General features: G+C 43.8%; 1 long non-coding RNA gene and 1 other non-coding gene across 2 annotated transcripts; one reads left to right on the forward strand and one right to left on the reverse strand.

The window, feature by feature from the left end:
• Positions 1-16,308: 16,308 nt before the first annotated feature.
• trnam-cau (transfer RNA methionine (anticodon CAU)) lies at positions 16,309-16,381 on the forward strand. The gene has a single exon. It is a non-coding gene; the product is annotated as a tRNA-Met (tRNA).
• Positions 16,382-17,806: 1,425 nt separating this feature from the next.
• Positions 17,807-18,886, reverse strand: LOC125739771 (uncharacterized). The gene is made up of 3 exons (XR_007397306.1): positions 18,830-18,886; positions 18,455-18,544; positions 17,807-18,140 (listed from the first exon to the last, which is right to left on the reverse strand). It is a non-coding gene; the product is annotated as an uncharacterized LOC125739771 (long non-coding RNA).
• Positions 18,887-72,089: the final 53,203 nt, after the last annotated feature.

Here is a 72,089-nt window from a genome sequence, read left to right on the forward strand (position 1 = left end):
AGTGATCCTGAAGTAAAGGGTGAGTGGGATCAGCTGATAGAGTCTCTGCCTGGCCGAGAGAAAGAGAAGGATGTGCATGATAACAGACGGGATAATATTAGGCCCTGAGGGAGTAGCCATTCCGATACGGAAAACGGGAATAGTGGGAGAATGGTACAACATACCAGACACGGAGCCCCACATAGCGATGGCTTTTAATCAGTCCATGCTGGATCTGGGAGAAATGATGCGGTGAGCAAAGCAGGTGGTTTGGGTGCCGACGGTGTGTGAAGGCGTGCAGGCAGTGGCAGGAGAGAAGATGTTAAGGATTCAGTGGAGTGCAAAGGTTGTAGGTGATTTGAAGTTAGACAACAGAGATTTGTGGCTGTGGAGCATGATAGGAGTACAGCGTGATGCAAAAGAAAGTACAGAGGAATGTTGGCAGGAAATGGAAAGAGAAGTGCCTGAGGAGGTGTGGACTGCTCATGATACAGATGTAGGCCTAGTAAATTCAGCTAGCCCAGTGGAAATTTATCTTAAACCAGGGTGCACACCACCCTGGAAAAACCAGTACCCCTTGAAACCTGAGGCTGAGGAAGGTATAAGGGAAACAATAGAGGGATTACTGGATGCAGGGGTGTTGGTGCCTACCATTAGCTTCTGCAACACCCCCCTCTTGCCTGTGCCAAAGGCAGGAGGTGAAAAGTGGAGGCTGGTTTATGATTTGCGTGCAGTAAATGAGGTAGTGGAGGATCAGACAGCAGAAGTTCCCAATCCACACACACTGTTGACAAATGTGCCCCCCAGTGCAAAATGATTTACAGTTGTGGATTTGTGTTCAGCGTTTTTCAGTGTGCCCCTTGCAGAACAGTCACAGTTTCTGTTTGCTTTTACCTACAGGGGTCAGCAGTATAGCTACACGAGGATGCCACAGGGATTTAAGCATTCGCCGCATGTTTTTAATCAGGTGCTTAAGGCAGACTTAGATGGACTGAATTTAAAAAGTACAGTGATACAGTATGTGGATGATCTATTGTTGTGTGCTGAAACGCTGGCAGACTGCCACCAAGACTCAGTGCAGTTGCTGAAGGTCTTGGCGAAAGGGGGGCATAAGGTGTCCAAGGCCAAGCTGCAGTACTGCCAAGAGCAGGTTACGTACTTGGGGCATGGGATCAGCCATGGGATGAAAGCTATAGCAGCAGAACAGTTAAAGGGGATCACTAAGGCTCCGAAACCCATGATCGTATCACAGATGCTGACTTTTTTAGGGATGACAGGATTCAGCATGGACTGGATTGAGGACTGTGCTGTGAAGGTGGCACTGTTGCGGGCACTGATAAAGGAGGAGGGCCACACTAATTTGAAGGCCCCCTTAATTTGGACAAATGAGGCCTCAGTAGCATTTGAATCTATCAAGCAGGAGCTACAGAATGCACCTGCTCTGGGCCTCCCAGACTACACCAAGCCGTTTTATCTGTATGTCGGGAACAGGAAGGACGGCTTTGGGACAGCCCTGCTCACTCGGGACTTGTGTCCTGGCATACGGAAGCAGCCATTGGCATACTACAGCATGAAGCTGGACAATGTGGCTCAGGGATACCCACCCTGTTTCCAGGGAGTGGTGGCTGCCTATTTAGGCTATGAAGAGGCCACTGCCATCACAATGGGTTATCCAGTGACAATTAATACTTCACATAAGGTGGTGGTCCTTACTGACAAAGGCAAATTTGTGTTGACCCCAGCAAGGCAGCTAGCGTACTTTGCATTTCTCACTTACCCGGATGTGACAATAAAGCGCTGCACTACAGTAAACCTGCAGACAGCATTCCCCTGGAGGATGAGGGGCAGCCACATGAGTGTGTGGCAGAGTCTTTGGTTTACACTAAACTGAGACCAGACTTGGACAGGTTCTCCCATTAAAATAGCGAGATGGTGTTGTTTGTGGATGGCTCATGTTGGAGAGATGGGGATGCCTTGAAGGCTGGGTTTGCTGTAGTTCAGGCACAGGGTGATGATTTTCACACTCTCGTTTCAGAGCCAGCGGCACAACCGTGTTCCGCTCAATTAGCGGAGCTAAAGGCTTTGACTGAAGCGTGCCGACGAGGACAACATAAGACGGTTACTATCTACACAGACTCTGCATACGCACACGGTGTATGCCATCTCTTTGGAGCAGTCTGGAAGCAAAGGGGGCTTCGCAAAAGTGACGGCTCCCCCATTCAGCATTATAATCAGATTTTGGAGTTGCTACATGCAATGATACGTCCTAAGCGTTTGGCTATTATTAAGTGAACACCTGGCGGGCTTTGCCTGCATGGGCGTGACACATTTACATTTAATTTTGAAATATTTGTAAAATATTAATTCAATCAGAATATTTATTAAATCAAAATAATGACAAATATACAATTTTTAAGAATTAATAAGCAATGCAATAAGATTTTTACTTTCACTAATGATTAAACCAATTTTAATCGTTAACCAGCAGGTGGCAGCAAAGCAGCAAAGAAGAGGCCATCAGCAGAACAAAGCACTGGCTGTACAGGTTCCCAGCAGACAATCCAAACTTCCTTGATTAACTGACTCTCATGGTATGACTAGACAGTCTGAGCAGATCTGCGTGAAAGAGGCCTCACTGCAGTTAGCATAACCATTTATTTTACAGCTCTTCTGTCTCATTCTACTCCATAAAGGTCACATCCCCCTTCCAGCTTCCTCTGATGACGGAGATTCGTGCACAAATAAGTGGCTACAGTCGTTTATTTTTCTACTGATTAATCTATCAGTTATTTTAATGATTGGTCGAACAATCTAAACGATTAATTTTCCTGCATAAAATCACATTGAGTGTTTAAGTTTAATTTTGACAACAACAAACTGTATGTCACTGCAGGGCTATAGAGAATAACTACTCCAATAATTACGTAGTGATATTGAAGAAAGTCATGTCATCCACTACGTCCACTAATCATAGCAGCCTTAATGCATATATCAAAAAAAGGTGTGTATATATAAAATGGTATTTTAATACGTATTATATCTCTTTACGTGATAACAAAGACCTAAATATATAAGCTATTTGCTTTAAATATGTGACTCATGTTAGAGAAAACGTAAGTAAACTATGGGGACAGAAAAATCACTGAATAACAGAAATGACCGACATATAGTGCCAAACAGATACGGTGCAAAGACAGAACTCATGGTACAAACAAAGTAAACGTAGTGCACTATGTAGGGTAGGTTGTAAATTTGTCTGCACTTTGCAGCTTACCTTGCGTTGACTCTTTGTAGTACGGACCCCACAACGGTGGTGGAATTATAAGGGGCTGGTCATCAGGGGGCATGGATTTTGTGGCAGTTTCTTTATTGTCCATATCAAACTCAGCATAGAAGCGCTTAAGCTGGTCGGCGTTGCTGGTGGAGGGAGCTGCATTTGTGGGTTTCTATTCTGCAATGGCTTGAATGTGCTGTGTATTAAGACGAACTCGCGGACTATTACGTCGCCCACATAACATAGAATGAATTGAATTGTTTACTGTCCTCCTGTTACTGTAATATTCTGGGAAGTTGCGATTGTTCAACGTCATTACGCACAGTTAGGAGCAACTCCAACTTCACCTAGCAGAAATATGTAGTCTAAGAAAACGCAGTTTAAAGAAGGTAGTTTACCTGGCGAAATTGCAAACAAACATATAATCGGGCTATATCCAACAAAAAGCAGTTTTTAAAAACCTAGCCTACATGGCGAAATTGAATTACTTTCTGGACCAACAAACGCAACCAGGCATGAACATTATGCACCTTCGTAATTTAAAGATGGCCCCCGATGTTCTCTGTGGGCCCCACCGGGGCCCCCGGGCGTCAGACGGTCCGGCCGCCCGGCCCACCTGCCTAAGGGGCCCCTGAATTTCGGCCCGGACGGTCGGCCTCGTCACGCCCTCCCGACCCGTTTGGGTGCCAGGAGTTGCGGGCCCCACACGTGTACCCGTGCGCTGTTGCCCGTTTAAGACAGCCGTCTAGGGCTACGAGACGGAGCTGCGGAGCAAGAGCTCGCGAGTGCGAATCCGGCTTCGGCCGTGCTTCCAAAACCGTCTGAAAAAAGTCTGAAAATACCCCTAAATTGTCTTATGTGCCCCTTACTTTAGCAAAACTTACAAGCGTTGTGAGAAAATCCATTTATTTTATTTTATATATATATTACATATATTAATATATCATGTATTACATATATATATATATATATATATATATATATATATATATATATATATATATATATATATATATATATATATATATAGTCATGGGTAATCCAGCTCCAGACTTAGCTCTGAAAATATTTATTTCTGGGGGGAAAGTCACATATACACCTCAGCCAGGAAAACTTAAAGAATTCCTCTGTGTGTGTATATATAGTATAGTATGGTATGTAATGTATATATACAGGGAAAAAGTCTCGTACACACTTTGCTTCAGAAAAAAATATATATATATTATAAAAACATACAAAATAATTCAAATAAATAATATACAATATACATATACTATATATTTATATATAACATTAATTATATATACTTTATACATATAAAATAACTAAATATAAAAATATCATTTAGCGCGGCTCCTCATGCTGTGCCTTCCAGTCAAAGGACATCCCTTCCGCCTTCTCACAGAAAAATTTATTTCTAAACCTTCTGTGTCCATACTGCTGCCTCCGCGGCTGCCCACACTGGGTGCACGTGTAGTGCTGATGACTGACACGTGGTGGGATGGGGAGACCCTGCGAACTGGCCTGGGCTTCAGCTGCCTTCCTCACTCGGTGGTCCGGCTCCAAGTCTTTAACCCGAGCAGGTTGCCGGGGGAGTCTGCCTGCAAGGGAGCCGGTGGGGGTGTCGGCGGGGCAGCTGCTGTGGCTAGCTGAGGTGTCGGCAGGGCAAGTAAGGGGGCAGCTGGGATTGATGCAGAGGGCAGAGGAGCAGGTTGGGGTTGCGGAGTAGGAGCAGCTTGCTGCCGTCTCCGCACAGCCTGCCCGGACAGGTCTGGAGGGGAGGAAAAGGTGAATGGCCTCAGGTCAGAAGGAGGTTCTGCAGGCTCTGACTCCTTCTGCCTGGGCTCTGGTAGAGGGGTGGGTGTCATCAGGCTGGGAGTGGGGAGAGGGATGTCCATAGACAGCACAGCACACTCTTGCCGCTTCACTAAATCGTTATGCCTATGGCAAATAAGACATTTTTAAAAATAAACTTAGAGAGTATTTATCAATAAGCCATTAAAAAAAACAAAAAAAAAACCTCTGTTCAGCTAATCCCAAATGTTCGCTGAACACTTACCAAACGGACAGTGTACGCTGGTTGATTTTGAAAAGCTGAAAAAGTGGCCTGCATGAGCCCCCAGCCTAATGATCCTGCTGTAGTCCTGCAGGACGACAGCCCAGCGGTTCAGTCTCACCCCAGCAATCTTCTGAGCAGCTGGGTGAAGTGAGCAGAGCTCCAGGCAGATGGCCTCCACGAGTCTGCTCACGTGAGGCCACTGCTGGCCCGGTGCCTTGGCCCAGCAGGCAGCTGCTCAAAAAGAATTTAGAAGTTAGGCCAAGTGTAACCCAGCAGCAGAGTATGCATGCCTGGAAATATGTAATATCATTGTCTACACAAACGATTCACTCATCGCTTCAGGCTTTCCTTCCCTGAGCACACTGATGTTTTCGAGAGGCTGGCCTTGAACCCGCCCTGAAGGAGCCGCTCCCTGTGCCTCGGTGGGTAGGAGACACGCTGCCTGTCTCTCTCCGGCAGGTTGTTCCAGAGAGAGACGATCCTGGCAACGTGACTCTCCAAGACACAGGGCTCCTCACGTAGCCCCACCAGGTACCTCGCCAGCCTGACCACATGGTTGTACCCCGGGGCTCTTCTGTCAGGGCCTTTGAAAATCTGACAGGATGACAAAGGGAGTAAAGTGTGAACGGAGGAAATTTGCAGTGCTGTTTCACATTAGGTGAATAGAAAAATAAATGAAATTCAGTGAATATAGATTCTGCCTCTCTGGGTGGCCAGTGCCTCGGGTGAGGGGCGCAGGGTGAGCTCCCCACTGTGCTCAAAGCGGAAAACTGGTGCAGAGTCCATTCTGATAGGAAAGAAATATTGAACAGCTCAATAAATGCAAGCATAATGCAAGAAATAATGAAATAGAAATTTATTGATATATTAATATAATGATTCCTGGAGAATTTTGGAGAATCTTTTTAAACAAACAGGAGGACTGCTTCTATATTAAATTACTTGCAAGAAGTATTACTAATGACAAAGAATAAATAATTTTTCTGTACAAAATATTTTTTTAAATTACATTCTGAGCAGGGCGGCATGGTGGTGCAGTGGTTAGCACTGTTGCCTCACACCTCTGGGACCCGGGTTCGGGTCTCCGCCTGGGTTACATGTGTGTGGAGTTTGCATGTTCTCCCCATGTCGTCGTGGGGTTTCCTCTGGGTACTCCGGTTTCCCCCCACAGTCCAAAAACATGCTGAGGCTAATTGGAGTCGCTAAATTGCCCATAGGTGTGCATGTGTGAGTGAATGGTGTGTGAGTGTGCCTTGCGATGGGCCGGCCTCCCATCCTGGGTTGTTCCCTGCCTCGTGCCCTTTGCTTCCGGGATAGGCTCCGGACCCCCCGCGACCCAATAGGATAAGCGGTTTGGAAAATGGATGGATGGATTTCATAGCAAAATTATTGATAGCTGGTCTTCAGAGTGAATCATTCATGCTCACAGAGTTTAAACTACAAGCAAATTAATCAAATAAGTCTAGTTCTTTTCTAAACTGTTACTTCCTCATATTGCAAATGAGCAAAGAGCAGTGAATTCAGACTTATTCTGAAAAGCAGAAAAGTCGTCATACAGGATGTGAGTGTGAGACTGCAGAAACACTGTGTGCTACATGCAGAGGGTCTGACCTCAGGCCTTTGTTTCACTCTTTATTATGTTTTATACAGTTTTAAAATGTCACTGCAGTAGGTCCTTTTAATATCTGTGGATCAGCACAAATCAAGAGGTCTGTTAGGAAGGTGTCTGTATGACAGGGGTGGGGGTGTCCTGGGGGGGGGGGGGGGGGGCAACGTCAGGTGATTCACTTCATCTGGGTCTTATCAGCAGTCCTGTCAGACTGAGCTGTGTGTGTTTCTCTCAGCACCACAATGATGTTTCACACATAATGGGGTCCGTGGGCCTCCTCAGTTATATTCAGGCTTTCAAATTTCTTCAATCATAAAAAGTCACATGGATCTGACACTCTGAGACTGTTATATTAATTTGTTTAAATTCATTGAAAATACTATATATTACAGCTAGTATTTGGATCCGTCTGCTCTTTATCCGTTCCTCACTGGCATACCTGGGTCTCTGTGCAGTGCTTTCCGGAAGCATGAGAACCATTCATAAGGGAATCTATGTGTGGCTGCCCTCTAGTGGATACACAAAATTCAGCTACTTAAGTAGCTTGACTATATTTCTCTCCTAGTTTAGTTTAGTTCCTAATTTAATCTAACCGATGAAACTGAAGGCAGAGTTGGAAATTAGTTTACTCATGACTTCAGAAGTTACCCTGACAAGGGATTCTGTACAATCAGAGATGGAGCTGCTGGATGGGCTGTTCATCACCTGCTTTTTCTGAATGATGTATGTCTGGATGTAAAGTTACAAACTGCTTAATGTGTATCAATCTATTTTATAATCCATCCATCCATCCATTTTCTTAACCGCTTATCCTACTGGGTCGCGGGGGGTCCGGAGCCTATCCCGGAAGCAATGGGCACGGGAACAACCCTGGATGGGGGGCCAGCCCATCGCAGCCAAACCATTTAAGTTTGTGAAATTCGTTTTTAATAATTACCAATTTCAGAAAAATATGAAATGTTTTGTAAAGTATCAATTTATTAATCATGTATTTAAACAAATAATGACCAGTATAGAAGACACATACAAAACTGTACAAAAGTACAAAAGTACAAAAGTGTTCAAATGATCTTCATCTTGGTCTAGAATTATAATATTTTGTCCGTCAAAGTGTGGCAGCCCAGTCATTTCAAAATCTCTTCTAAAGTTAGCAAAACATTTGCACCAACCATCCAATAGACCCATATATTTTTGACTTGACCATTAACACAACTCCTATGCATCATTAACATTTGTTTAATTAAATTAATTAATTAATTAAGTGAGCTGGTGGCGGAATTTAACAAATACATGGAATGGCTGGAGTGCCCCTGAGGAGAGGTTTAGGATCCAAAGCGTGGTTCATCTAGCGATCCAACAAGGCATCAGTAACTTTATGGAGAAAAGAAGAAATTCTTGTTAGTTTTTATTATGTGACTTTTAATTTGCATATATTTTTTATGATAATTGTGTTTTTGTTCTGAGCAAATATACACAATCCAATTAAATAGCTTTAAACGTTTTCTTTGATGGCCCAAGACTTTTGCATAGTACCATATTTTTTCAGAATCATGAGACAATTTAATAAAAACCAGTCTTACCTTCACAAGATAACGATTATTAAACATTTACCAACAGGTGGCAGCAAAGCACTTGTGAATAAGTGGCCAATACGTGGTTGTACAGGTTCCCAGCAAATAATCAACCCCTCTGTGTTTAACTGACTCTCATGCTATGACTATACAGACTGAGCAGGGCCGAGTGAGAGAGGCCTCACTGCAGTTAGCATAACCGTTTATTTTACAGCTCGTCTGACTCATTCTGCTCCACGAAGGTCATCTCCTCTGCCAGCTTCCTCTGATTCAGGGAGACCCTCTGCTTCTCTCTGATTGGTTCCCGCTTTCTACAGGAGGTCAAGTGCATTTGAATGGTGATGATGGTGCAAATCAGGTTAAACACACCAGTCCCAGCTTTCAGTACAGCATCCAGAACCTGCTCCCACCTGTGAGACATATAATACACCAGTGTGTCTGTCAGTCACACATATCACATTTAAACCTGAAGAACAAAACAGTGAATCTATTCTGACTGAAGTAAAACCACCTTGATAATCGACAGCAGCACCGATCAGCTCAGTCCTACATACAGAGCCAGCTGGACCAAAGAGCTGAATAAGAGGGTGGATGTGAACAGTAAAGTCTTACATGCTTTATAGAAACACGGTACAGCCACATCTGTACTATTACACAGGACACATGTGAGGAACAGGCGACATTAACAAAGAGCATGAAAATAGCTAGAGATTATCACACAACATGTTACACTATTTTGTAAAAACAGGCCTGCAGTCATTCCCCAGCAGCACAGGACACAAGGCAAGGGCTCACCCTGGATGGGATGGGATCTCAAGTTTATTATTAAGAAAATAAAATAAAAAATATTTTTTTCTTTTAAAATTAAAATGACAGTTTCCCATTACTGTGTGATCAGGTAAATGCTGCTAGCTGGACCCCCACACTACTGTAAATGCTGCTGAATGCTTACCTCAGTTTTTCATTATCCCCTCCTTCTTCATCATGTGCAGAGAAAAGGAGAGCAGTGGAAACAGGAGAAAGGATAGTTAATAAAAAGCAGTGATCTGTTAGTCAATAAAGACTAAGAAAAGGTCACTCTTGAAACTGAAATAAAAATTATGAAAGATATTCTACAGAGAAAATGATTAGATGGAGAACAATGAATTAGTGTTCGCATCCCAGGGCACTGATAGTGAACAGGTGAGATAAATGCTTTTATTAACATATTTTAATGTATCTATTGTATCAGGGTGGCATGGTGGTGCAGTGGTTTGCACTGTCGCCTCACTCCTCGGGCACGTGTACTCAAGTCTTCGCTGGAGTTCCGTGTGTATGGAGTTTGCATGCTCCCCCTGTGTCATTGTGGGGTTTCCTCCAGGGACTCTGATTTCCCCCCACAGTCCAAAAACATGCTGAGGCTAATTGGAGTTGTCAAATTGCCGGTAGGTGTGCTTGTGCGAGGGAATGGAGTGTGAGCGTGTCCTGCAATGGGTTGGCACCCTGTCATGGGACGTTCCCTGCCTTGCGCCCATAGGGACCCTGACTTAGACAAGCAGTTTCAGACAATGGATGGATGCAGCACTGGATCAGATATTACAGAGTACAACTGTAACACTGGCCTACGCTGCAATGAAAAGCCACCTACAGACATGTTAGTCAGTCTGCACACCATTAGTAACAATTTATCCTCACAAAGATGAAAAAATGCCTGAATTAAGTTGCAAGCTACATGGATTTGTCTGGATTTGTATACATAACAAGTGACTGGCTGTATGTCTGTGGAAAATGCTGTGATTTTTGTCATATTACAGACTGATCATAAAGTAGAAGACACACCTTCAATATTAAAGACACCAATTAGCCTGACTGTGCGTTTTTGGATTGTTGGAGGAAACCCACACAGCATGTGGAGAATATGCAAACTCCACACAGACAGAGCAGGAGACAGATTCAAACCCCTAAACATGGAGGCGTGAAGCAACAGCGCCGTCTACTGGACCACCGTGCCACTATCATTGAAACAATAATCCCAATAAATAACTCTGTTTCACAACAGCTGATAAATAGGGTATTATCCCCACAAAGAAGCACAAACCCCTTCGTGAGTGAAACTGCTGGGTTGATTAGTATGTATCTATTTATATTCAAGCATAAATAATTCACAGGCAGATTTAAATCAATTACTTATGTTTAACAGTAATATGAACTGGAATCTGCAGGATTTCAGCAGCACACCAATACCAGCCAGTGTCCTTCCTCTCCAGCCCACTCATTGTCACAATGAAGGTTTTATTTTCTGTGTCATCCCTGATCAGGACAGGCCTCCCATGCAAACTCACTGATCTCTCTGATGCACAGGACCCCCCAATCTTACACCACATCCTTTGTCTTTTGTTGTTTCCATAGTAACACTGAAACTGACTCCATCCACACCCTTCACCTCCTGTTTGTCCACTGACAGCCCTGGAGGACTTGAACACACAGGTAAAACACTCAAAGATTTGCACAGCAATGAAATGTTTATGAATATCAGCCCATTACAACATACATACTGTATGTAAATGTTTGGCCAATAAACTGACATTTTTTAACATATTGCTTATCATATTTATCCTCATGAAGTCGCCCGATTAAGCTGACACTGTTTCTTCTTCCAAGTCTCGTTTATCATATTGAATTAAATTAAAATGCAGATTTTTAAAACATTTTTCCATCAGTGTTTGTGTTAAGGTCCTTCCTTTTTGACTCAGTGACATGTTACATACTGTGCATCTCATTGGCTACAGTCTGCAGTACAGACATCTTACCATCAGCTACTGACAGATTAACCTGGTCTAAGAGGCTCCACTGATCTTCACACCACACCAGTACCGATCGGAGTCCTCAGCTGTCAGATTGTTGATGGTCACAATGAAGACTCGCTGGTCAGGATCATCTCTGACTCACACTTTACCCTCCTGTGGAGAGTCAGTGTGTACTATGGGAGTACATGACCTCACATTATACCCTCTGCACCAGTATTTCACATGAGTTTTATATCTGTCACCATAGGAACAGGGGATTGTTGCAGATCATACTCTCTGTACACAGACCCATTTCACTGTGGACACACTGTCAGCACCTGTGGGGAAAATAATTAACTGAATAAGGATTTTCCACCTCATGACATCTCTAAGTAATTATGCTTGGTTTGTATAATACTTAGATTAGGTCATGTGTAATTAACAGAACAGTGATGATGTATAAAAGTCAAAGACCATCATTTTACTATAAGAACAAGGAAAACAAAAGTAGTGTCTGATCTTGGGAAGGGCTTCAGCAGGATGTGGGATCGGGAATCTGAGCCTGGCAGTGTGTTCTAGGGTCTGAGAGGAAAACCAGGACCTTAAATCCCTAGTAAAAGGCCTAGATGAGGTGAATGAATGGGCTTGTCACTGTGTGGGTTGACCACACCCCTTCAGTACTATGGCCTTACTTGTAAACATATCCAGTCCTGTGATACAGGCCCTCTCCTATTTCCTCTGTACATGCTTCCTTTGGGCTCTATTTGTGAACGTTATTATGTAAAATATCATTGCTATGCTGGTGATACGCAGCTCTATCTGCCATTAAAACCTGGTGACTGCTGCTCTCTGGTGGCCCTTTCTAACTGTCTGGAGGATATTAAGAACAGGACAGCAATGACTTTCGTCCAGATTAATGAAAACAAGATAGAGGTAATGAGTTTTGGTCACTGTTCATGATCTCAGAGAACAATTAGGGCCTCATTCAGAAAACGTCCAGTCACATACTAAAAACCTTGGTGTCATCTTTGATTCATCACTGAGTTTGATAAACAAATAAATGCTGTTGTGAAGGGGTGTTTCTGTCAGCTGAGTTCAATAGCCTGGCTTAAACCACACCTTTAAGCCAAAGACCTGGAGAGTTACTCCTGCTTTTATCCTGATTGGGTTACTGCCGTTCTCTGTACCCAGGTTTACAGTTACTCCTGCTTTTATCTTATCCCCATTGATTTACTAAAATTATATATTTTTATGTAACTTTGTCCAATGTCTCTGGTTGTATTACGTATTTCATGCTTTTATTGTACTATTTTTATCTACAGCATTTTGGCACAATATGTATTTTTTTTTTTATGTACTTTTTCAATAAAATCACTTGACATGACTTATACGAAAAGCATTTCAATGTATTGCCATTATTAGCCATTTATCTTGCACATTCATATTAAGTACAGGGTCATGGGAGCTGATCGGGAGCATGGAGCTGATCGGAGGCAGCACAGGGCATAAAGTCGGGGAACACCCAGGACAGGATGCCAGTCTGTCACAGGGCAAACACTCACACACAGTCACTATGGGCACTTTTAGAGGCACCAATTCACCTGAACCACGTGTCTTTGGACTGCGGGAGGAAACCAGAGAACTGAGAGGAATCCAACGTGGATACAGGGAGACCATGCAAACTGCCCATGTAACACCCTGAATAAAGGGGAAATCTAAATAAACACATCCATGCACCTTGCTTCCTCCGTGGTAGCATTACCGAGAATATATGTGTATTATTTTCAAAACATCTGCAGAGATGCATCGTTTTGTCCAAAATAAAATATTCCAACAATTAAATATGCATTCATAAGGTTATTCTCAAAACAAAATATTGCACCAATTATATGCTCTTTCAGCTCCGAATGTAATTCCATTCTGCTGTACAGGTAAATAAACACTAACATCTCTCACTTTTCTTAAAACAGATAAAATCAAGTGTAACAGGTAAGTATAACAAGGGTCTATTAATCAGTAAACATGACCTTAAATTTACAAATGAGAATTTACAGAAAATAAACAAAAAAAATACATATAGCCCTTCGTATTATCCGTTTGTTATCATGGCGACTCACTTAAGAAGTGAATATACGAATAAATGCGTAACCAAGTACACCCACAAACATACCAAAACCCAAATGCTTTGTGTGCGTCTTACTGAGCTTGACCTGAGCAGAGCGCACACGCTGTACAACAAGCTGGCCTCAGGTCGTTCTGTTCCCGCCACTGGGGAAGAAGTTTCAGCTAGCCGCTTAGCCATATACTGATTAACAATTTACAACTGACAATACAGCTTCAAAACACACTCAACATACAATCGACATGTTAATAAAACACAAAGAAAATAGCGCAGTTAACATATTATTAAATCATTAATTATGAATTTATTAATGTATTAATAAATGAATTCTACTTTCCCTCAATGGCCGTTTTATTTTTTTAAAACTACTGTGTTACAGCTTTCTAATAAAAATTATTCTCTCACCCACAGAGAGCTGGGCCAGATATCGAAACCACAAGCCCAGCTAGAGGTTAACTTGCTCTCCAAACCTGCTGCAGAGTGAAAGACAACCAGGTCTAGTCTTAACTCCTGAGGCTGATCGTGACCACTGATCTGGACCCCCTTGCCTTCTCACTCTAGATCTTCAATTCCACGTCACTCATCCCCCTCCCTCTGAGCCTCAACACCTACATCTAGCAGAAAACAGCAATATTACCATTATTTTGCAATTATCATACTTTTTAACATATCTGTCTGTGACAGACTGGTTGACCCAAGACCAAGCTACGCCCTGCCCTTAGTAATCCAGTTGACATCCCTGATGGATCATTTCATCCTATGCCTATGCAAGGAGGGAAGTGATGATGAAACGCCTCCTTCTGTTACCAAAGAACAAGGGATAAGTTCTTTTCCTAACTTCGCTGGGTGTTTCACTGTGGGAGATACAGACGGCTCCCAGAATGCACTGCAATATCCCGAATCAGGAAACTATAAACACTCAAAAGCTGATTCTTATACCAGTTCTGAGGGGTTGGCCTCCAACACTGCATGTGCATGGATGGCCCTGAGACAGCCAGCCTGTAAAAACACACAAATGTGTACAATGTAGCTCAGCTTGCCACATTACAGATATCCTGGCCTGACACCCCCTGAACAAGGCCCATGATGTGGCCACACCCCTAACAGAATGGGCATCGTATCGCACCGAATCACACTGCATCACAATAGGGGTGAATCACATCCAATCACGTTAGTAGTTTCTTCATATGTATCTTAATGAATCAGATGGCTGCAAGTGCATTGAGATGTGTATCACATCAGCCTCAGTGATGGAGAGGCACACCCCTAATGTATAAGCTTAGGGTATACAGTAGCTTGTACAATGCAGTGAGGAAACCTCTGGCAGGACAGTGATTTGCCCCTCTGGGGTGTAGCCCAGGACACGACCAGCTGATGGTACCTCCTGAAGCCTGCTGTCCTGTGTACATACACAGGCAGGGTCTGAACTGGATACAATGTGCTCAGCTTCTGCTCCTCAGCAGAGGAAAGAGGAGGGGGGTAGAAAGCTGTCAGCTCCAGTGAAGAGAATTTGTAGGCCGAGTCTGCAATATCGTGACCACCAGCATGACTCTAAAAAGGAGGACAGTTGTACCCAAAAAGGAGGACTAAAGCACAGAAAGGAGGACGGCATCTGTGTGCATTGGTTCCCGTACAAAATTTGGTCAGTGAACAAATTCCTCGACCAGATTCCTTTTTTTATACTAGTGTAACACCGGCGGGGCGCATATCCCAGCATGCCCCGCGTACAATTGTAATTAGAAGGACCACGACAGGCACCCAACAAGCACCGAACCCAAATATACAGATGGGAAACACAATGTTGTCAGAAGCTGAACTGCGAAATGCACATGCAGTGAGACATTTGCACACACTGTATACACGTTAGGATCGGACAGGGTATACACACAAGACATGGGCAAAGTGTAAAGTGAGGTAGACCTTCAACAGCACGTCAGTCTATTGTCAGGCCCTGGAAGCTGGAGAAATGCCATGTGAACAGCAGAAATGTGGTCATACAGGATGTGAGGGTGAGACTGTGTGCTGTATATAGAGGGTCTGACATCACGGCTTTGATTCAGTCTTTAGTATTGTGATGACATTGTGATAGCCCAGTGATAACTATACTGGATGGGTGGTACCCCTTTAAAGAGCAAGGGGAGATGGGATACCATTGTGGTATGCAAGCAGGTCCTCAGGGTTGTCACACATGTTTTTGTGAGGTGTACACTGCTGGTTGCTTGAGCCCCTGGATGAGACACTGGTCAGTGCCCTGCAGAATCGCTGTGGGCAGTGTGAGGACTTCTGCCCTCTCAGTTAAACAATAGGCGCAGGCACTGAGTCAAATGAGTCTCTCTGCATCCTGGCTAATGATATCAAGGGGTTGTGTAGGCGTGTCTGTGCTCACATGGCTCTATCAGTACAGAGTAAACTGACCAGGGATAAGTTTATCCAGAGACAGATAGCTCACATTCAGACACAGCCAACCCACCCTTGTATGCATGTCTTTTTGGTTAGAAGTTGAACATATGTTTAATGTGTTTTATAGTAAAAACATTTAACTTGAAAAGAAGGAAGTTATTTTCTTTTATGAAAAGACTTTGTTTTCAGTTTGATTTTCATTTTACATACCATCCCAACCTTTTCTGATTTGGGGTTGTAAAATGTGAACACAAAAGCTTTTTTTTTGTGAACATTATAAAACAGATCAATTCGTATTAAACAATTTGAAAGACATAGACATCTAATATGTGTGTGTCTGAGAGAGAGAGCATTTCAATTAATGCCTATAGTTCAATATTTGTTAGGTGCTTATAGTCCAGCTGAACAGCATGTCACCAATAACCCGCTGCATTATAGCAACTGAAAGAAGCATTACTTCATCAATCTATATATCTGCCTTCCAGATGTGTTAGCACACTGCTAAACAGGGCTGCTTACGTCAGTGAAAGCCTCGTTAGCGCAGTCGGTAGCGCGTCAGTCTCATAATCTGAATGTCGTGAGTTCGACCCTCACACAAGGCAGTTTATTTACTTGCTGAAACAGTTCCCATGCATAGCTGCACTTTTACAAAATCACTCTCCCACAGATTCTAATAGATGTTTTTATGTCACTCATGCGGCATCAGCCCAGCGTACTTCCATAACTGTGCAAAAGAACTTCTTCAGAAGTAGATACCATTACTCGTCTCATAGCGGATCCACAAACCTTCCAATTTCAACATCTAGCCCAAACTGATCTCAGATGCAAGCTTCTGTACAGTCATCCGCATCCCATGGCTAAGATTTCACCTGCAACAGTAGCCAATCGAGCAACAACAAAATTCAGCAACAGCAAAATCTGTGACGAGGGCCATATACTTGTTGACTATTACACCTGTATCACAACACCAGACCTGGACCAGAACCAGACATACTGCTAGCAGGTTTGTGCATAGATAATAGATAATCGCTACAAAGCTTACACCCGGTGTTTCCCAGATAGGTTCCAGACCCCCATGACCCTTTCCAGACCCTTTCTCATGGAAATGATTCATTTACTGTCTGTCAGTCTATCTGAAAATATGTGAGAGAGAGTGAGAGCCTGTCCCAGAGTAAGTGAGCCTCACCTGGAGGCCCATCAGTGAAGAAGAGGATGACGAGGAGCATCAGAGGAGCCTTATGTGTGTATCGCTGACCTCAGATCTGTGGAGACTGACACTCACATCCTGACTCTCCATAACCTCACTGCCTCCATTTTATGGGTTTTAAATGTTTTAAAATCATCCATCTATCTTTCCCCCTCTTGCCCAGGCTGGGGTCACAGTCAGCCTGGGGCACATCCCAGGAAGCACGGGGCCCAAACCAGGGACACAAACAGCACACTGACAGGATTCAAACCCAAACCCCTGAAAGTATGAGGCGTCCGTGTTACACGCTGAGACACCACTGCAGCATGCAGGAGCAATGAAAAGCATTTTTATTAACATGGTGTATGACGAGTCACACTGTCTGCATTTTCAGTTAAATTGTCAATAAGCAAAAGCATGACATCCTCTTAGAAAAAGATACTGTGCAAGTACTGAAACATACAGAGCTACTAAGGGCACATGGGACACGTAACAAAAATGGAACAAAAAAATAAGACACAAATCTGGCAAAAGTTTTGTAAAACAACACAAATGTTTTGCAAGATAATGCAAAAAGATTTGGTATTTTTTACTTCCATTCATTTTTTTTACCCTCCCTTGTCAAAGTTACTCCAGGAGGCAGTGAAGTACATAAAAGGGCATAAAATTAAAGCCAGAGCCTTTAAACCTCACTAATCAGCACATACTGTACATGCACAAGCGAAAATCAGATATTAGCAAATACTGTCTTAAAAACTGTATGTTGCGGTATTCGACATTTCACATTATAAACGAATAAACTAGGAATTATAATATTTTTTGCATTTATTTGAATGAAAAGTAACAGACCACCACAATAATACCTTGCATTTACATGTATTATTTTTACCAGTTGGTTCTGTCCAAAGTGACATACAAGTAAGTAAATAGTTCCATGATTATGGTTCAAATGCACAGCAGCCATGAATGTCTGTTTCTCACTGGCTGATTCTTACTGTCACACTGTAACATGACAGTGCTGCATGCCATTTAAATACAGCTCACATCACTGTAAGATTCTCCTCTCTGGTGATGATCCCTCCCCATCACTGGAGTGTCTGCGTGTCCCTCACAGCTCTCATCCTGAGCAGCAGCTCCCCACATGTAGAGGAGCCTCTCTGTGTTGCTGCCCCCTACTGGACAAGGAATAACAGATAAGCATTAACATCATTTTGGTTTCTGAGGCACTAACACCTTCCTTAGCATTTCAGAGAGTTTGGTGTGTTAATGTTACTGCTACAGGAACAGGAGGTGAACCAGAGTGATAGATTAATGAGGGAAAACTCTTTAGTTCACTTTCATCTGGCAAAAATTTCAAGTCAAATGAGCTGCATGTATGTTGTTGGAATCGTGGCTGTACACAGAATTAATGGAAACATATGACACATGTGCAGCATCATACAGACTAAATGTATCACAGCTCATGTTAGAGCAGATTGTCCAAACTCACCTCTCTGTGCTTCAGGGTGACTGAGCTGTAGATCACTTCGCTGGCTGGGGTCACAGCAGGACGGTGTGAAGAACATCCTGAGGACACCTGCTGAGAGTATGTAGCTGCTTACAGTAGAGGTACAAGACTAACCTTTGTACAGAAACCACAAATCCATGAACTCCCAAACCTCCCATCCGAGTCACTATGAAATATCAGGGGAATCATGGTACTTCTTGGTACATTACAGCTAATTCTGATACACATGGATCTGAGAGATCAGCTGAGGTGTAGATGTACCTGCCCAGTCAGTATATTATTGATATATGTGTCACTCTCAGTGTGATACTGGTCCTATGTCTGAACAAAACACTGATTTACATGAAACTATCTTACCTCTGGGTCTCGCAGGACAATGGAGCTGTAGGTGACATCAGCACCAGGCTCCTCAGAGGTCTGAGAGAGGAACATTATGATTATATATCCACCTGTCCATTCTTTAACTGACAGCAATCAAACGTCATTGTTAGTGAATTTGGTAATAATGTGATGTACTGTATCGGATAATGATCTGTATCTTTACAGATATTTAAATTTTTTTCTCTCTTATAAGACAAAAATCTACAGAATCTTCTAGGTTTTCTTCTCATATTAAAGCTTAACTTACTGTCCCTCCTGGATTTTGATTCCTGGCCATTTTTTTTGCTACAAATAAAGAAAAGAAGAAAAAATACATAGAAAATTATTTCTCTGCTCTTAACTGATACATAACAACTGACTACCAGCCTGCGTTTGCAGGTAACCAGTCAGTGAATCCCAGCCAGCCTTGGTTGGAGTAACTAACTCGTTTAGGGTTTTATAAGCTCAGCTTATAAGCTCAGGACACAGACTCAGGAGGTCGGAGGAAAGTCTGCAGGATCATGGAGGAAAGGCTCTTTCAAGGCTGTTGCCCTCTGATGTCCTGTTTGTACTATAATGGATTTTTTGCACTGTTATTCCTTTTCCAAAGGGTTGTGACCACGTTTTATATTTTAATGTCACTGCATAGACCTGTGTGTCTGAATGCTGCTGTCTGTGTCCCTGTCCAGCTGGCTTTGGAAAAGGATAAAAGCATGAAGTAGCTGCTGCTTACAGGAGTGCAGAGGGACATGCATCACTGCTCAGACAGTCAGGTCACTTATACACCGTCTGCATCAGCAGATACTCACTGTGTTTGTCCCACACTTTCCATGTGATGATGATGATCAACAGCAGCACCAATAAGCCCAGTCCTACATACAGAGCCAGCTGGACCAAAGAGCTGAATAAGAGGGTGGATGTGAACAGTAAAGTCTTACATGCTTTAAAGCAACATGGATCAGCCTCAACTGTACTATTACACAGGATACATGTGAGGAACAGGAGACATTAACAATCAGCATGAAAATATCTTGATTACTTTTTTTTGCCAGTTTTAATATGATTATTACAAGACTGTTTTGTAAAATCCATCCATCAATCCATCCGTACATCTAAACAAACAGGCCTGCAGTCGTTCCCCAGTAGCATAAAACAAAAGGCAGGGGCTCACCCTGGATTGGATGTCATCTCATGTTTATTATATCCATCCATTTATCATCAAAACTGCTAAATCCCAACTGGAGTCGCAGGTGGGACGGGAGCCTATTCTGGGAACAATGGGCGCAGGCAGGAACCAACCCTGGAGAGTCACCAACACACTGCAGGGTGCACACACTCAACCAATTATGGGGCCCACTGAGAGTTGTCAATTAACCTGCCTTGCACAATTTTGGACTGTTGGAGGAAACTGGAGCCCCTGGCAGATATTCACAAGAACAGCATGCAAACTCCACACAGAAAGGTCCCACGCCCAGCCCAGGGTAGAAACCCAGGACCTAAAAGCAGTCAGGCAGCAGCACTAACCACTGCACCACCATGCCTATGATTAAGAAAAAAATTAAAAGTAATATCCTAATTCTCATAAATATAATGGTAGTTTCCTCTCCTGGAGCTGACACCTTATCGTGGTGGAGGGGTTTGCATGTTCCAGGGATCCCAGGAGCTAAGTTGCCTGGGGTTTTATGCCTCTGGTAGAGTCACCCAAGGCAAACAGGTCCTGGATGAGGAACCAGACAAAGTGTGGCTCATCAGACCACTTATGATAAAAAAAATAAAACATAGATCCACGTTTTCCCTTGCCCGGAGGCAAAACACCAGCCCCCCCCCCCCCCCCCCCCCGAGCCCCCCGGAGCCAGGCCTGGTGGTGGGGCTCAATGGTGAACACCTGGTGGCCAGGCCTGCACCCATGGGGCCTGGTCGGGCACAGCCCAAAGAAGGCACGTGGGTCCCCCCTCCAATGGGCTCACAAACTGTAGGAGGGGCCAAAGGGGTCAGGTACAGTGTGAGTTGGGCAGTGGCTGAAGGTGGGGACCTTGGCGGTCTGATCCTTGGCTGCAGAAGCTAGCTCTAGGGACAGGGTAGCCTCCCTTTGCCTTCGGGTTGGAGAACGGGTCCTGACTGTTATTTGCGCGTATGCATCAAACAGCAGTTCAGAATACCCACCCTTTTTGGAGTCCTTGGAAGGGATGTTGGAGAGTGCTCCTCCTGGGGACTCTCTTGTTCTGCTGGGGGACTTCAATGCTCATATGGGCAATGACAGTGAGACCTGGAGGGGTGTGACTGGAAGGAACGCCCTCCCTGTTCTGAACCCCAGTGGTGTTTTTTAATTGGACTTCTGTGCTTGTCCATAATGAACACCATATTCAAGCATATGGGCCTCCATATGTGCACTTGGCATTGGGACACCCTAGGCCGCAGGTCAAGTCATCGGAATTGCAGCCGCATGTATTGGACACTTGGGTGAGGAGAGGTGGCGGAACTGTCAACTGATCACCACCTAGTGGTGGGTTGACTCCGCTGGTGGGGGAAGAAGTCGTTCAGACCTGGCAGACACAAGCATATACAGTATGTAGTGTGAGTCTGCTGGGAACGTCTGGTAGAATAGCCTGTGGGACTCCGGAGGCAGCTGATAAGTACCGGAGGGCCAAGCGGAACGCGGCTTCGACAGCTGCTGAGGCAAAAACTCGGGTATGGGATGAGTTAGACGAGGCCATGGAGAAAGACTTCCAGATGGCTTCGAGGAGATTCTGGTCCACCATCCGGTGGCTCAGGGTGGGAAAGTGGTGCAACATCAACACTGTTTATGGTGGGGTTGGGGCTCTGCTGACCTCAGCTCGGGACGTTGTGGGTCGGTGGAAAGAATACTTCGAAGACCTCCTCAATCCCACCGACATGCCTTCCAATGAGGAAGCAGAGTCTGGGGACTTGGGAGTGGACTCACCTATCTCTGGAGCGGAGGTTGATGAGGTGGTTAAAAGTTCCTCAGTGGCTGGGCCCAGAGGTGGATGAGATCCGCCTGGATTTCCTCAAGGCTCTGGATGTTGCAGGGCTGTCTTGGTTGACACACATCTGCAACATCGTGTGGACATCGGGGGCGGTGCCTCTGGACTGGCAGACCGAGGTGGTGGTCCCCCTCGTCAAGAAGGGGGACCGGAGGGTGTGCTCCAACTATAGAAGGATCACACTCCTCAGCCTCCATGGTAAAGTCTATTCAGGGGTGCTGGAGAGGAGGGTCCGCCGGATTGTCGAACCTCAGATTCAGGAGGAGCAGTGTGGTTTTCGCCCTGGCCGTGGAACAATGGACTAGCTATATACTCTCAGCAGGGTCCTGGAGGTTGCGTGGGAGTTTGCCCAACTAGTCTACATGTGCTTTGTGGACTTGGAGAGGGCATTCGACTGTGTCCCTCGGGGAGTCCTGTGGGGGGTGCTCCGGGAGTATGGGGTGCGGGGCTGCCTTATAGGGGCTGTTTGGTCCCTGTACAACCGGTGTCAGAGCTTGGTCCGCATTGTCGGCATTAAGTCAGTGAGGGTTGGACTCCACCAGGGCTGCCCTTTGTCATCGATTCTATTTATAACTTTTATGGACAGAATTTCTAGGCGCAGCTGTGGCATAGAGGGTGTCTGGGTTGGTGACCTCAGGATTATATCTCTGCTTTTTGCAGATGATGTGGTTCTGTTGGCCTCATCAGACCGTGGCCTTCGGCTCTCACTAGTGCAGTTTGCAGCCAAATGTGAAGCGGCTGGGATGAAAATCAGCACCTCCAAATCCGAGACCACGGTCCTCAGCAGGAAAAGGGTAGAATGCTCTCTCCGGGTCGGGGAGGAGGTCCTTCCTCAAGTGGAGGAGTTTAAGTATCTTGGGGTCTTGTTCACGAGTGAGAGAAGAATGGAGCGGGACATCAACAGGTGGACTGGTGTAGTGTCAGCAGTAATGCGGGCGCTGTATCAGTCTGTCATGGTGAAAGAAGAGCTGAGCCAAAATGCAAAGCTCTCGATTTACCAGTCGATCTACGTTCCTACCCTCACCTATGGTCACGAGCTATGGGTAGTGACCCAAAGAACGAGGTTGCGAATACAAGCAGCCGAAATGGGTTTCCTCCACATGGTGGGTGGGCTCTCCCTTAGAGATAGGGTGAGGAGCTCGGTCATTCGGGAGGGACCCAGATGAGGTGGTTCGGGCATCTGGTCAGGATGCCTCCTGGATGCCTCCCTGGTGAGGTGTTCCGGGCATGTCCCACTGGGAGGAGGCCCCGGGGAAGACCCAGAACACACTGGAGAGACTATGTCTCCTGTCTGCCCTGGGAACGCCTCGGAATTCCCTCAGAGGAGCTGGATGAAGTGGCCGTGGAGAGGGAAGTCTGGGTTTCCCTGCTTAGACTGCTGCCCCTGCGACCCGACCCAGAAAAGTGATAGATGATGGATGGATGGATGGATGGATGGATGGATGGATGGATAATGACAGTTTCCTATTACTGTGTGACCAGGTAAATGCTGCTAGCTGGATCCTCACTCTGCTGTAAATGCTGCTGAATGCTTACCTCAGGATTTTATTATTCCCTCCATCTCCATCATGTGCAGAGAAAAGGACAGCAGTGGAAACAGGAGAAAGGATTGTGATTTTTTTACAAAAGGCCTGTCAATAAAGATCTTTCTGTACATTCAAACAGACCCAGAAACTAAAATGCCAATGGATATCCTAGAACAGCAGCAGCTGATAAATGGGGGAATTGGTAGTGATTCATTTAGATATCTAAAAAATCAGATAATAATATGTATGTTCATGCACTTAAGGTTTGCTGTAATTTCAGCTGAGTGATTCTCTTCACTGTGGTCCTTGCTGGCAATATGCTAGCAAACGCAGCCCCTCCTTCATAAGTGAAACTCTTAGGTCCAATTTTTACATTTATCTATTTGAACTGAAGCATAAATGATTCACAGCCAGATTTAAATTAATTACTTACATTTGATGGTAATACGAATTGGAATCTGCCAGACTCCATCAGCACACCAGTACCAGCCAGTATCCTTCCTCTCCAGCACATTCATTGTCACAATGAAGGTTTTATTTTCTGTGTCATCCCTGATCAGGACAGGCCTCCCATCCAAACTCCCAGATCTCTCTGATGCACAGGAGCCCCCAATTTTACACCACAACACCCGTCTTTTATCATATCCATACTGACACTGAACACTGATACTGTCTCCTTCCACACCTGTCACCTCCTGTTTGTCCACTGACAGCTCTGAGGAACCTGAACATACAAATTAGGGACAAATAAAAGACACCGTGTTACTGTAGTTACACAGCCATAAAATATTCATGCATATGAACCAGGTAGAGCATGTTTATATTAATATTTGTCAAAGAAATGGACATTTCTTAGGATATTACTTGTTATTTTTCCCCCGAAATTCTCCCAGGTCTCATTCATTATATTGAACAAAATCAAAATGTGGAACCTATTCCATACTAATAACATTCTAAAATATTAAAATATTATGTTTTCTCAAATATTATTTTATTTAGTGTTTATGTCCATCCTTTCTGGCTGAATGTTACATATTGTGCATCTCATTGGCTACAGTCAGCAGTACAAACATCTTACCATCAGTGACCGAGAGGTAAACAGGTACTGAAACAGCTGAACCTCCACTGATCTCCACATCACACCAGTAGGTGTCAGAGTCCCCGTCTGTCAGATTGTTGATGGTCACAGTGAAGATTCGCTGGTCAGGATCATCTCTGATTGACACTTTACCCTCCTGTGGAGAGTCAGTGTGTACTAAGGGAGTACATGAATCCATATTACGCCCTTTGCACCAGTATTTCACATGTGTTTTATATCTGTTGTCATAGAAACATGGGATAGTAAAAGATCCTCCTCTCTGTACAGGCACCAAGCTCATTGTGGACACACCTGCAGGGACAGTATGAAATTTACCAAGCTGATTAACTCTCACTCCCACTTACATCATTTATACACATATTATTAAAGAGTCAGCAGCAGTCCACTGTAGGTTACAGTACTTCACATTGTAGAACTATTAAAACCTATTTTTATTAAAATTTGTATTTCTTATTGTTGTATTTGTAAAGATTAAGAAAAAATTACTAACTGACCATTTAGGATGCAAATACCTCCTTTGCTGGCTAATTTGTCATTAAAAAATGTTTATACATTAATTATAACACAGTCAAGCCGATGCTCTTTTACAGTATGATAATTTATTTGTTTATTCTTTTCAGTGTAATTTGTCTTTAAATTTCAACCAAAGGACATTTCTTAACATATTACTTTTTTAGCCCCTTGAAGTAGCCCATTTAAACTGACACTGTTACTTCTCCCAGGTATCATTCATCATCCGGAACTAAATATACAGTGGAAACCACTTAGCGTGATCATGTCTGTCTGGGCGATATTATTACATAAATATAAGGTAATAAAATGGACACTATTGCAATTTACTTAATTTTATTGACAGTTTCAAGATACAGTACAGCTGTATGAAACGCATTTCAAATTACAGTACAGTCGTCCCTCGCCACTTCGCGCTTCGACTTCACTCTGTCGCGGTTTTTTGTATAATCATTAAAAACTTGATCGAGACAGTGAAAATAATACATCTCTAAGTATCGGAAGCATCTTTGCTCCTCATAATTAAATGTACAATAATAATAATATGATATTTGTAACATCTAATATGTCTTTTTTTCTCTTATTTTGTCTAATATGTTGGGTAATAGGAGTGTAATTGTCATGACCTGCCTGTAAGATCCTCTTGTGTGCCACGCCCCCTTATTAACCAAGTGTGCAGCCTCGATGGTTACCAGCTGTTCCCTGTCAGTTTTATCCATCTGGTGTATTTAAGTCCACATCAGAGTCTGTAACCCCAGGTCTCTCATTGACGTTTTTGATGTTACATGTTCATGTGTCCTGCATTTGGAGTGATTCCAAATAAACCCTTCAATCCTGATTCCTCATCTCCCCGTTCCTGCTTCCATGTTCAGCAATCATAACAGTAATGCTGACTAAAGGGTGTTATTTCAATTATGTTATATGACATAACATATGAGTTATGTCTAATAATGTTAAAAACCATATATAGAAGGTCGTAAACAGGTTTTCTGTGCTCTAACTACGAAAATATTCTATTTATAAATAAAGAATCCTACTTTGCGGAAATTCACTTATCGCGGTAGAGTCTGGAACTGATTAACCGCGATAAAGGAGGGCCGACTGTACTGTACAAATGAAATGACTAAACTGTGTATATACAAATACGCTATAATACAGGTCAGTACTGTACATAATATTCAATTCAATTTTATTTATACAATGCATTTTCACAACATTCCCTTGTCTCAAAGCGCTTATTGTAGTTTTGCTACTGCATTCATGTGGCTCGTTTTGGTGGCTTATCAGAAGCTTTGAGTTTATTTTTGTCATTCAAAGAAAATGACTTTCTTTTTCCATTAATGATTTCTGTGCACGCCGTAGTAACATCAGGTAGCTACCCAGAAGCAGACGAGTTACCGCAAGGCAAAATAGGATGATCAAAATAGAGTAAAAAATAAAAAATCACTGCAGTTTTAATTTTTTCCATATGTTGTCACATTGAAAAAGACCCAACTCTGCAAGCAGACCACATGAATACTATAAGTGAATTCATGTTATTTAAACATTACTTAATCTACCCCAAGCTATTTGGTCCATTTGAGCAGTTGATCGCTATAGCCGTGATCACTATAAGCAGCTTCCACTCTATTTGAACCCTGATCTACATGAATAGTTTATTGTTACTCTAATTAACATATTCTAACCATCACCAAAAAATCAAGAAAACATTTATTTTTATATTCCTTTATGTTTTTTTCACTGTCCAATTCATTCCTATTTTAAAATATTTATTCTGAATGTTTAAGAATCATACAATATACAACAGTTCATACAACAATCTGTATTTTTACTTAATTAGATACTGATACTGTATGTGCATCAAAATGGTGTCATCAGATGTTTTGTACAGGCATCTTACCATCAGTGACTGACAGGTAAACCCTTGCTGTAACATCTGAACCACCACTGATCTTCACACCACATGAGTAGGTGTCAGAGTCCGCAGTTGTCAGGTTGTTGATGGTCACAGTGAAGACTCCCTGGTCAGGATCATCTCTGATTGACACTTTATCCTCCTGTGGAGAGTCAGTGTGTACTATGGGAGTACATGACCTCCAATCTTTCCCTCTGCACCAGTATTTCACATGTGTTTTATATCTGTCACCATAGAAACATGGGATGGTGACAGATCCTCCACTCAGTACAGGCAGCCATCTTGCTGTGTACACACTGTCAGCAGCTGTGGGGAACACGGTCATGTAAATAAAGATTTTCTTCACACGTCACAGTACCTCTAAGTCAGCTAAATTATTTTTCTCTCAAGGCCCAAATTCCTCATGTGTAGATTTCACCGACCAGAGGGTGCTTTGTCATGGGGGGGTGGGGGCCATTGGGATGGATTGGTAGTGCAGTTCGTATTAAATTCAAAATCTACCAACTGAGTACCCCTGCTGTAAGTAATTATACTTTGTTTATATAATACTTGGAGTGTTTAGTGGAACCATGAGGATTTATAAAAGGTAAAGACTAGGCCTACCATTTTGCCATATGAACATAGGACAGACATAGGCTTTTTTAAAAATGAAAAAAATATTAAGCTACTGGCAGGTATTACATTAACGAGACTTATGGGCTTATGGGCTGCTACAACCCCTTATAAGGAAAACTGGGTTTGTCTTGGCTAGCTAACACTGTCTAATAATCCCCCATTTTGGAGAACACAAGGCTCATGGTCCCGCATGTTGGGGCTAGTCCTTACATGTGTAGCACCAAAGAAAACTGGATGGGTTCTCTTCAATGTGTAAAGTTTATCAGGTCCTGATGTTTTTCCTCAAGGGAACTAAGCCAGGATGAAAAACAGAATAATCTGTCCTCTGCACTATTTCCCCCCAACCATCATATTCTACTCTACCCAAACCACAAAAGCCCACACAGGGAGGTTAAACCCTTTGACCCATCCACAGGCAACAAGAGCAGATTCCACCAAGATCCATTTGCATGCCTGGAGTTTGCAAAAGTTATTTAGGTCTATCTGGGGTTTCTGTTCTCTTGTCATATTCAATACCATTGGGGTGGATCAAAAAGAACAGAAAACCGTTAATTCAAAGACAGTACAATGTCATGCTATGCAAATATACATCCAGCACCTTTGGTCTACAGCAGAGTGGGCAATTTCAGAATCTGCACAGCAGAGAGTGTCACAGCTCTCCTAATACCTTTCCAAACATAATACCCATCATACAAAGGCAGGACTAGTATTGAAACACACCCCCACCATTAAAATACACTGCTCAAAAACTTTTAAATTAAAAACACTTTTTAATCAGAGTATAGCATCAAGTCTATTAAACTTCTGGCATATTGATCTGTTCAGTTAAGTAGCAGAGGGGGTTGGCAATCAGTTTCAGCTGATTTGGTGTTAATGAAATTATCAACAGGTGAACTAGAGGGGCAACAATGAGACGACCCCCAAAACAGGAATGGATTAACAGGAGGAGGCCACTGGCATTTTTCCCTCCTCATCTTTTCTGATGGTTGTTTCACTAGTTTTGCATTTGGCGACGGTCAGTGTCACTACTGGTAGTATGAGGTGATACCTGGACCCTACAGAGTTTGTACAGGTAGTCAAACTCCTCCAGGATGGCGCATCAATACGTGCCATTGCCAGAAGGTTTGCTGTGTCTCCCAACACAGTCTCAAGGGCATGGAGGAGATTCCAGGAAACAGGCAGATATTCAAGGAGAGCTTGGACAGGGCCATAGGGTCCTTAACCCATCAGCAGGACCGGTATCTGCTCCTTTGTGCAAGGAGGAACAGGATGAACACTGCTGGAGCCCTACAAAATGACCTCCAGCAGGCCACTGGTGCGAATGTTTCTGATTGTTTGGTCAGAGACAGACTTCATGAGGGTGGCTTGAGGGCCCAACGTCCTCTAGTGATAAAATGTGATTTTTGGATAGAAATCAATAATAATCCAGACGGTGGAATATAACATGTTTTAGAACAATTTTACCCAGAGCAGCTATGGTCTACTAGCGTGATGCTACAGTTTGCTAACTGACGCAAATTGTGGTCCCGCCATTCTTCATTAAGCTCCACAGCTAAATTACTTGAACAGAAGACACTCATTCCAGTTTGACAGGTATTATCTTTGGGGAAGCATTGCAAGACGGCATGAGACAAGGGGTTTTCTAGTTGCATTTTACAAATGCAATACGACACAGATACTATGTAGATATTGTATGTAGTGTATATAGTGCTGTATATCGTATTGTGCTGTACAATATACATGTATTGAAATAGACTGACTGTACTCATATTTAAACCCTGCAGATTCATCAGGCACACAATTACATTCCACTATTCTAACAGTTTTCTTTTTGACTGCTTTTGCAACATTTGCACAAATTCTGTATGTCTAAAATACCTATTGTAAGCTTTTTGTGTTTAGAGTTGATATTTGTAAATTATTTATAAAAATTCTTGTACTCTGTAATAACTGGAACCATGTGTTCTGGTGTCACGCCCACGCAGGCGGGAACTACGGGGTGTGCGGTGTTACGGTTAATGGGAGGAAGTATAAATGAGACCGAATTACCCCAGCACGCCATGAAGTATTGAGCCGATGATTCCGAGCCGTACTAAGCGTTTCTTTGTCTCTTGTCTTCCCCATCTCCCTCGCCCGCGCTGTTCACCCAGTGTGCTCTCCTTACCTGCTTCCCTTTCCTTCCCCAGACCCGCTCCCGCTCCCCGCCGAGACCGGCACGTCCCGTTCCCGCCCCCCTGTGTAGTCCCGTCTCGTGCCTGCTCGTTGGACAGACTCCCCGGATTTCGACCCCCACGCTCGTTGAACGACCAGGACTTTTGCTTGCTCTGATCTGTACCTCTGCCCCAATCACGCCAATAAACCAGGCGTTGGCTTGCATTCCTGGATCCGTGTCTTCCTGTCTGGGTTATCCTCACATCTGGTCTCATATATAGCTGAGATGACTAAAGTTTATTTTCACTTTGACAGACTTCTTAGTTTAAACTTCAAAAATACTTTTTACAGTTGCTTAAAAATCTTGCATGTTTAAAAGGTTTGCATAATTATATTTTCTTTAATTTTTCTCTGTTTGCAGAGATTAGAAAATCCACTTCTACTGTTAGATTTCATAGCTCTTTCAAAATGTCAAATTGTTTTCATTTACATTTTCCATGCCATCCCACCAGTTTTGGAAATGGGATTTGTATTAAAATCCTTGTAAAAATCAATTGCTTAATTATAATAATTTTAATTTGTATTTACAGTGATTTTGTCCTCTAAATACAATTTGAATGGGAGATGCTGATCCTTTTTACACCTAAGTGTACCTGTAAGTGTAGGTATGAAGTCCATTTAAACTGTGATACCGTAAATCTGACAAGTTACCCCAATAAGCCAGTAACTCCGCTTCGTAATACAGGCCACTGGGGCTGATGAGACTGTGACCAAACCTGCTAATCTTGTCTAACATGGAGCTGATCTGAGGCAGCACAGGGCACAAGGCCGGGGACCCAGGACAGGATGCCAGTCTGTCACAGGGCAAACACTCACACAGTCACTATGGGCACTTTTAGAGGCACCAGTTCACCTGAACCACGTGTCTTTGGACTGTGGGAGGAAACTAGAGAACTCAGAGAAAACAACTGTAGATACAGAGAGACCATGCAAACTGCCCACAGAGAGCTGGGGGCCGGATATCTAAACCACAAGCCTGGGGGTGTGAGGCCCCCACGCTGCCCCCAGTCTCTAGCAGCTAGAGGTCAACTAGCTCTCCAAAGCTGCTGCAGAATGAAAGACAAGCAGGTCTACTCTCAACCCCTGAGGTTGATCTTGAGCCCTGATAAACAGAGACCTGCTCCAGTAGCACATGAAGCTGGGTGTTTAGACCCCACTGACTGTACACACAGAAATGACAGATGGCATCCCGGCTGTCTGCTCACATAACCACTTGTACTGCTGAAAAGACCCCAGTAAGATCAATCGTAGGCCTCACAGAAAACCAAAGGGTACAAGAGACAAGGGTTTTTTGTCTGCTCTGACAGAATCTACATACAGCTTGGACACTAAATGGGAGACATGACAGTATCGTGCTATATATTTTGATTTCATACTTCATCAATAATCTGATTCGTGGTGCACTGGTCATGTCTTAAATATTACTGTTCTGGAAATAGTTTGCAAAAAGATCAGAAGACATATGACATACGCACTTTAAAACAGCCTATTACAAATTCATGAGGAAATATTTTTATGTTTTTGAATTCTACAAAATCTTGTGACATTTTCAAAGACAAAACTATTGTAAATTTAGTTTAAAAATTCTTTCCATAATCTGCATTTTGAGATTCCTTCTGATGTAGCAGTAGATTTCCATCATGATCTCCAAACTGTGTGGAGGAGCAGGAGAGAGATCTCTAGTCAGTTCCACTGTAATGAGTGACACTCAGTTATGAGATCAGTAATGAAAACAAACAGGAACATCACAGGACCCAAACATCCTCATCCTCTGTACCTTCACTGTCTCTGTTGTTTTTTTTTCTCACACACAGCAGGCAGAGTGAAGGGGGAGTGGACACTTTACACAGGAAGTGACAAAACCACAAGGCTGAATGTTTAGCAAGTCATACCACAACCACTTATTTGAATTATAGTTAATGTGCATTTATATTATGTTATTGCTAGTAAGAAATAAATATTAGTTGGATCTCTCTGTTGCAATTAAGAGGCGTCTCGGTTTTGTCTATCATAAGTATAATTATCTAGATCCTAATGCAGGAAGCACACAGTGCAAAGTGAGGTAAACCTTCAACAGCATGACAGTCCATTGCTGGGCACTGGAAGCTGGAGAAATGCCATGTGAACAGAGGAAGCCTGCAAACTGCACACAGACACAGTTATGGCCACATTCAAAACTAAAGACAGAGGGACTTTGAGGAACCACAGCAAGACCAACAGAAGACGTGGGTTTCTGACAGTAAGGCATCAAAATCCTTCACTGTTTACTGTCAGTGTCGCATTGCTTTTAAATTGATGTTTCTCAAACCAGTATTTGCAGAACCCCAGATGGTCCATTTTTTGCTCCCTCCCTTCCATATAGCAGAAAGCTCTCTGGCAACTGGGAGAAAAATATGTGAACTGGTTTGAGGAACACTGGGCTCTATTTTCCACCTGCACAAAGCGAAACGCAAAGTGGTTTTGCTAGTTTTGTACCAGCACATTGCTCATTTTCACACCATGTGCACTCATGACCAAAATAGCAAACGATTTTGCACCTGCTTTCCACTCATCGGAGTGGTGTTTTTTTAAATGAAGCGTGGCCAGGTGCATTGATAGCACGTTGCTATTTTAATGTCATTGTACTTTTGACCAATAAAAAACAAATATAAAGTTAATGGCACACTGTTGAACGGTATATAGAAGGGAGGTATTTAGGTTTTAGAAAAAATATATATAAAACAAAGAACAAACCGTATCATTAAAAATCCATTTTCAGCCATTATTTATCATCAGAATGAAGCAGGTACTGTAATTCAAAGGACATTGCTGGATTGGATTGCTGAAAATGAGCTTCCGATATTTAGATAAGTCAGGTGGAACATTGCAATGCAGCCCTCAGAAGGTCGCAACATTCTTTGCAGCGTGTTGTTTGTTGCGTGCATTTCCATGCATGATAGATGTCTGTTGGACATAAATGAGGACACATTAGAGGAATTTAGAAGACAGAAGGTGTGAAGCTGAACTGCATGTGCCGATGTCAACAAAGGAGTGTATGGCAGGAGCTGCGTGGGCAAGGAGGGATCAGCTGGCAGAAGAGTTGAATGGTCTGAGACTGGTAAGGAAATTGGGAGTAGAAAAAACATCCTGATTGCCTTTTATTTTGAACATTTCAAAACACATTAAATACTGTAGGTTCTGTTTTGCTTGAAGAAAGATTGTACTTTTATTTATATTTTGCGACCTGCAGCCCCAAAATTAAAATAAAACATCCATTCATCCATCCACCCATTTTCCAAACTGCTTATCCTACTGGGTCACGGGGGGTCCGGAGCCTATCCCGGAAGCAACGAGCACGAGGCAGGGAACAACCCAGGATGGGGGGCCAGCCCATCGCAGGGCACACTCACATACCATTCACTCACACATGCACACCTACGGGCAATTTAGCAAATCCAATTAGCCGCAGCATGTTTTTGGACTGTTGGGGGAAACCGGAGTACCCGGAGGAAACCCCACAACGACATGTGGAGAACATGCAAACTCCACACACATGTAACCCAGGCGGAGACTCAAACCTGGCTCCCAGAGGTGTGAGGCAACAGTGCTGACCACTGCACCAGCATGCCGCCCCTAAAATAAAACATGCAGGTATAATTAAGTCCCCGTTCCCAAGCCCTATTCTCAGTCTTTTGGCATCATTATACCGCTTTTGGCACTGCGCGGATGATCTGGTGATGCCAGAAAACAAGGACACACTTGTCACTGCTTCATCCCACGCCTGCTTCCCCCGAAAGACTTTGGTAGAACAGTGACACTCCCGTTCAATGGCATGCTCACGCATTTTCGCTTCGCGCACAAGCATTCCCGTTTCCTCGGCTGAAAAGCGATCTGGGTTTGCTGAGCACACGCGCCATTGTAACAGCAATATACAGTAGATAATATGCTGCTGTCTTTTAAAGGTGAGGTGATGCACCATTCTGATTGGTTCATTGCTTATTATGCCCAAAACACGCTGCTGAATAATTATATGAGTTAGGACAACCTTTTTGTGCCTTGCATAGGTGCAAAGTTTGGTTTTTCTGCCATCATAATAGCAAAATGGATTTGGACAAGCCTATATCTGTTAGTTCCACTTTGCGTTAGATCGTCAAAATAGGGCCCATTGTCTTACATAAACTGTGGGGTGGCTGGAAGAGACCCCATGGCAACAGGGAGAGAACAGACAGTCTCCACACACATATAGAGCCAAGGTGGAAACTTGGCCTTAGGGGTGAGGCCCTGCCTGCAGCTAAAGTGGAAAATTGAAGAAAAAAAACGCCTTCATCTTGCTTGGCTTCCTGTGTCATGCACGTGACTCACAGTTTATTTTTGTGCAACTTCACACTTCAATTGAGAAATGAGAGGAAGAGACAATGCAGAAAACAATGAGGGCCAGTACTGTACATACTGTCAGAGGTTATAATCTTTACATTGTGAGAGTTTGTGCATTGATGTTGATGTATTTTCTGTTAAAAGGAAAACAGTTTGATGTTACTTTTATTTTGCTGTTTAAAGCAATACATTTTATAATTCCATCTAAAATCTCATCTTTTTAGAAACATAACATCATGAAATTATTGAATGATATTGTCTATAGCAGTGATATTCCACCAGACTAGCAGATACTGTAGCAGTTGTTTTGCAACAAACACAAATACTAATGTACTGAAATGGATTAACTTTTTATAAAGTTTTAAAGTTGTGACAGTCAAACCATGCTAATGTGACAAAATTATCAATAAACTAAGTTGTATGAAAAACTGCGTGTTTTATATGCAGTGTTCTTGTACTGCAGGACATAACAAACAACATCATTTCTCTCTGTCTGAGGAAATTCTCTTCATTGCCCAGTTTTTAGGCAATTTCTTTCAGTTCTTGCAGTGAAATACGTCTCTGTGCTCATTCACTAATGAATTTTGATGAGCCAAGACATGACCACCCCCCACATGAACCTGATAAGGCTGACTCTCATAACAGGTCTGGGATTTATAAGATATATAAGACAGTAAAGGAACCGATGGTACTCATAGCTGACATGCTGAATGCAAACCTGAGGCTATATTGTTATGGCCAGATGACTGGGTCAGACCACCTCAGATACGGAAAGTCAGCCGTGATGGATATGTACAGACAGTGGTCTGAGGGAGGAACAATGAATCAGCAACAGGCGTTTGGTGGCCAAAGACTCATCAATGTGAGATCAACGTGGACGAATGCCATCCCGTATGATATGAACTAACAGAAAGGCTTCTCAGGCACAAACTGCAGAGCATTTTAATGATGGTACAGGAGCCACATGTCACGACACACAGTACATCAAGCTATGTTGTGTATGGAGTTGTATAGTCACAGACCAACTAAAGATCAGTGGTGTGAGAAATATAATGAAAAGATTAATATGTTGCCCTGGCTTCCATTTTCTCCAAATCTCAATCCAATCGAGCATCTGTGGGATGCATTGGAACAACAAGTCTGATCCATGGTCTGATCCAGCTCTACCTCAAAACCTACAGGAATTAAAGGAAAGCTGCTGACACCTTGGTGCCAGATACCATAGAGCACCATCAGTGGTCTTGTAGAGTCTATGGCTCAGCAGGTTTGGGCTGGTTTAGCAGCATGTGGAAGATCAGCAGGATATTAGGCAGTTGATCATAATCTTTTGGCTCATCGGTGCATTTCTGCACCTTCTCACACAGCTGCGTGTCGACAGCTTCCATAGCTACAGCTACTCATCCGCTTCTGACGCCTACTGGAAACACTTATTTCATTTTCTTTTACATGCATAGTCGGCTCACACAGATGCGTAAAAACTCCTCTAGACCCTGTGGTTCATGAATACAATCCCCATCGCAGGAGCAAAGAGAGTCATGGAGACTTGCTTAACACGGAAACCACACTCTTTATTAACAGTCCTTAACTCTTCTATTGTTGTTGTTGTTAATGTTAATTCCCTGTTGTCAGATATGTGTTTGCCTGTGTCTTGTGTGTACCCAGTCCGATCCTCGCGTGTATTTAGCGTGGTGTAAATCTCCCACCATGTGTGCATCTTGTAGTTCAGCCTCTGACAACCTTGTGTTTGCCGTCTGTGCATTAGGGTTTGGAGCTTGTCAATTGCCTGTTGTGATCCTTCTATTTACAATTGCACATGGGGCAGGCTGAGACATGCGCCCCGCCTGTGTTGCACTAGTACACAAAAAGGAATCTGGTCGAGGAATCTGTTCGTCGACCAAATTTTGTACATGAACCAATACATTTTTTTTCACAAAATTTTTGTTTGCGATCCAAATTGTTCGTAGACCACAGCGTTCATGAACTGCAGGCACCGCTGTACCAGTTTAGGCCAATATTGTAATCGTACATAAAGCCATCATTTAATTTGGACTAATTTAATTACATTTCCATTTATGTTTCTAACACACTCTCACACAATCAGTGTTGTTATTCACACTATGTATGTTTATAACTGTATGTAACTGTTAATATGTATTGCTATGTAACGCTGTTAGGATACCTGACAAAGGCCAGGCAATCCAGCACCTGCAGTGAAGCTGTCTGCTGCAATGGACTGAAAAAGCACCAACTGTTACCGAACCAATGCCACCCCCAGCAAATAAATTGGCAAAGAAAGTTGCTGCTTCTACAATTTAAAAATGAACAAAAGAACTAGTTTGGTGTTGAAGGGGCGCACATACTTGGAACTCAGTCACTACTTAAGTACAAATCGTGAACAAATACAGTAGCTACTTGAGATAAAAGATGTGTCATGATTTAAAGATGAATAAATATGAGATCAGTATTTAACTTGTGTTATTCATTACTTGCTACTTTAGTAGTTCCTTCAGTAGTTCACAAAGGTTTACAGAATTAATAGGTATAGCAAAAAATATAGTAACTGCTTTACTATATGATAATGCGTCTCGATTAGAGATATCATGATTACTCGATTAAACTCGATTATGATATTATTTAAAAAACATCAATAAAAATTTTCATTCTCGATTATTCAGAAATATGGCAGAAGGGAGATGAAGGTGAAAATAAAGAGCAAAAACCATAACTTTTGTAGAAGCATTTCACAGTTATTTTTCAGTATTGCAAATCATAACTTAAATACCACCACAGCAATGCAAATACATCTTAAAGAAGATTTTCGAGTTTGACAGAGTTTGACAGTAATGTTAGGTTAGCCATACATATGTGCCATTTAGTGTCTTGAAGTAGCTTAGCCTGTCTTTGTCATCACTTTGACTTCAATTATTTTGCTTAATATACTTTCTACTTCCTCTATGGCAAAATATTCACTGCTAAAACAAAGGTTAGCCCTGTCGCTTAGCCACATCATCATACATAATATGGTACATATACATTTGCATTGATTGTCTCAGAAAAAGCACGCAGAGCTCATGCAAAAGCAGTAAACTTTAGACTGATTTTTTACATATACTAGATCATTTTGAAAAGGAACCGTCCTTAACATTGCAGAGCTTGCTAAATTTTGCTTCCTATGCTATGTCGATACTATAATCGCACATCATGCAAGCATGTCAGTGTGGAGCAGCAGGGCAGCGCTATCGGTGCACACTGACACTATGTGTGTGTGGAGTTTGCATGTTCACCCTGTGTGTCCGTGGCATTTTGAGTCTCTGGTTTCCTTCCGCTGTCCAGAAACATGCAACTTAATGAGCTGGAGTGCCCAACGTGACCATATGTGTTAAGAGCCAAATAAAAGCCTAAATAATTAAAACTGTCTCCTGGTTTCTCTCACACATACAGACTGTTTTCTGTACAGATACAGAAGATTGCACACTACACTTTGGAACAGCAATAGTATCAAACTACTGAAGGTGGTTATTAGTATATGCATTATAAGGTGGGATCATTTCACATTAAAAACAGCTAATTTTGTAAATAACTCTATTGTTTAGGCATTGAGGCAAAAGTTGCCCCCGTGAAACACTTCGAAAAATTTCCAACACTGCATACGCAGGGGTGCCGCTAGAGATATGGGGCCCCATGAAAGCATATTATACTGGGCCGCCAACCAGGCCAGTCCAATTATGCTCCAAATTTTTTAGGGTCCCTGTCAGTCAGGGGCCGTTGGCATCATCCTAACCTGCCCCCCCATAATACCCATGAACACCGTAGATTGACAATCCCAGGTCCACTCTATGGTTGCGCCATAGTACCTTCATGGTGCTAATTGGAAACCACAGATCTTGGTGTCTAAAAGGACTCCTGAAGAGGCACTGTGGGAATGTTAGCCAGTTGATACTCTCAACTCTGCCTGTAGAACATCATGAATTCTAAAAGGATTTATTTTTACCTGAGGATAGAGCAAGATCTTCTGCCATCATACCATGTACACGGCCTGGAAAAAATGTAGTCGCCGCTTGAATTTTAAATCTTGAATCATTATTGCAGTGATTAATATGTTTGCAGCAATAAAGTGAAGTCAGCTGAGTACCGGAATCTACTGAATAAGCAGGTTATCCCAACAATGAATGTTTTCTTCCCTAATGGCACGGATGTATTCCAGGACGACAATGCTAAGATTCAACAGACTCAAATTGTGAAAGAGTGGTTCATGGAGCACAAGGAATCATTTTCACACATGAATTAGCCACCATAGAGTTCTCATTGAAAGCTTTTGGTATGTGCTGGAGAATACTTTACGGAGTGGTTTGATCCTCCTATTGTCAATACAAGACCTCAGCAAAAAATGTATGCAAATCTGGATGAAAATAAAAGTCGAGATGTTGCATAACCTCATTGGAGCAGTGCCTAGGTGAATGAAAACTAAAGGCAGTCCAACAAAATATTAAAGTGTGCGATTTTTTTGTCAGGCAGTGTGTTTCTTTGACCTACTGATGTGTGCGTCTTTCTTGTTGACCTACGCACATCCTTGATAGCGGCAATCTTCTCCTCCTGAAATCGGATTTATTATAGTTTTGATTTTTTTAAATTTCATTTTTATTTTTATATTTTCAGTTTTAGTTTTCATTGCGGTTTTGTATGTTTTTTATTTTAATGATTTATTTTCTATTTAGTTTTATTTATTTTAATGTAATTTAATTTTTGTGTAATTTTATAGCGATCTCTAATGAATTTTACTGTAATGAGTGACACTCACCTGTGAGCCCAGCAATGAGAAGAAACAGGAGCATCAGAGGATCCATATGTGTGTGTGTCACTGAGCCCAGATCTGTGGAGACTGACACTCACTTCCTCATCCTCTGTACCTTCACTGTTACTTTAATTTCTATTTTCAGACACAGCAGTCAGATTGAAGGGGGAGTGGACACTTTAAACAAGAAGTGACAAAACCACAATGTTTAGCGCTTCAGCAAGTCATTCTCTTATTATTTGTCTGTAGAGCATGAAATACACGGTTATTGCATTAATAGACTCATTAATGATATTAACATTTCAGCATAAATAAAGGACATGCCTGAATTACATGTATTTGTATTGTGTTATTGCTAATAAGAAACAAAAATTAGTTGGATTTCACTGTTGCATGAAAGAGTGATGTGTTTCACCATAGCTGTTTAATCATTGGTATAATTATCTATATCCTAATGCTGGAAGCACACAGTGTAAAGTGAAGTAAACCTTCAACAGCATGTCATTCAGTTGCAGGGCACTGGAAGCTGGAGAAATGCAAACTGCACACAGACACAGTCATGGTCACATTCAAAACCAGCACTCAGCAGTGCTGGGATGGCAGGTGTGTGAGTCAGATATCTAATATCATGATAATCTAAGGACAAAGAGGGACTTTGGGGAACCAAAGACTTCGCCAATTCAGGTGAATATCTCATTGGTCATAAATAAACCAAAAGTGCATCCCCATTCTACCCACATACCCCTAATCTCAACAAACTGCATCCCCTCCACATACTCTCCTCATGAATGCAAGACAATCCTTACTACAAGCCTGACTTTGGGTGACTTGTCTCAGTGTATCCACCTTCACCAGATCTACACCTAAGTGACGCTTCAATTTTGATGTGATTTGTCTCAAAATTAAATCAGTTATGGATCTTCTCTTATCTGAAGTCTTTGAAAAAAACTGTAAAATATTTTTTTCATTGTTATAATAATGAGATCAACTGCCTGAGGCAGACCATCTCTTTGATATCACATGAGTAGACATGCCTAGACAGACAGACCTACTTACCGCCCTACTGCCAGGCTCATCCTGAGTCATCTCTGCCGTGATACCTTGCGCCCCCTGAAATCACCCTCGTCTCACTGAGGAGAGACAGTGCTGTTTATAGTCCTGGTTTTGTTATTGTGTGGTTACTATCTTTCCATCACACACAGACATGCCAGCACTTCTTATTTGATGCACAGATGCTGCTACTAAATGGCTGGTAAAGAATAAAGAGAAATGAGAGGGAGGAAACAATCTGAAGATCGTCTGGTTTTGATGCTGATGGATTGACAGCAGCTACAAGACGCCTCTACACAGAAATGGATTGCTGTGGGTGCAGAGAGTGCATTGAGTGGCACAATTTCACAGTCATTACTTGATTTTATCACTGGGAAGTTGTGTTAGTGTGAGAAACAGATGTGGCTGAAGCATTAAAAACATGCTTTTCCAGTACAGGGTCAGTAAAGTAAGGGAGCGTTGAGCTGATCTGAGGCAGCACAGGGCACAAGGCAGGGGAACACCCAGGACAGGATGCCAGTCTGTCACAGGGCAAACACTCACACACAGTCACTGTGGGCACTTTTAGAGGCACCAATTCACCTGAACCACGTGTCTTTGGACTGCGGGAGGAAACCAGAGAACTGAGAGGAATCCAACGGGGATACAGGCCTCACAGAAAACTAAAGGTTATGTAACCCTCCCGCAGGATTGCGTCTGTCTGCCTGCCTCTGGTCCGCGTCTCTACTTTGTGTTTGGTATGTGTGGATCGAGGTCCGTTGGGCAGGAGCAGAACAACATCAGCCACGCAGGTTCGGGATTGTGGTTGAGACGGACGCGCTTTATTTAAATCAGGACACAGCTTCGCTCTCTTTCTCTCTCGGCTTCTGCTGCCGCTCCGTGCTTTTGGGGTAGCGGCAGCAAATTCAAGTTAACAAGACATAGAAATAAAAAAGAACATAAATACAATACTGTTAATTACTCACCCCTTACATGCTTTTACATCGTGATATTTTACTAACAAAAATGACAATAACCCGTTAGCCGCACATACCGACAATTAACAAACCAAAGTTACAGATAATAATCCAGAACTAAAACATCAAACTTAATACTCCAAACCACACAGTCTGCATCTGAACCTCACAATTAACAGAATAAATTACCAAATTGGATGGGCGAGCAGTCTTAGTTTGGATATTTTAATATAAAAGGAGAGTGACCATTAACACTGCTTACCTTTCGGGGTAGAGAGATCACACTACAGAAAAAATGCCATCTACTCAAAACCCGCGTAAGGAATACGGTGTCCTGGAGCAAACATATAGAAGGATAATGGCCATAATATGTAGTACCCTATCGCCACTTAGTTAGCGGTGCATTAGAACTACTGCCCTACAGGTACAAGAGACAAGGGCATTTCATCTGCACTGACAGGGTTTTTATACAGTTTGAACACTAAAAGAGAGAGATACGACAGCATTTTTCAGTATATTTAGCTATTATGTTTTTACTATCAGTAACCTGATTCATGGTAGATTGTTCATGTCATCACTGTTCTGGAAATATTTCGCTAACATATCAAAAGGCAAATTACATCTGAGCCACTTGCTGGGGATGCCAACGCTGAAACTTAGTGGAATGATGTTATATCGTTTCTGATCCTGTGGATAACTGATCCTCATCTGCTGGCCATATTTAGTAATTACATTAGACTAATGACAAGAATGATCAGAAACAGCCACTAAACATGGGGAATCCACATGTGGTTAATGAGGGGGCGTGGCACCCGGAAGGAGCGGACGATCGGGGCAGGACAGGATCCCCCACCAAGGGCGTGCCTAAGGGGAGCGAAGCGACAAAAGTAACAACATCAATGGGGAACAGGGAACAGAACGGACACACAGAACAAACACAAGGAGACCAACTCGGACAACAGATGACAAACCACAGGGAATGCAGACACGCACAGGGGCACCAAAAAAGGACACATGGGACCCGGGGATTCTAAGGGGGATGACGGAGGGACCACAACGGGGAAAACACAGGGACTAGCAGGAGATGTAGGCACAGAAGGAGGAGAAGGACACACGGGAGGCACAAAGGAACCAAAAGAAGACAAAGGCACAGAAGGATACAGAAGAGACCCAGGGGCACAAAGGGACCAACCAGAGACGAAGACACTGAGGGACGGGGAGAAAACACGGGGGGTACAAAGGGACCCGAAGGGAGTAAAGGCACGGAGGGATGAGGAGTAAACATGGAGGGCGCAAAGGAACAATGATGAAGCAGGACAGGCAGTGAAGACGGGGGGCAAGAGAGCTAAAGGCACGGAGTAACGGGGAGCTGAAGGCACTCTCTGTGGACAGAAGGATGGGGCCGCTGAAGCAGGGAGCGACCGCAAGGCCAGAACAAGGGCTGATGGGGACGTTGAGAGTGGCACATCGCGCCTCCAGTCGGACGATCTTCCGCTTTAAGTGAAACAATTGTTTCACCTGTAACGGCTCACCATTGGCCTGCACCGCTGAAATGTTTCAGGACTGTCCCGCGCGATTGGCAGAGTACGCGATATCTGCTCCGCGCGATTGGCTATATCCCGCCCACCCGGGGGAAGATGTGTTTCAGCCCGGTGATGTCCCGCCTCACTCTGGAAAAAATGTTTCACCAAGATGTTTCAAAACTGTCTCGACTGATTGGCCGAGCCGCGAGTGCGGCCCCCGCGCGATTGGGCGCTTATTTGAATGAGGACCAAGGCTGCGGGGACATTATCGTCGCATCTGTCAACACTTTTGCTTCGTCTCTGGCGTCCTGCACAGCTCTTACAGGTAAGCTTCTAACAGACTTTGTGCAGAAATCTCACCCCGTTATTCTAATTTTTTTTCAGGTCTTTAACCGATCGATTTTGTACCTCGCAGATCGTTATTTTGATGTTGATCCGATATGTCATATTGCATAAGAGTGCCGCTACTCAGAATGTAATTTAAAAAAATATTTTGTACAGAAAAATTATTTATTCTTTGTCATTAGTAATACTTCTTGCAAGTAATTTAATATAGAAGCAGTCCTCCTGTTTGTTTAAAAAGATCCAAAATTCTCCAGGAAGCATTCTGTTAATATATCAATAAATTTCTATTTCATTATTTCTTGCATTATGCTTGCATTTATTGAGCTGTTCAATATTTCTTTCCTATCAGAATGGACTCTGCACCAGTTTTCCGCTTTGAGCACAGTGGGGAGCTCACCCTGCGCCCCTCACCCGAGGCACTGGCCACCCAGAGAGGCAGAATCTATATTCACTGAATTTTATTTATTTTTCTATTCACCTAATGTGAAACAGCACTGCAAATTTCCTCCACTCACACTTTACTCCCTTTGTCATCCTGTCAGGTTTTCAAAAGCCCTGACGGAGCCCCGGGGTACAACCATGTGGTCAGGCAACCATGTGAGGTACCTGGTGGGGCTACGTGAGGAGCCCTGTGTCTTGGAGAGTCATGTTGCCAGGATCGTCTCTCTCTGGAACAACCTGCCGGAGAGAGACAGGCAGCGTGTCTCCTACCTACCGAGGCACAGGGAGCGGCTCCTTCAGGGGGGGTTCAAGGTCAGCCTCTCGAAAACATCAGTGTGCTCAGGGAAGGAAAGCCTGAAGCGGTGAGTGAATCGTTTGTGTAGACAATGATATTACATATTTCCAGGCATGCATACTCTGCTGCTGGGTTACACTTGGCCTAACTTCTAAATTCTTTTTCAGCAGCTGCCTGCTGGGCCAAGGCACCGGGCCTGCACAGTGGCCTCACGTGAGCAGACTCGTGGAGGCCATCTGCTTGGAGCTCTGCTCACTTCACCCAGCTGGTCAGAAGATTGCTGGGGTGAGACTGAACCGCTGGGCTGTCGTCCTGCAGGACTACAGCAGGATCATTAGGCTGGGGGCTCATGCAGGCCACGTCGCTGCAGCTTTTCACAATCAACCAGCGTACACTGTCCGTTTGGTAAGTGTTCAGCGAACATTTGGGATCAGCTGAACAGAGGTTTTTTTTTTGTTTTTTTTAATGGCTTATTGATAAATACTCACTAAGTTTATTTTAAAAATGTCTTATTTCCCATAGGCATAACGATTTAGTGAAGCGGCAAGAGTGTGCTGTGCTGTCTATGGACATCCCTCTCCCCACTCCCAGCCTGACGACACCCACCCCTCTACCAGAGCCCAGGCAGAAGGAGTCAGAGCCTGCAGAACCTCCTTCTGACCTGAGGCCATTCACCTTTTCCTCCCCTCCAGACCTGTCCGGGCAGGCTGTGCGGAGACGGCAGCAAGCTGCTCCTACTCCGCAACCCCAACCTGCTCCTCTGCCCTCTGCATCAATCCCAGCTGCCCCCTTACTTGACCTGCCGACACCTCAGCTAGCCACAGCAGCTGCCCCGCCGACACCCCCACCGGCTCCCTTGCAGGCAGACTCCCCCGGCAACCTGCTCGGGTTAAAGACTTGGAGCCGGACCACCGAGTGGAGGCGGAGGAAGGCAGCTGAAGCCCAGGCCAGTTCGCAGGGTCTCCCCATCCCACCACGTGTCAGTCATCAGCGCTACACGTGCACCCAGTGTGGGCAGCCGCGGAGGCAGCAGTATGGACACAGAAGGTTTAGAAATAAATTTTTCTGTGAGAAGGCGGAAGGGATGTCCTTTGAGGACTGGAAGGCACAGCACGAGGAGCCGCGCTAAATGATATTTTTATATTTAGTTATTTTATATGTATAAATTATATATAATTAATATGTTATATATAAATATATAGTATATGTATATTGTATATTATTTATTTGAATTATTTTGTATGTTTTTATAATATATATATATTTTTTTTCTGAAGCAAAGTGTGTACGAGACTTTTTCCCTGTATATATACATTACATACCATACTATACTATATATACACACACAGAGGAAGTCTTTAAGTTTTCCTGGCTGAGGTGTATATGTGACTTTCCCCCCAGAAATAAATATTTTCAGAGCTAAGTCTGGAGCTGGATTACCCATGACTACATTATATATATATATGTATATATATATACAGACGGTTTTGGAAGCACGGCCGAAGCCGGATTCGAACCTGCGAGCTCTTGCTCCGCAGCTCCGTCTCGTAGCCCTAGACGGCTGTCTTAAACGGGCAACGGCGCACGGGTACGCGTGTGGAGCCCGCAACTCCTGGCACACAAACGGGTCGGGAGGGCCCGACAAGGCCGACCCTCCGGGCCGAAATTCAGGGGCCCCTTAGGCGGGTGGGCCGGGCGGCCGGACCGTCTGACGCCCGGGGGCCCACAGAGAACATCGGGGGCCATCTTTAAATTACGAAGGTGCATAATGTTCATGCCTGGTTGCGTTTGTTGGTCCAGAAAGTAATTCAATTTCGCCATGTAGGCTAGGTTTTTAAAAACTGCTTTTTGTTGGATATAGCCCGATTATATGTTTGTTTGCAATTTCGCCAGGTAAACTACCTTCTTTAAACTGCGTTTTCTTAGACTACATATTTCTGCTAGGTGAAGTTGGAGTTGCTCCTAACTGTGCGTAATGACGTTGAACAATCGCAACTTCCCAGAATATTACAGTAACAGGAGGACAGTAAACAATTCAATTCATTCTATGTTATGTGGGCGACGTAATAGTCCGCGAGTTCGTCTTAATACACAGCACATTCAAGCCATTGCAGAATAGAAACCCACAAATGCAGCTCCCTCCACCAGCAACTCCGACCAGCTTAAGCGCTTCTATGCTCAGTTTGATATGGACAATAAAGAAACTGCCACAAAATCCATGCCCCCTGATGACCAGCCCCTTATAATTCCACCACCGTTGTGGGGTCCGTACTACAAAGAGTCAACGCAAGGTAAGCTGCAAAGTGCAGACAAATTTACAACCTACCCTACCAGGGGGTTCATTTGAAGCCGGCACCCGGCGATATTTCGCCGCCTGTGGGTAAGTACATAGCCGGCTACTTTCAATTTCTGCCTCTGTTCCTGCCAAAATCTGCCTCTGTTCCCAGAAGCAAACGATCAGCACTCGGTGCCACAATAGAAGATTTATTTTGCAGAAAATTCCGTGTTCTGTCTAGGCGCAGCCATCTTCGTCTTAGCTTGGCTTTCTTAATTCTTATCTTCGTTTTGATTGGCTATTTTTGGCAAGTTTTTATTCTGCGTTTTATGATTGGCTGATTCAGGCAAGTGGACAAAATGGCGTCTAGAAAGCGAAGCAGCCTTCTTGACCAGTGGCTGCAACCGAGCGCGAAATTGCCCAGGACTGAAGGAACTGAAGGTGAGTTTAATACTTAATAAAGTGAGACCAGCATGGCGTAATACTATACTATTTCATCCCGGTGTCGTCGCTTCGTTTGCCGCATGCATTGCATTGACATACGACTCGACTCGTCGACTTATTCACACAGTACAGATGCACATTTATCAGACCAGCAGCAGACGATCGATATCTTCATTCGTTCGAGCCAACATCGGCGTAAAATTGGTGAAGAATATGGGGAGATATTGCATGACACTGATTTTGTTTGAAAGCTAAGGGCGACAGCTTATTTCCAAAGTGAAATATTCTGACAAAAAAAACGACAGAACGCCGGAGCATCTGAACTCGCTGATCTAGTTGTGTGTAGGCTAGCTACTATTACTAGCCATATAATATACAGCGATGACGTCACGATCAGCCGAGCTTGTTTACAAACATTAACATGTGTTCCAAGTTAACCCATTCTGACAGTTTTTATACCATGTGTGAAAATTCAGTCTTTCTTAGTAAATTCAGTCTTTCTTATTTGATTTTCAGATTCATTATTTACCCTGTACTGTGCCTGTGGAATATTTCTAGCCGAGTCTTGACATGAGTGTACCTGGTAGGATTATGGAATTATTTTGATTCAGGAGACCACTGAATTTACTGAATTTAAGAAGCTACATTCAGACAGTTGTAGGTTCCTTTAACATGTCTAATAGGGTGTGAAATAAATAAAGTCATAGACATAATTTCCTTTGTCACGTTAACTTTATTTTTTTAAATGATTGGTTAATGGTTAAAAGTCTTATTTCAGACACTGGTAAGCTGACCTCTTATTGATGAAACCATTACTTGATAATTGAGCACTGCAACTGACCAGTACATCAATCATTAATCAACATAATCTGAGAATGAGATACATTTGGTGTCCTCAGTAACAGACTGCTACTACTACTTAGTACTACTACTGTATGATGAAAAATAACCCAGAGTTTGTGTCAGTAAAATTTGGTGGAATGAGGCCTCTAAGATGCCTAAAAAAGGGACTATTAATGGGTCTACATTTCAAAATTTCCTCAGAAGGACCCCTACCACCCCCTGAAATTGGTTTACGTCTCATGTCTCAGAGTTTGCATGTCGAGTTTCCATAAACAGTGGTAGCCACCTACTTTCAAGGTGGTAGCCTCCTTCTCCTGAAACTAATGAACCCCCTGTCCTACAGAGTGCACTATGTTTACTTTGTACTATGAGTTCTGTCTTTGCACCATATCTGTTTGGCACTATATGTCGGTCATTCCTGTTATTCAGTGATTTTTCTGTCCCCATAGTTTACTTACATTTTCTCTAACATGAGTCACATATTTAAAGCAAATAGCTTATATATTTAGGTCTTTGTTATCACGTAAACAGATATAATACATATTAAAATACAATATTATATATACAGACCTTTTTTTGATATATGCATTAAGGCTGCTATGATTAGTGGACGTAGTGGATGACATGTCTTTCTTCAATATCACTACGTAATTATTGGAGTAGTTATTCTCGATAGCCCTGCAGTTACATACAGTTTGGTGTTGTCAAAATTAACCTAAATTAAACACTCAATGTGATTTTCTGCAGGAAAATTAATCACTTAGATTGATCGACCAATCATTAAAATAACTGATAGATTAATCAGTAGAAAAATAAATGGCTGTAACCACTTATTTGTGCACGAATCTCCTTGCATCAGAGGAAGCTGGAAGGGGGGATGTGACCTTTATGTAGTAGAATGAGACAGAAGCGCTGTAAAATAAATGGTTATGCTAACTGCAGTGAGGCCTCTTTCACGCAGCCCTGTTCAGACTGTCTAGTCATACCATGAGAGTCAGTTAATGAAGGAGGTTTGGATTGTCTGCTGGGAACCTGTACAGCCAGTGCTTTGTACTGCTGATGGCCTCTTCTTCACACGTGCTTTGCTGCCACCTGCTGGTTAAAAAAAATCTTATTGCATTGCTTATTAATTGTTAAATATTGTATAATTGTGATTATTTTGATTTAATAAATATTCTGATTTAATTAATATTTTAAAAATATTTCAAAATTAAATGTAAATAGTTGTGGATTTCAGATCAGAGCTCCCCCTCAGAGCCCACCATCTTGTAGTGTGATGAAAGACATGAAATCAGGACCGCCTGCTTTTTCCTCAGCCTGTAACGTCTCTCCTGTATGCCCTGTTGCTGTACCACAGTTCCTCCTGTCATCAGAAGCAGCACCAACACCTGCCTGTCATCACCTGCCCACTTTGAGACTCAAATCTTAAAATATAGATAGTGTGAATTGGGACCTTGCCATTTTGCTCATATCACTTCCTGTGCCGGCACTTGGAGGATGGGCTTCCCCTTTGAGTCTGGTTCCACCCAAGGTTTCTTCCTTCTAAGGAGTTTTTCCTTGCCACTGGTTTGCTCTCTGGGGGCTTTGGGCAGGGATAAGGTAAAGTGATTTGAGACAATGTAATGTTGTGAAAATGCACAACAGAAGTAATGTTGAATTGAATTGAAATTAATCACACCAGCTTGTCTGAGCTGACAGCAGCTCTTTTCTTATCTGATGAGGGGTAAGGGGAGAAAGACATCACATACCTTCTGGTCAACATCAAAAGAAATATACATATAAAATAATGTATTGGAAACTGGTATAATACTCACTAAATGGGACCTGTTATGCTTTTTCCTTTCTATTAGTGTGTTTTATGGCTTCAGGTGCATGTAAACAGTCTGTAAAGTCTTAAGACGCAAAGTATATAGCAAAGGGAGGAACTTTCACCACAGAAACCACTCTTCTCTCATCTGCCTAAAACACCTCATTGGAATTCCAGCCCTTATTTTCACAACACGATGAGGTCTCTTCATAACACAATCCTTATTGGCTGCCTTCCTTCAAGGATCCATCTGCAGACTGCAAGACAGGGGAATGAAGGGTAAGCCGACCAATCAAACCACCCTGGACTCATTAGGGGTGGGATTAGACAGAGGGTGAATATAGATGTGCATTAATTAGAAAAGATATGTGTTTTTGGAACACTGAAGAATGCAAACTCTATTCTAGTAGAGCCTAACATTAAAAATTTTAACTGAAAGTGAGCATGATAATGCCCCTTTAAGCAACAGTAGGCTGCTGTCCATGGTGCTGAACACCAGGATTGGCAAATTTTACATAAAATTCCTTTATCTAATGTAACTATAACCCTCTTATTTTGTTGGCAGTGATGCTATGTGAAGTCTACTAGGTTGGTATTGAAAGGATTACAGTGGGTAATAGGTGATTTAGAAGATCCTAGATGAAATTTGACATCCAAAAGTGTTTGGGCACTCTTTTCAACTTTGGACAACAAATCTTCCCAAAGGTTCTCTCTGTCTCTCTTGCTAGTTATTTTCTGTTTCACCTGAATCAAGGAGGAATCAAATGTGCAAGCACACTGTTGGATATATACGATGCAAATCCATTAAAAGGCTTTTTGTTTAAACATTATAAAACATATTTACATACATTAATTAAGTGCCCGGGAGGTTGGCATATTGGGTCTGTGTGTGTCTTTAGGCCTTAGGCAAGAAGAGATTGTTTTGAATACTGTGTGACCTCGCTTCGAGATAGCTGCCTGCAGTAAGTTCCGCAGACCCTGAGGAAAGTTCGGGCCTTGGAGAGGCAGACAGCGGAACAAAGGGGGGGGGGAGAAACCACTTGCAGGAAGAGATTCGAAGCTGCCTCAACTGGTGCACAGCGAGTTATAGCTTTATAGAATAGTTGTGGCAAACAATATATAGCAAGCTATGCGGTAGTGCAAATGTATAAGTAATTATGTTAATCATACTAATCATATGTTAACCATGTATTGGCAGTGATTCAATGACAATACGTCAATACGTTAATCATTAATCAAAGGACAACTGAGTATTTACAGTGATTCAATGTCATGTAATCAATATCTATATTCATATCTCCAGTAGGAGCCTAGCAGTCGAGACATGTTCTGGTAAACTGAGCGGAATGGGTGGACTTTACCTTGCCACCACGGTGAACCAATAGAATTCGAGAATTGTGTTTGTTATACGTTTAAGCTTGGTTCATTGGTGTGTTGTGACCAATCAGGATTTAGACACCCTTACTGTGAAGTGGGAGTTATGGTATAGCAACTGGTTGCTCGGAGAGCTCCGGAAGATTTTGGTACCGAATGCCACAGTGTGATGAGAGCGCTTTGCTGAGTTGCTGAAATAAAAGAGATTTCCTTTACCTCATCAAACTGAGAGGTCCGACTTTTATTCTAAGTGTTATATTCTAAATTTTTCTACCACACTTTGAAACTTCATTTAGAAAAAGCAGGCAATGACCAGCCCAACCAGTAGTCCCATCTCTGATTTTTCAGAATCTCTTGTCCCTTGGATAACTTTTGAAGTCATGATATAACTAATTTTCAGCTCTGTCTTCAACTTCACCAGTTAGATGATCATCGTGGAGGGAAATGCAGTGAAGCCATGAAACATGCTAGATTTAAACTTTTCAGGTGTTTCACTGAGACCCATTGCCAAAGGTGTATAAAATCAAGCACCTAGCCATGCAGTCAGGTTTACAAACATTTGTGAAAATATGGCTCGTTCTGAAGACCTCAGTGAATTCAAGCATGGTACCATTATGGAATGCCACCTTTGTAATGAGGCAGTTTTTGAAATTCCTTTCCTGCTATATATTCCACAGTGAACTGTCAGTGGTATTATTGCAAAGTGAATGTCTTTAGGAATAACAAAAACTGCGCTAAAAAGTGGCAGGCCACATAATGTAACAGAGTGCTAAGGTGCAAAGTTGCTAATGCTTTCTTGACTCAGTAACTGCAGAGTTCCAAACTTTCTCTGGCATTAACTCCTGCACAAAAACTGTGCACTGAGAAATTCATGGAATGGGCTTCCATGGCTAAGCAGCTGCATCCAAACCTCACATCACCAAACGCAGTGCCAAGTGTCTGATGGTGTGGTGTAAAGCACGCCACCACTGGACTCTGGAATAGTAGAAACATGATCTAGGAAGTGATGTATCATGCTTCTCTGTCAGGCAGTCTGATGGATAAGTCTGGGATTGGCAGATGTCAGGAGAACATGACCAGTCTGACTGCATTGTGCCAACAGTAATAGTAATGTTTGGTGAAGGAGGGATAATTGTATGGGGCTACATTTCAGGGACTGAGTTAGGCCCCTTAGTACCAGTTAAGGGAACCCTTAATGCTTCAACATACCATGACATATTGGACAATTCTATGCTTCCGATCTTGGCATTAAGATATCCTATAACTCAGTATAGATGGTAATGTCTGAGTTACTGCTGCCCAGAATGTATGAGTTGGTTGGTAAGTCCACATAGCATGAAAGGAATCATGGATACTAGTATGGGAGCACTGGGAACATACGTCTGCATCAGCAAGGCCCACATTGGACATTTCATGCTGAGTTATATGTGCTCTATAAATAATGCTATACTGAATTAATTGAAGGTTTGTATTGGTGGTAGACAAAAGAAATGTTTTTAAATGTTTATGTCCAGAAGTCAGTGTCAGTAGAGATTCCTAAGTTGCTCTTGCATTTTCTTATTGGTACTGTTAAAAAAATGTCTGAGCTTACTGAAAGTCTATAAAGTTTAGTGGTCAGTTTTTTCCTATAATGTAAATCAAGATTTTCGCTGACTTATTTTGAAGGGTGAAGAAGCTTTGGTGGACCCAGGCCTTCAGGTTTACTTCCTGGATGCAGACTGCTTGAAGACTAACAGACAGCCGCCCCACCACCCCTCAGTCCTCAGACAGTGTCCCAAGTTCACCGCCACCCAGGGATCCGCCAAGGGCACGCATAGCCGGGAAGATGTGGGCCAACAAGGTTAATTTCCTGGACTTCCTTGGTGACCACTTGAAGAGAACATATTTGTGTTCATAAACTTAAAATAAGATTTATAGTTGATGTGAAATTTTATACTCATCCCGTCTCTAACAATGTATTTCATCTTAAGGTGTTATTCTGAAAAGAGCCCCTATACATTTACTTTTTAAATGTCCCGTGTTGTTGAAGTAAAATTAACCGTTTGCTGGGTTCATTACCATGGCGATGTTATAACGTATCGAAGCAGCGTCCTGATTTCGCCAGCGTTACTGTATAGGTTGTGAAACCAATCTACCAATACCTTACCAATTTGGCTGTTTCTATCGGAGTAGCCTCGATGCCACGAGCAGCTAATGAAGGCTCCATCCCTTTCCATAGGCATTCTTGGTGAATAGCATTTAGCAAATGTCTGGAGTACGTTGAAAATACACAGTGTCTAGTTTGTCTTTGAGAGTATCACAGACCAGCACTGGGGAGCCTGGGACCTGTGGGACGAGGTGATCGACTGGGGAGAGAAGGAAGGTTTGGAGGAGTGATCACCAGCGACACCCCCCACTATCCAGGCTGGGGAGGTTATGGGGGGACTGGGAGGTGTGACTGACTAGTGTAAGGGAGGGGAGGGTGTGAGAGTGATTTTTCATTTTCTCTGAGACTCTTCAGGAAAATTACGGCCTGACATCTGAAGAGTGGGAAATTTATAAGACGTATTACCTTCACAAAAAGAAGAAGGTGAGGAAGAATAGGACCGGTAAAGGGTGAGGTTAGTGGGGAAAGGGTGGAGGTGGCAGAGAGGGAAAGACATGTGAGGAAGATCTCCGGTGTACAGGTGGAGGATGCAGACCAGAATGTAGGCATTAATAAAGTACAAAATGGAGGCAATGGGAAGCAAGGTGAGGTGGGCGTGAATGTGAAGGTGGTTAAGGTGGAGGGGGGGGCGGTTACCCTAAAGGCAGAGGATACGAAAGGAAATGTGAAGGTGGAGGCTTTGCAAGTCCAAGTGTGTCAGTTTGGGGTTGTAGAAGTAAATTCTGGAGATGTAAATGTTGAGGTTAAATGTTTTGTGTAAATGTTTTGTGGTTCTTCTGCTGGTGATGTGAGTGTTTTGGGACAATAAAATAATTATAACAGCATCAGGAAGTATCAATTCAGATAAATTTTATGTACATGTGGAATGTTTAATGATAATTTTTAACGTTTATTCAGAGATAAATGTGTATTTTTAAGTAAATTAAGCTGCTCTTTTTCGTTTTTCTTTAGAGTCAGAATTACCAAAATCCCCAGGTAATTTAATTTAATAATTTAAAGTAAAAATTAATTAAATTTAATTATTTAACATAATAAATTACCTTTGTCTTTTCTATTTATGTGTGCAGTTTCATTATGGGTTATTGCACTTAATTTTGAGTACTCAGTTACAAAGAGAATGGGTCACTCCAGTATCGATGGGTGTCCCAGAAGGGGGCCGGCCGTGTCTCGATCTCCCGGAGAGGGAGACGGGGACACACCATCCATGGTCGCTGCTCCGGCCCCGCTGCACGCTCCCACCCTGCAAGGCCCTTGGAGCCCTCCAGGTCCTGCTCCTGCCCTGTTCCGCACTCTGCCGCTGGACTACTGCATCTGGGCACTTCACTCTATATTTACATTTATTTAAATTATATATTTTTTGCTTTTTAAAAACTAATACCTTCCTTATTCCCTTTAGAGATATTTAATATGATTATTAGGATAAAATATACCATGTCAAATTCAGTGTATACGTGTCTACTTGGCTCATAAAAATGATTGACTGAAGTCAGCTTCCAAAAACCATTGGCGCTGGGTGTACAGTGAGTCGTGTCATTTGATTTAGGCTTAAAAAGCTTTTGTTGAAAAAGACATACTTCGCATATACCTATTTTGTGTCAAGTGTGTGTAGATTGTAAAATGAGAGTTAACTGTAAAATCACCATACATCCTGCGAGAATTTTCATTTTAGTTATGACTTCAAAAGTTACCCTGACAAGGCATTCTGTACAATCAGAGATGCAACTGCTGGTTTGAACGTAAAGTTTCAAAGCGCTTAATGTATTCAAGTCTGTTTTATAATGTTTAAACAAATCTTTAATGTGTTTGCACCTTATATCTCCTACAATGAGCTTGTGCATTTTATTCCTCTTTGATTGGAGGGTAATGAGAAATAACTAGCAAGAGAGACAGAGAGAATCTTTTGGGAGGCGTTATTGTCCAAAGTTGAACTGATTGTCAGAAGTTCATCTAAATCACCTATTACCCACTGTAATCCTTTCTATACCCACCTCTTTAGACTCCTAAGAGCATCACTGACAACAATATGAGGGTTACAGTTAAATTAGGTAAAGGAATTTAATGTAAGATTTGCCAATCCAGGTTATCAGCACCATGGACAGCAACCTAGTGTTGCTTAAAAGGGCATTATTAAGCTCATTTTCACTGTTCAAAACTTCTACTAGAATAGATTCACATGCTTCAAAGTTCCAAAGACACATATTTACCCCAAACACTGTGTTATTACGCATCACCGTAATACTGACTAGCAATGACAAAATGGCATAAGGATTTACAGACAGACTTTACAGACAGAATTGTGTAGTTTCCCTTAGACAGACAGATACATGGTTTACGGGCTTGAAAGCAGTTAGATCAACAATATCCAATCAGGCGGAAATGCAATAAGCACCAACTAAAGATGCTGCTTCTGATTGGACCAGCTTCAAATTTGTCCCTCCCTGACAATCAATTCTGGCTTTCTTTCGTTGAACATAGTCTTAAGAATAATCATTTTTAGGTTGTTTACTTTTACAAAATTACTAAATTATTGCCGGTTAAACATAAACTTTCTGATAGAGAGATGGTGCAGAGATAAGCAGCATCTCTTCAGATGTTATTTCTTCACAATTTGTTTTGTTAACATATTTAATTCAATAGAAACTGGTGATGTAGAAATGGATGTGTGTTGGATAAATTTTGTTATGTACATGTGCTTGTTTCCTTCCTCTGTTTCTATCTTCACTCCAGATCCCACACATCTCCAGCCCGCTGTTCCTGGGAAAAGCCCCCTGCCAATTATCCTTGGAGCAGTAGCCATTCTCAGGATCTCCTACATCACAGATCACTTAATAAACACAGGACCTGTGGACGACTGGAGAAAAGGAGAAACACTGAAGTACAATGGGCATTTTGCAAGCTTTTCATCATAGTAAATTACATTTATCTCTAATGTTTCTGTGTGCATTTTCATTATAGTTAATTGCACTTAGTTGTGATTACTCAGTTACAAAGACAATGGGTCACTCTATAATGGGTGATGGTATGCTTTTAGCTGTGCTTCCACAGGTTTAATCTGACTTAGTGAACAACTAAATTTGTCTCATTCACTTGTGTTTTTGATTGTGTGTATATATGTAATTCTAAAAGTATACCCATACATTGTTGAAGAGGAAATACAGACTCATCCATACGACTGCCAGACAGAGATGCATGATTCGTCACTCCACATAACACGTTTCCACTGCTCCACAGTCCAGTGGTGGTGTGCTTTACACCACTCCGTCCGACTCTTGGCATTGCGTTTGATGATGTGAGGCTTGCTTGAAGCTGCTAAGCCATAGAAGCCCATTCTCTGAATCTCCCAGTGCACAGTATTTGTGCAGGAGTTAATGCCAGATAAAGTTTGGAACTATAAAGTTTCGAGTCGACAAAGCATTCGCAATTTTTACACAATATGCACCTTAGCACTTCACACTTAGTTACTTGACATGGCCTGCCACTTTCTGGCTGGGTTTCTGTTCCTAAACACTTTAACTTTGCAATAAAACCACTTACAAGTGACTGTGAAATATATAGTAGGAAAAGAATTTCACAAACTGACTTGTTGCAAAGGTGGTATCCTGTGACAATAGCAGGCTAGAATTCACTGAGCACTTCAGAACGACACATTATTTCACAAATGATTGTAAACCAAACTGCATGACTGGGATTTTACACACTTTTGACAATGGGTCTGAACATTGCACGGTGATGATGAAAGCATGCTCAGGCCTGGAACGTTTAGCGCAATGTGTCCGCAGACAAGTGGGGCAGTGAGGGGGGGGGGGGGGGGGGGACAATCATGCTCAGACATGGTACAAGGCTAATTGTGAGTACATCCTAACACTGACCATTTGCCAGGCTGAGCCCTACCTGGGAGGGTCCTAGAGCAACTACTGAAAGATGTGGTGCAACTCTACTCACCTCAGCCACCTGACAGACAACCTCAGTGCCTCCAAACCTACAATGAAAGAGCAGCCTGCAAGGGAAGAGCAGGCCATGAAATACAGACACCATCACGAAGGGCTACGGAGCCAGACTCCACTCACTCACAGAGATGGAACTCAGGGGTTCATGACGAACCATTTGCATTATTTGTGATTATAGCATTATTAAGTGGTTCCTCTGTTTATGTTAAAGTTCAGTGGTCAGTTTAACAGATAAACCACACACAGTTCCTCAATCCGGTCAGATCCCACACAATTTATTTGACTTGAATATACCTGCACTTACGCAGGTTATAGGAAATTATAATCATTCTGAAACAGAATATCAAAAAGATCTGAAATATTTACAATGAATATGAGTCTAAACAATGTTTGTAAAGCACAAAAATGCCCAGTTATGTTAATTATCTGTTTTATTTCAATGGATTAAAAATAACAAATAATAACAAAATAACAAAAAAAAAATTTAAGTGCATATTTTATTTGTACCATTTGTTTCTGTCAGCGCTACTAATGACTACAGCCTAGAAAAATTCTGTGTTTCTAGGACATTATTCTGTATTTTTGTGACTGGGGACCTGTAGTCTATTCTCCAGCTGGGGTCATCAATTGTAATGGAATAACTATATTTTATTTTTCAAAACAAATATAAAAATAATTATGCAATAAAAATGATTGTGTGAGCTTGCTGGAAAACAGCTTGGCTACACATTAACTCACATCAAAGTATATGATGCTTCTGTGATCAGTTATGGCCAACAAGCAACATCTTATGCATGATTTAAAGTGCTCAAAACAGCAAACTGGGATGTCTTGGTGCTGGGTGATACTGGTAATTTAATCAGTCTCAGTTAGCCTCATATCACACCAAATCCCATCAGTCTAAGTGAAGTAGTTCAACAACGAACATAAATCTACCTGATGGCTGTGGGGCTTCTTTGGATAGTATGCTGCCTTCTGTCTTTTCTGAATGAACACAAAACAGTGTTTGGTTTAAGAAAAAGGCATTTATTTGCTTAACACAAACTCCAACAAATGCATGTAAGGTGCAGAGTGCTGCAAGCTGGGTGATCATTGCCATAGTGCCTGGGGTGGGGGCACAGCTGGCAGAGGGTGGCAGTTGTCGATCTTTCTGTTGGCCTGGGGGTACAGACTGTTCTGGAGTCTGGGTGTTGTGGTATTAACACTCCTGTACAGGTTTCATGAGAGTGACGATTTGTTGGGTGAGGTGGGTGAGACTGCTGTCAATGCTGCTGGCCCATCTGCAGATTCTCCTGTCACAGATGTCCTGCAGTGAAGGGAGACCTAACCCTGTGATTTTCTGGGCTAACATGATCACCCACTGCAGTGCCTGTCTGTCCTGTCCAGCGCAGCTGCCAAAGCACGCAGCTATGCAGCAGATTAATATGCTCTCCACAGTGCACCTGTAGAAGCTGCCTAGGACTGTCAGCAACATGCCAAATTTCTTCAGCCTCCACATAAAGAGTAGGCTTTGGTGAGCTTTCTTAAGCAGCCATACCATGGTCTTTGACCAGTTTAGATCCTAAAACCAGCTGAAAGAAGCAAAACACACACCCACAGAAACACAAAGTAAATGGCTGAACAAAGCCAAGGGGGAGAGGGAGGGAGCACGCAAGCTGCATAGGAAGCCTCACACTGCATTGCTTGATATGATGAGGGGCAGTCCTGCCCCCTGCTGGTGGGATGGCAACAGCTGTTCAGTGAACATCTGCTTTAATTAAGTTTTGCATCATTTTCATTCCAGTGCTGGAAAAGCTAGGAAGCATGAATGGGTGATATGTAGCTTAATTAATTAATGTAAGTTAATTCATGTCAAAAGTAAGAAAGCTGAATTTTACACCACTGCATACAGTTAAGAAGTTTAGCCTTTTGCATGGCTGGATAGGCCAGCTTTACAAATACCAAATTGAAATTCACTCAGATGATTTGGGTCCAACTTGCAATATGCAAGGCTCATTTCAGCGGCATGGACATATACATTTTTAAAAGATTTACATCCATTGCCTTGCTGGAGTCGACAGTCAGATTAAACTCCTCCCCAAGGACCACGTTGAAAAGGTCTGAATTCACTCCTTTACTGATACCAGTTGAAGGGTAAGACGGAGAAATAAGCATACAATGTCTATTAAATGATAGGCAGCAACAATCAAGGCACCATTGGTGTAGAAATTAAGCTTGCTAATCACGATGCTATTTGGTATCTTTACAAAAATAGCATTCGTACTAAATAAACAATATTGCGGAAACTCAGAAGGCGCTTATTAATAAAAATATAAAGTGCAGTTCAAATTACATAATGCAGCGTCTGGCGTACCGATGCAACGTAGAAGCAGAAAAAAACAAGGAGACCCGCTGGGCGGAGAGCAGCACGCTCTATATTAGCCGCCCTGAAAAGAATTACATCAGACATGCAAAGCGCATCCAACCAATTACATACAGGAAACACAAGGTTGTCAGACGCCGAACTGTAAGACGCGTACATGATGGGAGATTTACGTAAGATAATTACACAGGAGGATCGGACAGGGTACACACAAGACACGGGTAAACACACGCGCAACAATAAGGAAATGTAACCAGTAACATTAACAATTACGACACAACAAAGGCTAATCCCTTCAAAGACTAACAAGCTGTAAAAGACGGACAACTCGAGTCCCTACCTCGTGACTACAACAATTTGGGCTCCATGACATCATTAAACAAGGACCGATTCGCAGACGCGGTTTTGAATTAGGCGTCAAACGAGCAAAGGAATAAACTTTCACAGCTAACACATTGAATTAATTAGAATATAATACACTGATAACAGAACAATTACTATTAATAGGAGTAGGGATGCTGCTGTCAATCTAAAGAAATACGGGACTTGGGAAATACGGGACACCGGAAAACAGAGTGGGACTGGGGGATTCTGATTGGATGCTTAGTTTCAAATGATATCGATCTGTCTTTTTATGCAAAATAGTAAATAGATGAAAATAAGTGGGAGGAAACGATTAATAAGGCGACTAGCTGCTGCTACTAAAATTACTTTTACCGGTTAGTACAGTTTTTTTTTTTGTGAATTTCTAAGCGACCCATGTTTATATTCAGTTAATAATTGCATGGTCAAAGCAGTGGTAAAATAAACTTACATATGGACTGCATTTCTGTTTTTATTTAAAAGGGCGGTGAAACGTGTATATTTTGCAAGTTTACCCTGTACTTACGTAATCCCGTTTCTCATTGGCTATCGGGTTTAATCGCGATATGAAGGGCAGCTGTGTTGACGCAGTTCTAGAACTTCTACGTCACGCGGTCCTCTGGCCACAGAGGGACAGGACGTACAGTAGGTGGGTGGAAGTACTTATAGTTAGGTGCCATTCCATTACTCTGAACTTGGTGCCAGCATCTACAGAGAGCCAGTGAAGAGAGACAAGGTACGGTGTATCATTGGAGCGTTTGGGCTGACTGAATACCAGACTTCTTAGTTTTGAACGGATCGGATGAAGATGGAAAAAGTATGTGAGCTGTGCTGTGGGCTATATCCATGACTGGATCGGGACATTGGACTCAAACAGAAGACATTAGGATCAGCGGGTGAGGTTGGCATGCTGACCATCGAGGGATCGAATGCCGGTAGGTGCTGTTTCATTAAACTAATCATGTTGCAAGCGCCTATATATATGGAGCCAATGAAGACAGACGAAGTTGTATCTTTGGCGTATTTCGTCTGATTGAGTACCAAATGTTCTGCTTAGTCTTAGAAAAGTTCAGTTGGACATGGTGAATGTCTGGGGCTCCGCTGCCGCGTTTTAGTATCTAGTGATTTTACTTTGCAGCTGCAATATCACGGGATCCTTACCGACCCCAACATTGTGTGCATGGACTTGCTGTCCCTATATTTCAATGGATTCCTCCCATATTTTTATTAATCAAAAAGGAAAGACCTGATAAGAAGAATGATAATATGAAATAAATTAAAATAATTCAAATAAGCTAAGAGAAAAAAATGATAAAAAATATAAAGATAAAAAATAAGATGATAAAAAATAAAATCACTAATATATTTGTTGTTGCTGCTGATGTTCTTGCTGCTGCGGATGTTCTTGTTTCTGCGGATGTTCTTGCTGCTGCTGATGTTCTTTGCTGATGTTATTTGCTGCTGATGATGTTCTTTGCTGCTGCGGATGTTCTTTGCTGCTGCGGATGTTCTTGCTGCTGCAGATGTTCTTGCTGATGTTCTTTGCTGCTGCTCATGTTCTGTGCTGATGTTCTTTGCTGCTGATGATGTTCTTGCTGCTGCTGATGTTCTTTGCTGCTGCGGATGTTCTTGCTGCTGCAGATGTTCTTGCTGATGTTCTTTGTTGCTGCTGATGTTCTGTGCTGATGTTCTTTGCTGCTGCTGATGTTCTTGGTGCTGCTGATGTTCTTGATGATGTTCTTGGTGCTGCTGATGTTCTTGTTGCTGCTGATGTTCATCCGCTACTGCTGCTTTTCTTGCTGATGTTCTTTGCTGCTGATGATGTTCTTACTGATGTTCTTGCTGTTGCTATTGTTCTTGGTGCTGCTGATGTTCTTTCTGCCAGTGGTTTCTGATGTTTTTAATCCCTGCCTGTTCCTGTGCAGCTAGTTTCACTTTGTAGATCATTTTGTTCTCTTAGTTACTTTAGTGGTCCTTTTTGTTTTGTAGTGTTCTCCGTGTTTTTGGTTTTTGTTAATAAATCCCTCGCCCCCATGCCAGAACCTCTCGGTCATGACAACAATGCATATCTTAACCTACTGATTATCAAGACCTAATATGAAGAATGATAGTAAAAACACAAATCAAAATACAACTGCAGGCAGTAAGGAACGGGTCCAAAGCGTAAGATGGTCGTCTTGGTAGGACAAACAGTAGAGGAGCGTACTAGAAAGTCAAACAGAACTATAGGTCAGCAGATGTCCGACAGAACAGGACTTGTTTGGGTCAGATAGTCTGAATAGTAGGTAGAAATGAGGATGGAGATTGTTGAGTGTTGGTCTAAAAGGTCAGCAAATGTAGGACAGAATGTAGAACCCAGTGGTGGAGTGCCTGAGCTTGACTGAATGCATGGTTAGGCGTCTGATGGTCTGACTAGTTGGTAGATTTAGGCACCTTCATACCTGGTCTGATAAGTCTAGATCTTACAGGGTTGCTTTGTTTATACTGCTTGTGTAAACATAGGCTGTGTTGTATATTATTAACAAAGTGCTGAGTTGCGGGACTGCTGCATGTAACAGCAGTAATATCATGCTGTATCCTGTTCTAGGCTGTTCATTTAGACAAGAGGACAGCTGATAGTATTGAATTGAATTTTATAAATGGTGCACTGACTCCACCTGCTGGCCAATTTACTTAAAAATTCCAATTGCTGCAGTGTACACAGCCTGAAGTATCATTGAAGGTTCTATGAGAAATAAAGACATTTCAGCTGAATTTGCTATGGTGGGTGTTAGACATTTATAGACAGTGGCCTTAGCGCCTCTGTTTGACCGATTGGCACCAAACATGTGGTCTCGTGCTACATTAGTCGGTCAAATTTGGTGAGGATTGGTTGAAGCATGCCTGAGATAAAGACACCTGATTGAAATGAGTATGGAAATGGTGCAGGGTTGGTTGTGGCTGGTGGCCATACTGTACAGGCAGGTCAAGTTATTTTATGAATCATCCATAAGGGCAGTGTCATAATTGACCTGAGACCAGAATGACCTAGGTGGGGTGTACATTGTAGGAATTGTAGGAATATGGCATTTATTGAGTTTTTAAACATCATGAGGGAAAGCAAATCACTGTCATTGGACAGTACATATATCTTGATTTGGCAGGACTCACAGAACTTGCAGTACAAAGGATTTTGACTATTAATATGTCAGTAGAACAGAATGAGGAAAATGTCAGTTTCACTGATTTTGCAGGTTTAGAGACACATGTTAAATTGCTGTGCCACCCCCGTTTGACCGTTTGGCACCAGATTTGGAGGGCCTACCCCCACTACTGTCCTAACAGGATTTATTCAAGTTTGGTAGTGATTGGCTGAGACAGGCCTGAGATACAGCTGTCTGATTGAAATGGGCGTGCCACCTGTATGGTGTGAGTGTGGCTGGTTGCCATACTTTACAGAAACTTTAGGATTTTTTGAGTAATTATTTATGAGGACTGTCTCCTGATTTGAATGATACCAGATTTATGTAGGTTGGATGAAAATTCTAGGAGGTTAACGAAAAGTCCTGTTATCAGACCTACCTGAATCATGCAAAAGTGCAAATATGGAGAACTAAGTTCTACATATTGTTTGATTTGGCTTGACATACTGAATTGGCTTGGCAATAAATGTCAACTGTATGCTTGACAGTTCTGGAGAAATAGGCAGAAACGGCAAAAGTTGTTGCTGTAGCGCTCTCATCTGGCAGACAAGGGTGCTCTTACCAGGGTGAGGTCAGGGTCTGTAGTCACATGGATCATCCAGATTTAGTTGAGATTGGTGATTGCTAGGCCTGTGAAATGCATGCTTGATTTTCATTGGCTAATTATGGCCACCATTGTATGACTTATGACTGTCATATTACGGGTCTGACCTCAGGTTTGGCCATAGTACACATGTGCCAAATTTCCTTTGGATAGGCAAAGCAGTTCAGGAGATATTGGAAGTAGGCATTTGTAGCGCCCCCTATTGACTAAATGCAGCCCGCTTTGTTTGGTGTCCCCAGAATGGAACATGGGGTTAGCATTTCAAATTTGGTCATGGCTAATGGCCGTATCATACAGAAATATCATGCTTTTTTATATATGTTCATCAGCTCAGAGGACTGATCAGTTTGACACCTCATTTGTCTGATTTGGTCAGACTTTAAGGCAGAAGTAGGATTTCCAAATTATGCAAATTAGCAAAAAATCTAAGTAGGTGGAGCTTCATAGTCCAAATGGCAAGTTGGTAGGGCAAGGCTGTCTGTATCGGAATTTCGATTGTAGGACTAACAGGACAGGAGATATCAACCAAAACGTGTTGGGCTCATCTGGCTGACAGACTTGGGTCAAACAGTCTGAATAGTGGGTAGGAATTGACATCTTCCTGCCGAATTTGGTCGGCCGAGGTCTTACAGTTTAGGCTGCCCATTCAGATTTAGGGAAGAAAAATAAAAACAAATCCTACGAAAAACAATAAGGTTCCATAGCACTACGAGCTTTGGATTCTTAATTAAAAGAATAAAAAAACTATGATAAAACAACAAAATGAAATTTATTTCTCACATAGAAAATATCTAATACAAAGAACATCCATTTAATGAAATTAAAATGCCAAATATGATTAAATAATAAATATAGCTTTAATATAACCAACAATTTGTCATCCTCTCCTGCCTTCTGGAGTGAGACCAAGTCAGACTCAGACCTCAAACATTGCTGAAATCGTAGTCTAAAGCATCCAACAATTTGTCATCCTCTCCTGCCATCTGTAGCCAGACCCAGTCAATATTGGACACTAATAAATATTTTCTCTAAATAAAAGACTTCTCGGACTCCATTTTAAGAAAGTGATATTTAGAGAAATTTGTGCATAGAAACCCGGCTAAAATAAAATAATAAAATCTCTTGAGGGCAATTTTTTCCGCCATCAGATCACTCGAGGAAGGCGTGAGGTAGGAGGCCGTGAACAGAGCTGCGTGGCATGAGCTGGAAGACCATGAGCTGAGCCGCGTGGCTTGAGCAATGAGGCTCTGAGCTGAGCCGCGTGGCGCGAGCGAGGAGGCCGTAGGCTGAGCTGCGTGTCGCGAGCTAGGAAGCCGTGAGCTGAGAGGCCACGAGCTGAGCCGCGTTCCGCAAGCTGGGATGCCCCAAGCTGAGCCGTGTCCTGTGAGCTAGGAAGCAGCGAGCTGAGCCATGACCGATGAGCTAGGAAGCCGTGGTCTGAGCCGTGTCCCGCAAGCTAAGAGGCCTCAAACAATGCTGAAATCGTAGTCTAAAGCATCCAACAATTTGTCATCCTCTCCTGCCATCTGTAGCCAGACCCAGTCAATATCAGACACTAATAAATCTTTTCTCGAAATAAAAGACTCCTCGGACTTTTTTTTAAGAAAGTGATATTTAGAGAATTTTGTGCCTAGAAACCCGGCTAAAGTAAAATAATACAATCTCTGGAGGGCAATTTTTTCCGGCATCAGATCACTCGAGGAAGGCGTGAGGTAGGAGGCTGTGAACAGAGCTGCGTGGCATGAGCTGGAAGTCCATGAGCTGAGCCGCGTGGCGTGAGCAATGAGGCTCTGAGCTGAGCCGCGTGGCGCGAGCGAGGAGGCCGTAGGCTGAGCTGCGTGTCGCGAGCTAGGAAGCCGTGAGCGGAGAGGCCACGAGTTGAGCCGCGTTCCGCAAGCTGGAATGCCCCAAGCTGAGCCGCGTCCTGTGAGCTAGGAGGCAGCGAGCTGAGCCATGACCGATGAGCTAGGAAGCCGTGGTCTGAGCCGTGTCCCGCAAGCTAAGAGGCCTCAAACAATGCTGAAATCGTAGTCTAAAGCATCCAACAATTTGTCATCCTCTCCTGCCATCTGTAGCCAGACCCAGTCAATATCAGACACTAATAAATCTTTTCTCGAAATAAAAGACTCCTCGGACTCCTTTTTAAGAAAGTGATATTTAGAGAATTTTGTGCCTAGAAACCCGGCTAAAGTAAAATAATACAATCTCTGGAGGGCAATTTTTTCCGCCATCAGATCACTCGAGGAAGGCGTGAGGTAGGAGGCCGTGAACAGACCTGCGTGGCATGAGGTGGAAGACCATGAGCTGAGCCGCGCGCGGTGAGCAATGAGGCTCTGAGCTGAGCCGCGTGGCGCGAGTGAGGAGGCCGCAGGCTGAGCTGCGTGTCGCGAGCTAGGAAGCCGTGAGCTGAGAGGCCACGAGCTGAGCCGTGTTCCGCAAGCTGGGATGCCCCAAGCTGAGCCGCGTCCTGTGAGCTAGGAAGCAGCGAGCTGAGCCATGACCGATGAGCTAGGAAGCCGTGGTCTGAGCCGTGTCCCACAAGCTAAGAGGCCTCAAACATTGCTGAAATCGTAGTCTAAAGCACCCAACAATTTGTCATCCTCTCCTGCCATCTGTAGCCAGACCCAGTCAATATTGGACACTAATAAATATTTTCTCGAAATAAAAGACTCCTCGGACTCCATTTTAAGAAAGTGATATTTAGAGAATTTTGTGCCTAGAAACCCGGCTAAAATAAAATAATACAATCTCTGGAGGGCAATATTTTCCGTCATCAGATCACTCGAGGAAGGCGTGAGGTAGGAGGCTGTGAACAGAGCTGCGTGGCATGAGCTGGAAGGCCATGAGCTGAGCCGCGTGGCGTGAGCAATGAGGCTCTGAGCTGAGCCGCGTGGCGCGAGCGAGGAGGCCGCAGGCTGAGCTGCGTGTCGCGAGCTAGGAAGCCGTGAGCAGAGAGGCCACGAGCTGAGCCGCGTTCCGCAAGCTGGGATGCCCCAAGCTGAGCCGTGTCCTGTGAGCTAGGAAGCAGCGAGCTGAGCCATGACCGATGAGCTAGGAAGCCGTGGTCTGAGCCGTGTCCCGCAAGCTAAGAGGCCTCAAACATTGCTGAAATCGTAGTCTAAAGCATTCAACAATTTGTCATCCTCTCCTGCCATCTGTAGCCAGACCCAGTCAATATTGGACACTAATAAATATTTTCTCGAAATAAAAGACTCCTCGGACTCCTTTTTAAGAAAGTGATATTTAGAGAATTTTGTGCCTAGAAACCCGGCTAAAATAAAATAATAAAATCTCTGGAGGGCAATTTTTTCCGCCATCAGATCACTCGAGGAAGGCGTGAGGTAGGAGGCTGTGAACAGAGCTGCGTGGCATGAGCTGGAAGTCCATGAGCTGAGCCGCGTGGCGTGAGCAATGAGGCTCTGAGCTGAGCCGCGTGGCGCGAGCGAGGAGGCCGCAGGCTGAGCTGCGTGTCGCGAGCTAGGAAGCCGTGAGCTGAGAGGCCACGAGCTGAGCCGCGTTCCGCAAGCTGGGATGCCCCAAGCTGAGCCGCGTCCTGTGAGCTAGGAGGCAGCGAGCTGAGCCATGACCGATGAGCTAGGAAGCCGTGGTCTGAGCCGTGTCCCGCAAGCTAAGAGGCCTCAAACAATGCTGAAATCGTAGTCTAAAGCATCCAACAATTTGTCATCCTCTCCTGCCATCTGTAGCCAGACCCAGTCAATATCAGACACTAATAAATCTTTTCTCGAAATAAAAGACTCCTCGGACTCCTTTTTAAGAAAGTGATATTTAGAGAATTTTGTGCCTAGAAACCCGGCTAAAGTAAAATAATACAATCTCTGGAGGGCAATTTTTTCCGCCATCAGATCACTCGAGGAAGGCGTGAGGTAGGAGGCCGTGAACAGACCTGCGTGGCATGAGGTGGAAGACCATGAGCTGAGCTGCGTGGCGTGAGCAATGAGGCTCTGAGCTGAGCCGCGTGGCGCGAGTGAGGAGTCCGCAGGCTGAGCTGCGTGTCGCGAGCTAGGAAGCCGTGAGCTGAGAGGCCACGAGCTAAGCCGCGTTCCGCAAGCTGGGATGCCCCAAGCTGAGCCGCGTCCTGTGAGCTAGGAAGCAGCGAGCTGAGCCATGACCGATGAGCTAGGAAGCCGTGGTCTGAGCCGTGTCCCACAAGCTAAGAGGCCTCAAACATTGCTGAAATCGTAGTCTAAAGCATTCAACAATTTGTCATCCTCTCCTGCCATCTGTAGCCAGACCCAGTCAATATTGGACACTAATAAATATTTTCTCGAAATAAAAGACTCCTTGGACTCCTTTTTAAGAAAGTGATATTTAGAGAATTTTGTGCCTAGAAACCCGGCTAAAATAAAATAATAAAATCTCTGGAGGGCAATTTTTTCCGCCATCAGATCACTCGAGGAAGGCGTGAGGTAGGAGGCTGTGAACAGAGCTGCGTGGCATGAGCTGGAAGTCCATGAGCTGAGCCGCGTGGCGTGAGCAATGAGGCTCTGAGCTGAGCCGCGTGGCGCGAGCGAGGAGGCCGCAGGCTGAGCTGCGTGTCGCGAGCTAGGAAGCCGTGAGCTGAGAGGCCACGAGCTGAGCCGCGTTCCGCAAGCTGGGATGCCCCAAGCTGAGCCGCGTCCTGTGAGCTAGGAGGCAGCGAGCTGAGCCATGACCGATGAGCTAGGAAGCCGTGGTCTGAGCCGTGTCCCGCAAGCTAAGAGGCCTCAAACAATGCTGAAATCGTAGTCTAAAGCATCCAACAATTTGTCATCCTCTCCTGCCATCTGTAGCCAGACCCAGTCAATATCAGACACTAATAAATCTTTTCTCGAAATAAAAGACTCCTCGGACTCCTTTTTAAGAAAGTGATATTTAGAGAATTTTGTGCCTAGAAACCCGGCTAAAGTAAAATAATACAATCTCTGGAGGGCAATTTTTTCCGTCATCAGATCACTCGAGGAAGGCGTGAGGTAGGAGGCTGTGAACAGAGCTGCGTGGCATGAGCTGGAAGGCCATGAGCTGAGCCGCGTGGCGTGAGCAATGAGGCTCTGAGCTGAGCCGCGTGGCGCGAGCGAGGAGGCCGCAGGCTGAGCTGCGTGTCGCGAGCTAGGAAGCCGTGAGCAGAGAGGCCACGAGCTGAGCCGCGTTCCGCAAGCTGGGATGCCCCAAGCTGAGCCGTGTCCTGTGAGCTAGGAAGCAGCGAGCTGAGCCATGACCGATGAGCTAGGAAGCCGTGGTCTGAGCCGTGTCCCGCAAGCTAAGAGGCCTCAAACATTGCTGAAATCGTAGTCTAAAGCATTCAACAATTTGTCATCCTCTCCTGCCATCTGTAGCCAGACCCAGTCAATATTGGACACTAATAAATATTTTCTCGAAATAAAAGACTCCTCGGACTCCTTTTTAAGAAAGTGATATTTAGAGAATTTTGTGCCTAGAAACCCGGCTAAAATAAAATAATAAAATCTCTGGAGGGCAATTTTTTCCGCCATCAGATCACTCGAGGAAGGCGTGAGGTAGGAGGCTGTGAACAGAGCTGCGTGGCATGAGCTGGAAGTCCATGAGCTGAGCCGCGTGGCGTGAGCAATGAGGCTCTGAGCTGAGCCGCGTGGCGCGAGCGAGGAGGCCGCAGGCTGAGCTGCGTGTCGCGAGCTAGGAAGCCGTGAGCTGAGAGGCCACGAGCTGAGCCGCGTTCCGCAAGCTGGGATGCCCCAAGCTGAGCCGCGTCCTGTGAGCTAGGAGGCAGCGAGCTGAGCCATGACCGATGAGCTAGGAAGCCGTGGTCTGAGCCGTGTCCCGCAAGCTAAGAGGCCTCAAACAATGCTGAAATCGTAGTCTAAAGCATCCAACAATTTGTCATCCTCTCCTGCCATCTGTAGCCAGACCCAGTCAATATCAGACACTAATAAATCTTTTCTCGAAATAAAAGACTCCTCGGACTCCTTTTTAAGAAAGTGATATTTAGAGAATTTTGTGCCTAGAAACCCGGCTAAAGTAAAATAATACAATCTCTGGAGGGCAATTTTTTCCGCCATCAGATCACTCGAGGAAGGCGTGAGGTAGGAGGCCGTGAACAGACCTGCTTGGCATGAGGTGGAAGACCATGAGCTGAGCCGCGTGGCGTGAGCAATGAGGCTCTGAGCTGAGCCGCGTGGCGCGAGTGAGGAGGCCGCAGGCTGAGCTGCCTGTCGCGAGCTAGGAAGCCGTGAGCTGAGAGGCCACGAGCTGAGCCGCGTTCCACAAGCTGGGATGCCCCAAGCTGAGCCGCGTCCTGTGAGCTAGGAAGCAGCGAGCTGAGCCATGACCGATGAGCTAGGAAGCCGTGGTCTGAGCCGTGTCCCGCAAGCTAAGAGGCCTCAAAAAATGCTGAAATCGTAGTCTAAAGCATCCAACAATTTGTCATCCTCTCCTGCCATCTGTAGCCAGACCCAGTCAATATCAGACACTAATAAATTTTTTCTCAAAATAAAAGACTCCTCGGACTCCTTTTTAAGAAAGTGATATTTAGAGAATTTTGTGCCTAGAAACCCGGCTAAAGTAAAATAATACAATCTCTGGAGGGCAATTTTTTCCGCCATCAGATCACTCGAGGAAGGCGTGAGGTAGGAGGCTGTGAACAGAGCTGCGTGGCATGAGCTGGAAGTCCATGAGCTGAGCCGCGTGGCGTGAGCAATGAGGCTCTGAGCTGAGCCGCGTGGCGCGAGCGAGGAGGCCGCAGGCTGGGCTGCGTGTCGCGAGCTAGGAAGCCGTGAGCTGAGAGGCCACGAGCTGAGCCGCGTTCCGCAAGCTGGGATGCCCCAAGCTGAGCCGCGTCCTGTGAGCTAGGAGGCAGCGAGCTGAGCCATGACCGATGAGCTAGGAAGCCGTGGTCTGAGCCGTGTCCCGCAAGCTAAGAGGCCTCAAACAATGCTGAAATCGTAGTCTAAAGCATCCAACAATTTGTCATCCTCTCCTGCCATCTGTAGCCAGACCCAGTCAATATCAGACACTAATAAATCTTTTCTCGAAATAAAAGACTCCTCGGACTCCTTTTTAAGAAAGTGATATTTAGAGAATTTTGTGCCTAGAAACCCGGCTAAAGTAAAATAATACAATCTCTGGAGGGCAATTTTTTCCGTCATCAGATCACTCGAGGAAGGCGTGAGGTAGGAGGCTGTGAACAGAGCTGCGTGGCATGAGCTGGAAGGCCATGAGCTGAGCCGCGTGGCGTGAGCAATGAGGCTCTGAGCTGAGCCGCGTGGCGCGAGCGAGGAGGCCGCAGGCTGAGCTGCGTGTCGCGAGCTAGGAAGCCGTGAGCAGAGAGGCCACGAGCTGAGCCGCGTTCCGCAAGCTGGGATGCCCCAAGCTGAGCCGTGTCCTGTGAGCTAGGAAGCAGCGAGCTGAGCCATGACCGATGAGCTAGGAAGCCGTGGTCTGAGCCGTGTCCCGCAAGCTAAGAGGCCTCAAACATTGCTGAAATCGTAGTCTAAAGCATTCAACAATTTGTCATCCTCTCCTGCCATCTGTAGCCAGACCCAGTCAATATTGGACACTAATAAATATTTTCTCGAAATAAAAGACTCCTCGGACTCCTTTTTAAGAAAGTGATATTTAGAGAATTTTGTGCCTAGAAACCCGGCTAAAATAAAATAATAAAATCTCTGGAGGGCAATTTTTTCCGCCATCAGATCACTCGAGGAAGGCGTGAGGTAGGAGGCTGTGAACAGAGCTGCGTGGCATGAGCTGGAAGTCCATGAGCTGAGCCGCGTGGCGTGAGCAATGAGGCTCTGAGCTGAGCCGCGTGGCGCGAGCGAGGAGGCCGCAGGCTGAGCTGCGTGTCGCGAGCTAGGAAGCCGTGAGCTGAGAGGCCACGAGCTGAGCCGCGTTCCGCAAGCTGGGATGCCCCAAGCTGAGCCGCGTCCTGTGAGCTAGGAGGCAGCGAGCTGAGCCATGACCGATGAGCTAGGAAGCCGTGGTCTGAGCCGTGTCCCGCAAGCTAAGAGGCCTCAAACAATGCTGAAATCGTAGTCTAAAGCATCCAACAATTTGTCATCCTCTCCTGCCATCTGTAGCCAGACCCAGTCAATATCAGACACTAATAAATCTTTTCTCGAAATAAAAGACTCCTCGGACTCCTTTTTAAGAAAGTGATATTTAGAGAATTTTGTGCCTAGAAACCCGGCTAAAGTAAAATAATACAATCTCTGGAGGGCAATTTTTTCCGCCATCAGATCACTCGAGGAAGGCGTGAGGTAGGAGGCCGTGAACAGACCTGCTTGGCATGAGGTGGAAGACCATGAGCTGAGCCGCGTGGCGTGAGCAATGAGGCTCTGAGCTGAGCCGCGTGGCGCGAGTGAGGAGGCCGCAGGCTGAGCTGCCTGTCGCGAGCTAGGAAGCCGTGAGCTGAGAGGCCACGAGCTGAGCCGCGTTCCACAAGCTGGGATGCCCCAAGCTGAGCCGCGTCCTGTGAGCTAGGAAGCAGCGAGCTGAGCCATGACCGATGAGCTAGGAAGCCGTGGTCTGAGCCGTGTCCCGCAAGCTAAGAGGCCTCAAAAAATGCTGAAATCGTAGTCTAAAGCATCCAACAATTTGTCATCCTCTCCTGCCATCTGTAGCCAGACCCAGTCAATATCAGACACTAATAAATTTTTTCTCAAAATAAAAGACTCCTCGGACTCCTTTTTAAGAAAGTGATATTTAGAGAATTTTGTGCCTAGAAACCCGGCTAAAGTAAAATAATACAATCTCTGGAGGGCAATTTTTTCCGCCATCAGATCACTCGAGGAAGGCGTGAGGTAGGAGGCTGTGAACAGAGCTGCGTGGCATGAGCTGGAAGTCCATGAGCTGAGCCGCGTGGCGTGAGCAATGAGGCTCTGAGCTGAGCCGCGTGGCGCGAGCGAGGAGGCCGCAGGCTGGGCTGCGTGTCGCGAGCTAGGAAGCCGTGAGCTGAGAGGCCACGAGCTGAGCCGCGTTCCGCAAGCTGGGATGCCCCAAGCTGAGCCGCGTCCTGTGAGCTAGGAGGCAGCGAGCTGAGCCATGACCGATGAGCTAGGAAGCCGTGGTCTGAGCCGTGTCCCGCAAGCTAAGAGGCCTCAAACAATGCTGAAATCGTAGTCTAAAGCATCCAACAATTTGTCATCCTCTCCTGCCATCTGTAGCCAGACCCAGTCAATATCAGACACTAATAAATCTTTTCTCGAAATAAAAGACTCCTCGGACTCCTTTTTAAGAAAGTGATATTTAGAGAATTTTGTGCCTAGAAACCCGGCTAAAGTAAAATAATACAATCTCTGGAGGGCAA

The sequence above is a fragment of the Brienomyrus brachyistius genome, chromosome 4, assembly GCF_023856365.1.
Source record: "Brienomyrus brachyistius isolate T26 chromosome 4, BBRACH_0.4, whole genome shotgun sequence".
NCBI lineage: Eukaryota > Metazoa > Chordata > Actinopteri > Osteoglossiformes > Mormyridae > Brienomyrus > Brienomyrus brachyistius.